The following is a 72,089-nucleotide window of genomic DNA, read 5'->3' as shown; positions in this document are numbered from 1 at the left end:
CCAGGGCACCCACTAAAGACAGACATTTTTCCTTAACATTTGTATGGCTACGAGAAATTCCTCCTAGAAATTCCTAGATGTGTGACTGATAGGCTTCTTCACAGTCATTTCTGCAAAAGGCATCCTTTGGAGATTGCAGCTGTTCAGAAAAGCGTATTATTCGATATAGCAGTACCAAAATAATCAATGCACATTGAGCTAATGAAGCCCTCACAGGCCCTGGACCTCTGGCTGGTTAGGGTTTGCAGACTCCTGTGCAGATCTGTAAAAAAACCCAAAAAAACCGAAAACCAAACCAAACAACAACAAAAAAAAACAAAACCCAAAAAAACCCAAAACCAAAAACTGCACAGCTGCAGTTCTCTGCTCGTGAGAACTTGTTCTTCACCTGTTACTCAAAGAACCACCTAAGAAAGCATTTGAAAGGCCATCAGCAGCTTTGCTAACTCCTTTTCTTCTTTTCCGTGTTGTGATTTTACACCTTTTAGGCATTGCATGAAAAACGAAGCCACATCTAATACCGGGAAGTAGAGACTATTTCCAAATGAAATTCTAGAATTGTTCTGTAAGTGAGTTTCTATACATTCTTTTAGATCATCTGGACTCTTACTAGAATATGGCCCTGAAGTATTAATATGAATGCTTCTTCTCATGTTTGGAGATAAAAAATGACCATAAATATCTGTATTAACTCTAATAATAATCAAAATCATAATCCTAATAATAATGTGCTCAGCATTGATAACAGTTTTGATATGTTGTTATGGCAGAAGTGGTTATTTTACTTCATTAAGTTTGCTTAAGGTATTTTTTGATTAGCTTTTGAGTTTGGTTCATTTGCTGTAACAAATGAAGAGTTTGATCAACCATCTGAACAGAAGCTGGAATGCAACCAGTCAATTTTTTCCCAGAGTGAACTTTTTCCTTACTTGGGAATTTTGCATTTCTTCCTCAAGCTTCTAAAAGTTCGCAGAAAATTATTCCCGGTTTCCTCAGCTTCAGTCATATGGTGGGAGCTTGTGGTTAAATATATGTGCTTAATAACAGTAAATAAATTCTTACGTTTTATTTTGACTCCTGAATAAAAATATTCATCATGTTGGTGAAAGTAAGCAATCACATTCTATTTAATGGCAAAAAAGAATTTTACATATCACCCTGCAGGAGCTGAGGAATCTATTTTCATTATAACAAACATTGATTTTGCATTAAAAAGTCTCATTATTTGAGATAATGACTGTTAGGTTTCTTAGTTATTCTTCTGGTTCCTAAATCATTAAAATCCTAACAGTTAAAGAGCAAATAGGAATGCAAAAGACCCCAAACTGTATTAAGATCTATTCTCATTTTGTCTGTAATAAAAATCACGGTCATCTTTAAAGCAGATATGTACTGTCAGAAAATGATCTTATTTATTTTGAGCACATTTGAGTGGCACCTGTATTTTTGCTTATAGAAACATCACCGAACCTGAAGGTATTGATTTTTGGATTAACATCAGTGGAATTAATACGGGGGCTCCTGGGGGCCTTGTTCATCAGTGCATTACTCCAGTCTCTTGGCAGGGTAATTCCAGCTGCGCGGAGTCGGGGAAGCTGTCCCCGCGCGTCTTGCGGTTGGGCCACGTAAAACAAATCCCTGCAGCACGTGCATGTGTAAAGACGTGTGTTACACGTGCTCTACCCCTCAAATAATTCCGACGGTGGACTTGTTGGGGAGGGGGTCTTGTTTGTTTTGCCTTTTGTAGGCAGAGTGCTACTTTGAATAATTCCGAGGTGGTGTTTGGGTGGGTTTTTTTAATGGGCCTGGAAGGAAGCCGGTCCCCTCTCGTGCTCTCCCCTTCCCCCACCGCCTCTCCTCAGCGCTGTGGCTGCGTGGGCTTTAATGTATTCCGTATAATGTTAGGGGCTAGCTGAATGTACCTTCCCATCAACAGCACGATGAATTATTGACGTGAGGGATGCTCCCCGGTGTATACTTTTCCAAGGTTATACTCTCTGATATTAGATATTTATTCGGCATAAGGTAGGGATAAGAACCTCATTGCCACATTATGTCTGACACAATCAAGTTTTGGGGAATTTCAACAATATTAGAAGATTTGTATAATGTATTCTTTTAGAGGCAGAGGCTCAGCTTTAAACAAAGCATAATCCCTCCTGCATATCATTTCCAACCTAATGCAGGGAGAGGAAGCGGGACCGTAATGCTATCTGCATCATTTCCCTTTTGTGTTCAGTTGCAAGGACTATTCACCTAATATTCAAAATCCGTGTATTCATTAAATGGAACAGAATGATGGAAAAACTGGGAAAAGTTAAGAAAATAATGAAATAGATTTTCATGAAAGTGGCATAAAATTGAGTTATTACATCTAGATGTGTGATAAAGTATTTGGAAATAATTAAATAGTTGATATCCACTACCTTTCACAGTGCTTCAACGCTGCAGTTTTAGTATTTTTGATGCTAATGTTATTCCTAATTTCTTTGAATCAAATATTTTTTATTTTTATGTTTTTGCTCTCTGTAACAAAAGGATCTTGTGAGCACTTCATTCATTTTGTCACCCAGTCTCTCCTTGTCAGCCGCTTTGTTAGCCTAAGCCTCTAGGGTTTGTATGCTGGGCAGTGGACCTTTTGTACTCCTCACGCTATACTCTTAGACAATAGGGGGGGAAAATAAATCTTCTGTGACAAGTTTACTTAAAGGGACACTATCACATTAAATAAGCGTACAAATATACCCACAAGTAATATTACTCTTCTTGAAATTTTGGAAAAAAATGTTTTTTCTTGGTACCATCAATTAACACCCTCATCTGCTTGTGGTGCAGTAATTGTGCAAAACACATATTTCTTTACACAGCACTTTTCAAATGCTAGGGAAGCAAGTTAGTTATTCTACCGTTTATTTTTAGTCAGCATTCAGGGTCTGAATGTTGTGTGCTGCCCCAGTGGGAGACTGGGATGCAAATATTGAAAGGGAGCATTTGGGCTTAAAACAGACAGTTCTATTTCTAGTGAATTGTTTATGGAAAGAGGCCAGAAAAGCATATTTGCTAATGATGAGTGTTGCAAGTTAAAGAACATAAACAAAACTAAACATTTTAATGAGATGAACCTAGTCTTTTTCAGGAGAAATTCTATTAAAAGACGAGGTCCTCAGATCTGTCTGGTTCTTCCTTTCCTTTTTATTTTATGCAACTTTATAAATTCACTTAATGTAATTATCTTTGGTGAATAATTTAGCAGATTTTAGTGTGATAATAGAACTTGAGTGGTTTTATAGGCATCTTCATGTCTTATTAAATCAAGTTGTTTATAAGTAATTCCAGTTATTTGTTTATGACATTCTTAGTAAGAGAGAGATTGAGATCTCATGATAAAGGTTGAAGAAAAGAACACAGAATTACATATTTAGAAAACACGCTGATAGAGAAAGTACTGCTTAATTTGTTAACTGGCTATTTAAACTAGATTAGTAAATGAGGTTTTGGTAATGTTTCTATAGCTACACACACACACTGTCATACGTATGTGCATTAATTTCATATGCACTTTTCAGTCAGCATATGAATGCCGAGGAAATCCTCTGAAATAGTAGGAAAAGCCATGACAGCGGATCTGCCAGATCTTTGTAGTGCCAAATACATCTGTGTGATAGTCATTACCACCTTCACGCGAAATAATCTGTTCTGGGCTCTAAGGTTGCAATTCTCAGCTTACAGCAGCTCTTGCAGGTCCCAGCAGCTTCTACGGGGGTTACTCTGTCGCTGTTCCCGTGCTTTCAGCTTTCCTGTGAATCTGTCTCTATATTAATTAATTACACTGAGGACATTGTTTGGGGTTAGAGTTCTTTGTTGTGTTGTTTTGTAATACTGTTTTGTTTTGTTGAAAAGAAACCCTCAGCACTGAGGAAAGGGCCCAGGATGTAATTGGATGTTAATGAATGGAGGAGGGTAAATACCTTACTAGGAGAAAACACTTTTTTTTTCTACTTGAAGTCCACTTTCTCTAGTGCTTCTGGGTGTTTTCCTGCAGAATTTGCTTGGGGTGTATTCTAGGATATCATAAATCTGTGATCTAATATTTAAATCAATATGCACACTACCCACTTGAAATTTGGGTCCCATTGCGCTGGACATCTTACCAAGGTATGCATGTCTGACTCCATCGGAGGAACAGACAGCTTAAAAGTACTAGCAAAATAGTCAGTAACACCAAAAAAACCCAAGGGTGAGCCTGGGTCAGTCATATAGTTCTGCAGTAGCTGTTTGGGAAGCTTTATTAGCATTTTTTTCTTTTTTTATTGGGGTTTTGTTCAGGTGCATCAGCATTTTTAAACTCTGTCGAGGAATTCTAGAGATGTTTATTGGCTCTGAGGATTTTCTGTGATCTATAACGCCATTTGATGTGGCATCTGACAGATTTTTGAGAAAGGCATGGAGAAGATGCTGCATGCCTGAGCATGGGGCCCCCCTTACCTCTACTGTCATACCTGCAAGACATTCCACATCGCGTATCTTCTGTTTTCCATCCTCAGGACTCATGCTGCTAGACACTGAACAGAGTCAGGGTGCATGTAAGAGCTGCCTTCAGCCATGAATCTGTCTTGATCTCTGGTTTACTTTACCAGTTGACAGCTTGGGCTTCGTAAGTCTTAGTTTTCTTACTTTTTTTGAAGGTGGCAACACCACTGCAGCTACTGGGAAGCCAGTTCCTTCTGGTGGGAGCCACCCAGCTGGGTCTTCACCTTTGATTCCTAAGGAATGCTGCAGGGTCTGTTGCCGGAATCCTGGCTGATACTTTGCACCCCTGCCACGTTTGTATGTTACAGCAGAAAGCGTGCCCTTCTCTGTTTCAGGGATAAGGGGAGGACTCCAAGTATACATACAGTTAAACCTTCATCCCCGTTTCTGGATGCAGATGGCAATCATTCTCTTTGACATTTCTTTATTCTACTGCGAGTCAGAATTGCTTGGCAACCTCTTAAAGTTTTGTTGGAGTCTTTGTCTTGGCACCCTTATGAGTTTTGTGGCCTTTGTCCTGGGGTCTGCACTTGCAGCCATAACTTCTCAGAGGCCTGCGCAGTCAGTTCTTGCTGCGGTTTGTGGCTAGAAGCTTCTCTGGCTTCCAGTTTGGAGAACAGCGTTCCTACGGCTGGCTTGTTCGTGATTCCCGTCTGTAATTCCTTTCTGCCCTCTTTGGTTGCATGCTGTGGTGGTTGTCTTACTCATCCTGTTCCCAAGACTCGTGACCTTCAAGCTGCACTTGATTCTGAGTTCTCTGGACATTCGTGTTAACCAGACAATCCTGCCATGGGACCTAACTGCAGATTGTGACCTGTGCTGTCTCACCTAGAGGCATAGATGTATATATGTGTTTTTATTGTCTCCTGTTGTGTAGCTGTAACTCGCCTTCTGGTGCCCTGGACATCTGCAGTAGAAGCATTCACAGATTTCAGGTACAGGCACTGTATCAGAGCCTTGGAACTTCTTGGCATCAGCTCACAGTTTGAAGCAGTTTGGGGGGACTTCCCATCAACCATTACAAAACTGATTTAATTGTCTTTAGCTTACCTGAAATGTCCAGAGCAGTTTATCTAGCCTTCCCTGTTGGAAGAGTGCAGATTTAATCTCCTCTTATACTCAAAAGTATGCATTCAGAGTGTTCCTCATGTAGCTTTTCCTATTTATTGAATTTTCTACTCTTCCAAAGTCCTGGGAAATTCTTGTTTTGTCAACTGCACATTCATCGCTGTACAGTTTGTTGGCACAAGACCTATTAATTGCTTACGATGCAACTTATAAATGCTATTAAATATTCCCACCAAAGATTCTTTATTAAATGTGTTTCCCCAACTCACTGTTCAGATGGTGAAAATTCCCTTGTGCTGGAAACGTTACTTGTTCAAGACACACCACTAAGCAGACAACTAGTTTACCCCTGTTCTACTTGCACTAATAATACATTTGATTATTTTAGCAAAGGTCTCTGAGCTCTGCAGGAAGGAAGCAAAAGGACTGTGCCACTGTCATCTCATCCTCACAGTAAAATTCCCTGCCAAAGAAAAGTCATTCAAACTGTATTTGAGTTGCAGTTTGGAGAAGGCGCTTGCTTCTTGAACTTAAACATTGATCGTTAGCAGGAATAAATAGTTTTTTTAAAAAAAAACAACTGCAGAACAGTAGTAACACTATTCACATAGTGGCTGAATTTCTCATCTCAGTGAGTACCGTTTATGAAGCCTTTCTGAGAGGCACTAAAGCCTAAAGATTAACTTTATGTCTGTGCAGCCCAGTGTGGCGTTCTAGGACCTGTTGGACTGAACATATCACATTGCACTTGCACTAATGTGTACTGACAATTAGTAATGAGAATGTTCTGTGTGCTTACAGGAACACTTTCCACCTGAAGATTTCCAAACACTTCCCAGGCCTAGGGATCTTTCTTCCTTCACAGCCAAGGACACAGTAGTACAAAGGACACCTGAGATTCCATAGTGGGCTAATGGCAGAAACAAGATCTCTGTTTCTGACACCAAAGTAGCCTTTTCTAGTCACTGGGTAATGTTGCTGCAGTAATGTTTGCTCACCACTTTCTTTGTGCCACACTTATAAAAAGTGGGGTTTTTTCCCAGGTCTTTGGCCTATGCCAAATCAAGAAGCTTGCCTCCAGCAACATTTATTTGTTTTCCCCCTCTAGCACTGTGGCTGTTCAGGCCTGGTGACAGATCATTTGTTTTTCACCTGTACTATGCATACTGAGTTTTCAGGTTAGATGTTTGAGTCACCATTTGCAACAAATGTGTGTGCCACCAGCCAGCCTCCCTGCTATTAGACCAGCAGTGATTGCAGAGAGAAAATATTAGTTAGTCTATCAGAGGAAAATATTGCTTATCTATCAGAACCCTTTTCCTACCTCCCAGCCTACTCCAGCAAAAGGATACAGACATAATTTGTAGAAGACCTATTTAAAGGAACTGTGGGGTGTAAGTAGAGGACACCTTGAATGATGTCCATCATTGGCTTCATAGTCTTCTGTGGGCAGCTCAATGAATGAGATGGACATTGTGGGAACAGAACAGGCAGAAATATTTGTGTTGTTGAGGGGAAAGGGGCATTTATTTCACTTCTAGGAATATACCAGAAAAAAGTAAAAAATTGCCCCAAGAACTACTGAAACAGTTCTGTATGTTGCAGAAATATAAAACCGTGTGAAAAAGAAACAGAGGCTTGAGGCACTGGGAAACACCTGGCAGAACTAGCCCAAGGAGTTGGGTGGCTGCTGTTGAGTACAGTCATGTCCCAAAGCTGGAAGCAAGTGGGAAATTAATAAATCACTTCTCGAGCTCTCGGTAATCAGCAGCTGATGATATTTTTCTGGGCCTGGGGAAAAGAAGCTCTTTAGTTGAAGAGAAAACATGGGACAGGAACAGGGATGGTGTTCCTGAGCCTGCAGGAGGCTGGAATCATGTCTGCAGAGGTGCATCCCTCTGCCAAGGGTTTACCGCCTGCTTTCCCTCTCCGCCTTAGGCTGCTGCGAGCACCTTGCCATCTGTTCTTGCCTTTTCTTCTGTGTCTGGGACTGCTTCCCTCACCGCTGCTGGCCAGTCCATAGACCAACACGAGGGGTCCAGTGTTTGACCAGTATTCGTCGTGTTTCAGGCTCCAGTTCCCTCCTTGCCAGGATTTGGCCACCTGGCAGCAGGGAGCCTATTTAAAGGCTTTGCGTGCTGGAGGGCTGTGGTTGTGCCCAGCACCCCCCAGCTCAGCAGCAGATTTACTCATTTATAGGGCTGCTGAACACGTCATTCCTTAACCTCTGTGCTTCTTCACCGAGTTTTTCCTGCAGTAATGCTCTCTTCCAATAACTTTTAAACACACTTTGTTTTTCCAAGGTATGATTTTGCATTGCAGTTTTGGGGGTTTTATTCTGCGTTTTGGCTTTATGTTTGTCAAGACCAAGGTTAAGAGTTTTGGGTGGGTTGTGATGATGTGATTCCCGCTCTGTTTATTGAAGCTGCAAGTAGCAGCAGGGGGAAACACAACAATTCGTCATCAGCTGCTTCAGCCTCTCATCCCCCTGCTCTCTGTGTTCTGGGTTTTGCCCACTTCCAGTCTCACTCCCAAACCCATTCCCACTGTTCGGAGTGCTGCTTAGAGAATGGAAATTTCCATCTCGTTGGTTCTGTTCAAAAGATTAACAAAACAAACCAACAAAACCCCACAAACTGGAATAAGAGGATTGCATCAGAGTAGACTATTTAAATTGTAAAAAAATTAAAAGTTGCATGGTTTGAGACTAGTCGTAGGTTAAATTGCACTAACAAAGGAGATATTTCACAGATCAGATTTATATTATCAGAATCCTCTTCCTTCCTCCCAGCCCACTCCAACAAAAAGATACGGACATGATTTGTAGAAGACCTATTTAAAGGAACTATGGGGTGTAAATAGAGGACACTTTGAATGATGTCCGTCATTGGCTTTATGGTCTTCTGTGGGCAGTTCAATGAAGGAGATGGACATTGTGGGAGAATACATAAAAAATGGGAAGACGTCTGTGTTGAAATCATTTGCATCGAGAAATTGTTTGTAACAGAGAACATCTGTTCCCCTGATTGATGCAGGTGGGACTTCTCTTTAACTGAGACTTAGTGCGGTGACCAGAGATGCTGGGTGCCTCTCTGCTGGGAACGTGGCTCCTCAGACCTTTCCAGTGGGCACACGCTCACCTGTGTGTGCCTCCCACTTGACACCACACAAGGTTGGAGCATCTCAGAATTATTAGGTAATTTTGAGGATCTCAAAACACTCGAAACTGCAGGGACAGAGCCCACTGGAGGAAAGAAGAGTAGAATTTCTGTCCTCTCAAGAGTGGGAGTAGGAATGAGGTAGAAGGCATCTATTAAAGCTTGCAGGACACAGGAATACAAAGATAAATGGCTATAAACTAGGCATGAGCAGATACAGTCCTGAGGAAATACCTGTGCACTGTAGCCCACTCACAGTACTTTCACCTTTTCATACATATATTTGTGGTTTATATTAAAAAGGAGAACTAACAGCATTTTTATAAACAGCTTACTTTAAAATGCATTTATATAGTATGAGCTGTGTAGCTTAGGCCTGCATAGAAAAGGACTCAAAACATATTTCTGTTCTTGTGTCACTGTAAGGTGCACACATACTGGGCATTAGGAGCAAGTGTGATTTTAAATTTGTATTTTGACATTTGTTATTTTCTGTCACAACATGAAGGTTATTTAAGTGTAACTTTGCTGGGGAATATGCAGCAGAATGCTGTTCTCCATGGAAACCTTTTTTTGTTTTTTTTTGATGGGGGAAGGGTAGGGGGGAACTATATCAAATAATTTGGATTTATTGTGTCTCTTTTTTTGCTGTTTGTAACAGATCTCCTGTTTCTGGAGAGTGTCGTGTTAGTCCTACGTGTAGTTTGGGGGAATTAGGCTAAGCTCTAATTTACACTTGTTTAACTACAGATGCATCCCCACTGCTATTTGTTTATCTCACATTTATTACACTCTTCCAAATTCAAGTTAAGCACTCAGGGGCTTTTTCTAGTAACACTAATGGAGGAGAATAGATGCATTATATGTGAATAATGTATTATGATGATACAATTTGGGTCTCTTAGCTCTAACCGAGACCAGTCCTGCCTTACATTATTTATAATTTACACACACCTTCCTGAACATTTTTATGTAAATATTTAATATAGAGAGTGAGTTAACTCTTTCGTTTGGGAGGTTTCCAGTCAAAAAACAGAAGAGAATGTGAGAGGGCAGGCAAACACTTCACCCAAACTAGGCAGATGGCCAGTCTTGTTTATTTACAGAAATTAGGAGAGAAACATGACATTTACAGAGGGAAAATGTATGCTGGCATAGCCCCAAATCCTTTTTACCTTTCTCCTTCCCAACTACTCTTATTAAACTGAGTGAATGTTGACTGCAGACAGTATATTTGTGGATGCTTGGCTGGTAGCATTTGCAACACAGTGTTTTTGTTCTTCAGTGTTTTCAGGCACATTTTGTCTTTTGGTGTTTTGCTCATTTTGTACCAATATATCCATCTGAGAAATGCAGCAGGGGTGCCCTCCAGACAGATCAGCAAACTCCCTTTCTTGCAGCCTCTCTAATGTCTGAATTTACCAGCAAAGCAATTAGTCATTTCTTGGTGATCTTGTTTGCTCCTGTCGTCTTCTCTCTGACCCCAGGTATACACAGAATGAGAATAACATTCCACCACCACACGGCAAGATTTTAATTTTAAGTCTTTTAATGTGTCAGCTGGTGGACCCTTATTTTCCCCAGCTTCAGGAGCTGAGCTTACCCTCAACACTGATGGAGGAGCTAAAAGCTTTCCACTTGGAATCAGAACAGACAAACTCTTGAAAGTCACGGGAGAAATATTATGTGCAACATAGTCTTCCTGGGTCAGCTGTGTGAGCTACAGCAGCTGCTTGCAACAGAGAGAAATGTATTTTTGTGATACAGAGATAGCAATAATACTGATTTTTCTTAAATTCTTCTCATTTGGGACGTAAAAGAAGTTTGAACTCGTGAGGCTAATGAGTTCTACAGTCTAAAGTGAGTAGTTTTGGTAATCTTTTGACATTTTGAGACCACAAAGTGTCAATAAGAAGTGTGAAAGTCTTTGAAATGATAACGTTCAGAGAGGGCCTTGGAATTATTACCAAGAAAGTTTTCATCTTTTCGTCCTCAAGACGTGTTATGAGCAGTATTGAATTGTTAGAGGCCACCGCACGTTCCTCTTGCTCGCTGGTTAGTAGAGCGCTGGGATTTAGGGGCCGTCGGCTCTGCCACGTGTGACCGGTGCACACTCCGGCTAAGCCGGTATCTTACTTCTGACATCGGCAATGAGCAGATGCCAGGGAAGCGCGTGAGAGGCAGGACAAGGCTGGGCAAGGCTGTCCTGCCGTGAGCCCTGAGCAAAACAACCTGACTTTGAAATCGGCTCTGCTTTGAGGAGCAGTGGGACCAGGTGACCTCTAAAGATCCTTTCCAATCCAAATGGGGGTACGATTTTAATTGTAAAGTGGTCTTTTCCCTCTTGGACGCTCTGGTTTGGGGGATTCCCTGGCATGACGTTGTATGTGGAAAATAGTGTGAGTTTGTCTGATCCCTTCTTAGTAGCTCTTTATAATTACTGCCTCCGTGACAGCATGCAGCAATGAGCTTCACAAAGTAGTTATAAGCTGCAGGAAAAAAATGCTTCTTTCTTTGTCACAAATGCTCTCCATAACCTTTTGGACATGTAGGGGGGAAGACAACTTGCTTTTGTGTTAGGGTAATGGTAAATAGTCATTCATTTTCCCCAAACTGATTTACAGGCTCCTATCATTGTCCTCAGTTTCTCATTTTTGCAAGTTAAGCATCCTAATCTATTTTATCTCATAAAGACGGGAGGTGTTATTCCATACCACTTGAACATCTTTGTCACTTTTTTGTACTTCTCTAGGTTTACTCTGTCCTTTTAGTGAGGAGCTGATGTGTAAAGTAGCACAATGGGGGGTGGGGGGGGTGCGCGTGTTTTCTTTTTCTCCTCTTGTTAAACAAAAGTATTGTCATCCACTGAAAGTCAGCAGCAATATAAATTTTTATTAAACTATTTTTCCCACTATCAGAGGGGTCTGTCAAGTTTTAAGAGCTCAGCTTGTCACCTTGAATGTGGTTTACATCTACTCTCATGTTTTGGTGCTGATGCAGCATCTGAAACCTCTATGAACGTCATACGTTTTAGATTAGTTTTTCACCTACTCTTTTAAGCTGGTTTGTGATGCATGATTAAAAAAAAACCCTGACTCTAAAATGATGAGGATAAAGTGCCCCGTTTATTGACATCCTCAGGCGTAAATGTTGGCATCAGGAAACACAAGAATGGTGAAGACTGTGTCTTTTGCAATATTGTGTATTTTTGTGCGTAGGACCAGCAAAATGCTACAACTGCCTTTAGGATGGATTTCAAAACCATAATAAACCCCAAACTTGTTCCTCATAACCAGGCAGAAGTTGTGTTTTACAAAAGTTGACGGATTATTTAACAGCATGCCAACTTGGCTGCACTTTGGCATTGAGCACATGATCTCTTTTAACTTCCTTGTATTGATTCAGGATCTCCAGATGGCGTATGCTGAGTCAGCACTGCTGGCTGCCTGCTTCCCCTTCTGTCTTGCCCCTGCCTCTGTGGAACGCTGTCGTATACTTAACATGTAAATTGCTGCCTCTTTTGAGCTTGGAGATCAGCATCTGTTTAGAGATGGGCTTAACTGTCTGTTCATAGGAGCACAAGTCTTCAGTCTTCTGAGGTAAATGATATTGATAATTAAAGCTAAAATTTGGTTGTGACAAAAGGGCAAGGTGTAGCTGGAACAGAAGAGGTTGGCTGATGGGCAGAAGTTTTGCACCCCATACTTGGGTTCATCTGAGACACTTCACTTGCTTATTTCTGCAGAATTAAATCCTTGCTTAATGCATAGAGATTTGGGCGTTGTACAGGTGCATTTCAATGGTGGGATGGAATACGGAAATTGAGAGCAGAATAAAACATGGGCCAGTTTTCCACTTTGTAATGAGGAGAAAATCTAATGGTAAAGCCCAGTGAAGTAAGCAGTTGGTGGAGGCTCTGAGCAGATATGCTCTACTACGCTGTGTTGCCTACTGGTTCTCAGGGAAATGTTTGTAGTAGACATGTTAGACACTGCCAGCAAAGGTGTAAACAAAATCTTTTTGAAAAGCAATGGGTCTGTTGAAATAACATCGATTGTCTTTACTAAGTGAATTTTTTTTTTATTTATCTTTTTTTTTACTCTTACATACCTATCTGTTGATGGGAGTGCAGTCCCCTGCTATGACCAATAAGGCACGCCAGCCTCATGCATCCAGGGAAACTGAAGGAGTTAGCACGCCTGGAGTGTAAGTGTCTCATCTTGGGAAAATCATCTTTGTGAATATGGTGGATCTCTGTTGGAAACTAAATATTTATCCACGTGGATCCTTAGACTGGTCTAGCGTGGCTTTTCTAGTGTCGGTGCCATCCCTTTTATTCAGAGATGACAGAGTGACCAATAAAAACCCTTTTCCTAAATTACCATCTCCCTTTACCTGCCTCTTGTAAGTTCTGGGGAGTTTCTTGTTAGGGCAAAGCTGGCATTTCCATCCATTTTGAGAACTGCCTCTGGGGCAGCCAACCTCTCTGAAGGCTGGTGAAATACAACGAGCTTCTGTGTCCTCTGTGCTGGTGGCACACGTGCTGCCTTCTAGGGCTCTGGGAGATTATTGGTTTTTTCTTCATCCTGCTGCTTTATGTGGAGAGGTGCCTTCAAACTGTATCTGCTATGTTACAAACATACCTTTCATGTTGTAGAAGCAGCACCTAGTCCCTGCACTGCTGTCTGTTTAGATACTGGTGCGTACATGCTGTCAGAGTGATGTCCTGCCAGAGCTGCAAGGGAGCATGTCGTAGGAGAATTCTCCGAAGAGGGACACGAGGAATGAAAAATGAGGGTGGAAATCACCATGGAAATCTGTACTCCTGCCCCCTGGACAGTAGAGTGAGAACAACATTAACTTCCAAAATTACCTTGAAGACAAGCACAGAATCTGAACACCTCAGGTAGCTTATGTGTAAGACATACAATGATGTACTAAACCAGTTACTTCAGTCTGTTGGTAATAAGTTCAGGCTACAGAAACCAAGGTACTCCAGCCTTAGAAAGAGGGAACTTTGATTAGGATCACATGTAGAGGTAGAAGTCAAATAAAAGTATAGTTTCGCAGCAGACCTTTGTCAGCATTGGTTACCCTGGTTTCCCCTCCGTGTGGTCCCATATGTGCTCCACTGCCCCTTCCCTGAGCCCTAGAAAATTCTGTCCTCCGAGCAGATAAGGACTTAAGAAGAATACGAGCAATCCCTGCCACTCCTTAGTATCCCTCGCTGGGGAAAAAAGATAATTAAGGGACAACCTCTTCTAGCAGGTTTAAGGCAAGTAAATTATTTATGCAAATCTTACACTTTTGTTTCAGTGTTAACAAGTACGTTTCCAGATGTGTGCAAACGCACGTGTGACGGAGGGTATTTTCCAGCTGTGGATCCACACTGTCTCTTTTCTAGTGCAACCTATGTTTTCGTAAGACAAGTTGACTCTCTTATCCGAGTTGCTGCTTTTGTCATGAATTTAAAAAAAAAAAAAAGGAAGAAATTTTTTTTTAAAAAAGGAAGATTAGCTTCAGGTCTTTTGAAAAATATCATCGTATAATTTGAGTCCATGTACCTACAAATTCCCAGCAGGCTCTGAGCCAAAGAAATACACAGATAAAATAAACATACAAAAAGATGGCTGCATTTTGAAATCTAAGAATTGAGTTATATACCTTTTTGACAGCTTCCTGAATCACAGCCCATATCTAAGATGAGTAAATAGGTATCTGGCCCTTTAACTGGGTTCCATTTCATATAATTAAAGACTCCCAGAATTAAATGGCCTATATGGAAAATGGCTTTCAGTGGACTAAATGCCTGAAGCAATCTCCTTGCCTGAGCACAGAAGTGACACTGGCTTACGGATCAATATCATCTCTGTTATTAATATCAAAAGCGCATTACTTTGTTTTTGCCTGGCTGCGCTCCAAGCCTTGGGCCCAGCTCGCATCCAGCCATTTGCCTGGACCATAATTTACTTTCGTGAGTTTTTAAGGTATTGTTTTGTCAGGGCCAATCACCATGAAGTTATAAATGATTCTGAGGACTTGCACTCTCTGTTAGTGGCATATGCGGTGAAATTAATTTTTAAAAGTTTCACGTCAATTACTCCTGTCCTTGAGTTATGCAAGGGGACAAAAGAGCAGAGACTTAAAGACATGAGTGATATCAAACAGATGAGGTAACGACAAACAGAAACAGCAGCTTGGGACCAAATCAGACATTACACTATCTTTAATTGATGCATTGAATTAAACAATACTAAAGCTAAATAAATATTGACCACTTAGCAAAAGAACCATTGATTTTTATGATGGACAACATTTACATCATATACTGCTCCGGTCTACAGATTTGAGGCTGCTAGGCTGTCAGCTCTGGCACAGATATTCTGCAGGACAGCTTGTGCTGATGCCGGCTCCCTTTCTAGAATTCTGGAAGTAAATGTTAACGATTTCCCCCCCTTTTGATTTCCCAGCATTGTTTATTTTTGCAGGACTAAATTCTGCCAGGTCTGGCTTCACCGGTACCAGCTGAATTAGCAAACGAGCGCCGCGTTTCGCACGGGTGGGTAGAGTTCTGCAGGGAAGGATTTGGCTGTGGGCTGTTGCCGTGGCTAAGGGAACTGGCCACGTCATCTGTTCATCAGCCATCTGCCTTCTCCTTTCTTGGGGAGTCGAAAAAGGGCAGGTGCTGGGTTTCGGTGGAGGGACAGGAGCATTCCCTGCATTGCAGTGGACACTCCACGGTGGCAGCTGCTTCCCTCCCGCAGCAAACTGCCCCGTGCTACGGTCTGGAAGGGGCTGGTACTGGTGGGCATCCTGGAAAGGGGTGAACTTTCCGAACACTCCCTTTAGCTGCTTTGCTGAAGCTAACATGTTAATGTTCACTCTATTAATATTGATTTAATTACTTAAACATGCCATATCTTAATGATACGGTATCTACCGATTCTGGAAACAAAGTTAGACAACACAATAATTTGCTTACAGAGCAAGAGTTTACATCTCTGTGACTGCTAATGGCAAAGCTGCAGAGCTAAAGTGTATTAAAAAATAGCAAATTTGTAGTTCTTTAGCATGAAATGTGGTCCTGATTGTGAAACTTAACTAAATGTCAGTGATTGCTGTTTTATATTCTTGCGGAAAGGGAAAGTGTGAGGTCTCTTCCTGGCAATACAAAGATTTCATTAAGAAGGACACATCTACATGCTTAGTAATGCCAGCTTCAGTTACATATAGCTTCCTGTGTCTGCAAGGACCGCCAAGACACCAGTTAATAGGTTATTGTTTCAATTAGTCCATGATTACTGCTGCTAATCTCTAATTCCTCATTGTTGTGGCTCCTTTTGACTTCACTCCAGTTATTAAGAAGCATTTGGATTTTATTACAATTGACAGGAACTCCAGCCTTCTCCATAGATGAAACACTGTCTATTGCAAAAGAAATTCAGAAGTAATGAAAAGAGCCTTTCAAGTTTGTTTTTAGGGATTTTTAAAATTACATCATAAACACAATGTAGAATTCAATTAAGCTGGAAAATCATAATGCTCAAGGGGGAGAGACTGGATTTCTTACAGAGATAAATCAGAATGTCTTTAATTAGTTTTCAGTTATAAAAACAAGTCTAGCTTGGTAAAATGAAAATCGGAAAACGAACTAACACAAAATAAGATAAAGGAATTATTGATAATAGCAGGATAGGCAGATAGGTGAGGCATCCCTATACCCCGTTACACACCTCTCCGCTTGGAGATCAGTGCATTGCACCAGTTTGACCTTGGAAATCTGAGAGGTTCAGTTTTGATGAGCACATGGCAGGGCTGATGCTTGTCAGAACCTCAGTTGTTAGCAAGCTGCAAACTGTGTGGAGAGCAGCTGGAAGGATGTGGACGGTGACCAAAACGTCTTATGTCCAATCTCATGTCTAAAATTGGCTCAGTGTGCAAATGGGAGTAGGTCTTCAAAAGCAACAGCTAATAAATAAACACTTTCCAAGTGGGCATTTGCAAATTCCCCATGCCCAGCATTTATGCTGACTCAATTTCCATTGTTGTTTTTCTTTAACACGGTGTTGGTAGCTTTAATTGCTGTTTAATCAAAACTCTTCAGGTCTCTGTCAAATTTTATTGAAGGGTCAGGGTGAATTTGCCTCACAGCGGGGAAGGAACCGACCCTGCATGCGGCTTGAACCGTAAGCAGTACAAAGAGCTTCTTAGCTTTTGAGGCACGTGGCTCCAAACACGGAAAGATGCGGCTCCATCACCTGGTGCTACACGGGGCTGCCCGTGCACACCAAGCAGTAGGTGCAAATGAACAGCAGGAGTGTTAGTTTTTGCCCTGATGACATCGTGGAGTCTTTGTTACGCTGCAGATACTGAGGGGCATCTTATCCATGTGTAAGGATCTGAAGGGAGGATGTGAGGAAGACTGGGCTAGGCTCTCCCCAGTGATGCCCATTGGGAGGACAATCACTGGGGAGAGCCTACTTCTTTTGCTGTGACAACGGCCAGGCACTGGCACCGAGTGCCCAGGGAGGTCGTGGAGTCTCCACTCTTGGGGATGTTCAAAAGCTGTCTGGACCAGATGACCTCCAGAGGTCTCTTCCAACCTCAGCCGTTCTTTGATCCTGTGATAAGCCTCTTGGAGTGCTTCCCTCTGACAGTCTTCACAGTGTGTATGCTTGGGTGGAAGGGGACTGAGAGGTAAGCGATGCAAGATCCAGAAGAAGAAAGCAGGAAAGGATCTAAGGGGAAGAAGTCTTGAGCCATGAGGAAGATTGTCAGGATGACTAAAAGAATTATAGAGTTGCGTAAGGCTTCTGATGCTATACTGTAGCTCTTAAAGAGACAGCGGTTGTCATCTTGGGAAGCTTGTGGTTCCCCCTGCACAGAGAACCTGACATCATAGTGTGGACTTAACATCCAGAGAAGCACTTGGTTTGTTACCTGGAAATGATGGGCAATGCCCATAAGGTGAGGATGGAAACCTTCCTTTCTTCTACTGCCTTTAGTGTGGGGAAGAGCACTGATGCAGGGCAGCATTAGGGGTTGTCTTCTGTTAGGAAGACAAAGTTAACCTTCCTCCAGGGCGAAAGGACCCTACTTTGCTGGGACACGACTACAGCGCTTCCCATTCGTGTTCCTGTGGCAGGTCGTTGTCCTTGCCGCCTGTAGGACCTCCAGTGCTGGGCGGGCAGCAGAGGCGTCTACATCTGAATGTAATTTTATTGTACTGCAGAGCTCGGGGAGCTGGGTGGAGGCGGAGAGGAGAGAGGGACACTGGCTTTGCAGTCCGTGCTGGAGCTAACTGCAAAGTTCACAATCTTCTTAGAAGGAACGTAACCTGCTCCGCATTTTAACGGTAGGGTAGGGGACAGTAAGGAGAGCCTGCTTCCCCCTCCCCCTTCCCAGTATGCAGACAACCCCAGATACAAACATGGCAATTTAAAAACATGTAAAAATCATAAATGAGACAGCAGCTGTGTACAGCTTCAGCAGAATGCTAAATTGCTGCATCACTCTGGACTTTAAATGACAATAAACCTTCCACCTCTCATAAATTAAGCAGACTCTCAAAAAAATGATATCTACAACTGCAACTTTTTATGGATGTTTGGTAACTTTAATCATTTTGCAAAATGCAATTCCTGGCCATAAATTCTCTCCCAAGTACAGATTTAAGGAGAGCTAAAGCACTGCAGTGAGTTGATAGGTAAGTTTTAATCTGACACTGCCAAAAAGTCTATTAGATTTATCCTGAGGCAGTGGCTGCCCGGTAATTACAACAGGGCAGACTTAATGGAGGTGTTGAATACCAGGAAGGTGACTTACAGGGTGTGTCACAGGTTCAGGAGATGACTCTTGGAAATACTCCTTACCCAATTCTAAAAAGCGATTCTTGAACCCACCTATTTCTTAAAAACTAGTTCAGTGCAAAGCAGGGGACAGCTGTGACCTTCCAGCATAAACTCGGGTAACAAATATCTTGTAACGTTCAAGAGAAGTGTTGTAATCCTCCTTTCTTGCTTTTGGTTGTAATAAAAAAATGACGTTCCTGTATCACAGGGGTGTGATTTTTCACTGTGCAGTAGTATGCTTTTTTTTTTTTTTTTTTTTTTTTTTTTTAAACCTAGTGTGGTCATTCAGGGATCTTAAAACACTTTGCAAACTCAGTTTTGTGAGTTGGTAGTTTAATTATTCCCGTTATATGGGTGGGCTGTTGGAGACAGACAGTACTTTGCCACTAGTGTCGCAAACTCAGGATTTCTGCTGAAATCTGGAATTTCTATCTCTTTTTTCCTTTGTGCAAACTGTAGCCTAATTGTTCACTTTAAATATGTAATGCATATACACTTATTACATTTAATGAGAAAGAGAATAAGGATTTGGAAGGAAGTGCAAAGCCTGCTGTTGGGTGTGTTTTTCCTTTGTTAAGTTGTTGACCAGCTGTGGATTAATTCAGAACAAATATCAACAGAAACGTATAAACACAAATGAAAGGGGGAAAAGATTTGTCTCCATTCCTGAATAGGAGCTGATGTCCCTAGTCAGTGTTTGAATGAAGCAATGCCAAATTCTTGGGACGAACCCAGGTACACATGAGCGGAGACAGTTGTTCTGCAGTGAGCTTTCCCTTCTGCCTGCTCTGTATGAGCACTTCTGTCGGATTACTTGCAGGATAATGGGAAAAAAAGACCCAGTTCCTGAAGGATGCTTTGAATGCTGTTGGTCAGTCACACACTTGCAAATGGACTGCAAGAACAATGCATTGTGTTCTGTGCAGAAGGTTGTAGCACTTGGAGTCTTACCACAGACAAAACTGCCGGGTAGAAGCAAACCCAAAACTTTCTGACATCAGCTCTTTTGAAAAGTGTAGCAGAAATCCTTTGTTTTGAAAACGTCTGATGGATAAACTATGTCAACTCACATTTTACCTCTTCTTGGATTCTCGGCAGCCACACCTGCATTAACAGCATTAACATTAACATTAACTTCTTCTTAAAGCAAAAAGGATGTGCTGTAAAGAGGTGAGTAAAGTCCCTCCTGAAAGGAAGTGAGAACTGCAAAATTTTTCATTTGATCCTAAGTCCTTACGCACGGGACTAGGACATGAACACATGACCATCAGATACCAAGAGCTGGAGCAGTGCTGTTGAACTGCACTGGACCACTCATGCCAAATCAATTAGAGATGGCATTTATGATTAATTTCCTTGTTGGAAACCTGATGGCACTTAGTACTGCTCATCCTCTGTATTATGAAGAAATTATTTTTTTCAGTAAGTTAAATGATTTCTTTCAGTAACTGAGTTAGGTTTTCTGTTTATTTGGGGTTTGTTTGGTTTGGTTTTTTTTGCAAAAGCCAAGTATTCAGTGGTACTGCAGGGTGGCCAGGCTAACCATGCCTCCTTTCTCTAACTACTCTCTGTCTTGTATACTTTAGTAAATAAATTTAACACAAACTGAAACGAAGCAGACTGTTCATTTAACGAGAAAAGCTTGAGTAGCCAGTATTACAGATGAGAAATGCAAATGAACTAATAATGCTATTGGAACATTGACTTTTCACATTTATAAAATTTTGCATTCTGTATTTTAGATTTAAAAAAAAAAAAAACAACTGTTAGCTCGTGGGGTTTTTTGAAGCACTTAGGAGAGTTTTTGTATTGCATTTTAATAGTAGGGGGTTAATAGCACCACTGAATCCGGTTCATCGTCAGCATTGCACACTCACCCAGGGAAAGGAGTCTCTTAGACTACATGCAGAGGGAGATTCGTAGAGCTTTTTCCAGCATCACTGCTATATTTAGACTAAGACTTTTTTTTTTTTTAGTTTTATAACTGTGTGGGTATGGATCATGTTAATATCAAGTTACGTGTGCATATGGGTAGGAGAGCATACCCTCAATGTTGCTTTCTCTTCAGCTCCGCAGGCAAAGCGACAGAGCTGAACACTTACAGAAAAGGAAACCATAGCTCCTGAAGTCACCTGGGGGAGACAGTGTTTGCGGTTATATACAGTATCATTTGGCTCAGGAGCAATTCTACCTTAAAGTGACAATTTGAGGTGACATTTCCAATGCTGTGGAAGAAAAATCACTTTCCTAGAGAAGAAACAATGCTTTTTTTCAAAAAAAAAAAAAAAATGCATAATATCAGCATTAGTCAAATGAAATTAATGCTTCCAATATTTTTTAAAGCTTGCTCATATGAATCTACCATTTCTAAAATTGTATTTTAACAAGTAAGGATATTGTAGTTATATATTAGCAATCTGTCTGATGGCCGTTCTGATGTCTTATTACGCTATGCACTGGGGTAGCATTTTTAGGATAAAGTTAACCTTGGTGAAATGTATCATGGTTCACTAATGTATCTTCAACTGTCTGAAAAAAGGCCTTGCCCCCAACAACATATGAATATTTAAATTATGGTTAATTATTTATAGTATATTTTTATTAACAATGACTTACAGCATGGTCAAGTAACAGATAAAGCTCATTATGCTCCAAGGTCCAACGTGCATCTCAAACAACATTACTGCTGCTGAAGGGAAGATAACTGCCATGGGTTTATCCTGGGCTGATTTCTGTGAATCGGGAAAGTCACTGAAACGAGGTGCTTGTTGACTTCAATATTTTAGAGAGAGATTCTAATATCTGGGTGCAAGTTAAACTAAAGGTTACTGTTTCTACTACAAATGTTTGTTGAAGTATAGCATCTCAGCACATGGCTGGGGACAATTAAAAGAAAATAACATCTCTATCTTGTAATTAAAATCCCAGGTGATGGCTCTTACAAGCCTCTTACCTGAGAGACTTCCACAGCCTCAAGTTTTTCATTAAATTTACCCTAGGTTATCCTGTTTTCACTTTATCTCTTTGTGCATGGTGTGAAAATGCATTTCTCTCTCCTTGATCATCAGATATGCTCTATATTTGTCACTTTTTTTGCAAGCTCCTTAACCCCTTCCTGCCCAAGCTAAGAGCACTATTCAACATTTTCCATCATTTTTTGCAGTTGTGCTTTCAGCTTTTTGTTTATCTGTTGATCCTCTTTGAATTCCCTTTAGGTTGTTGTTGGTTCTGTAATGAATATTGGTGATAGAGTCTATATAAATACCTAGGTAGACAGGTGTATTGCTAAGGCAACATACTACATACAACCTAATGCAGTATTCCATATGAGCTAGCAAGAAATCCCTGTAAGTTTGGATTTAAATCTGTCTAGTCTGTAACACAAGGTGATGCCTCTGCATATGTTGACAAGATTTCATTAGCCTTTTCTGTAGCCGTATCTTCTTGCAAAACCATATCTAATCTTCAGTTTGCTGTCTCTGCTAGATCTCTTTCAGCACTGCAGCTTTTTTGGATCTCCTCTCTCTCTCACTGTCTGCATTGTGGATTGTTTTCCCTGGAGGTATTAGTGTATATTTTTCCATATATGAAGATAATAAATGGAAGAAGAAGAGATGAAAAGAAAAACCATTACTTGAAAGCAGAAACAGAAAGAGATACAAAGAAAAGACTGACAGGGAGATAAGGGAAGAAAAATCAAGGAAGAAGAATATGGAAAAATGAAAAAGGAGTTAAATAATCAGAATAAATTAATTAATCAAAGTGCAGATCATGTGGACTAGAATAGCAAAGCAGCAATGCAGAGAGCTAAAAGGAGACAGAGATAAGGGTAATGAAGGATAAGTTGGAATGTAGTATGTATTTTCAAAATAATGCATTTTACAGTGCAGTTTGACTTCTTAGACCTGACTTTTAGCAAGGCTGTCACACTCTGCACACTACAAAGCTTCTGACAAGGGATTGGGAGAAACGCCAAATTTTTCCCTGAACAAAAGCAGTGATTCTTACTATGACTGTGGTTTTGCTTGCAATTCAGACCTCCCTGATTTTTACTCCTGTATCACAGATACGAAAATTGGATTTAGAGAGGCTGAGTGAATCAGCAAAGGTTATAGGAGAAGTCATTACGAAGAAACGGACATCTCTAAGTCTCAGGGTCAATCCACTGTCCCTAAGTTTCTGCAACACTGTGATTAGAGAGGAATGCTTGTCAGTTCTCACACCTTCTCTCCATATTATGGATGCTCTTTTATCACAGGGGTTAACTATGATTTGTTGATCACTTCTTTCACCATCTTACCTCAGTTATTTGATCGTGCGACACCCATATCGTCCAGTCAAAGTCATTGCCTATATTAAAGATAGTTGCTAGAAGAGGGTTTGATTTGCTTTTCTTCTCCTGGGGTGACATTGCAAGCTCTCTGTAGAGATGGGGGTCACGGACCACTGTTTGGAAACCACTGGCCCCAGCGCTGCAGTCAGGGGGAAGGGGAGCCTGGAGCAAGCCCTAACTAGTTCTAGAAAAGACTGTAAGTCAGGGAGGAGAATGACACTGTCAGCAAATGAAAGTGGCTGGGGGTGGGGGGGAAGTGCAGGGGAGGACTTAGTTCAGTAACCAAGTTGCCTACATTCAAAGAGCTAATGTACCAGATATTACTGCTCAAGGCATTCTCACTATTGCCAGGGGCTTAATATGATTTGCATAGTGCGTATGGGTATTCCTAGGGGAGAATGACAGAGATCATTAAATGAAAACAAATAATAAATAAGCTCCTTACAGCCCCCACAGGTACATAAATATGACTGTACGTGGGGCGCGCAGGCGAAGATAAATGGCTCAGTGCATATAGGCTGAGGAATCCATAAAGCCGAGAGGCTTCATTTTCCCCTTTCTGCCCGCAGACAATGCGTTCGCTCACTGCTAAGGAGGGTCAAGTGACTGTCACAGACTTTGCACTGAAGAGATGTAACCTGTGTCACAGCTGCCAGCCATTCTGGCTTGAAAAGGTCAGCTCCCCAGACACAGGTGGTAATGTCACCAGTTAAGTACACGGGGGCCTCGGGAGCGCACCGGGGACAGCAGACAAGAAGCGGCTAACCCCACCGCCAGCCCCTTGTCACGGGGCCGGCAGCAGAGGCAGCCTCACATCTGTAGCAGAGATGCACGTGTTTTCTTCGTTAGATTTTTAGCATCCCAGTCAGTAACGTGTGGGAAGATCAAGGGCGCCGGGAGATTTCATGGCTCTGGATGTTGGGACGCTGTTACTTATTCCACGTTATGGGCTGCTGGGGTTCAAATCAGACTAAAACTGAGGAAATTCTTTAACTGTGACCTTTCCTGTGACTCAGATCACAAAGATTTTCTGTCAGTTTGGTCTGGGCTAGATTTGAAATTATGTCTTAGAAGTGAAAGGCACAGTGAATGAATCAAGCAGATTAAGCTGAGTTATTGGCTCCAGAGTTGTAGTTCTCTAACTTCTACAGGAGATCACAAATAAATGTACATGGCTAATTTGTCATATCCCATGAAACAGTTAAGTATTTTTTTAATTATAAACATTATAAACTGGTACCCAGTTTCAGGTTGTTACATTACACAGCAGGTCATCCGGTACCTCGCAGGAATTCAAGCCAACACCAAACCAGCTCTGTATCAGAATAATGTAAGTTCTCTCTTATCTTTATTGTTCAGATACATAAATGTCTAAAAAATAACGTTCAAAGAGGAGGAGAATGTTCTTGTTGCTTTCCAAAAAGAAAGGATAGAGTTTATTCTTACTGTCTTTTAAAAAAATGCTGATACATTGGATGGGAAACAGAGAAATCTGCAATGTCAGAGAAAGTTTAAAACATATTAAGCTTAGGATTACTAAATCTAATTGTGACACCAAATATGAATGGAGATTAGAATGCGTCTTTTCAGTGCACAGCATTATGACGTGATACCTCTTGGGGATCTAGTTCTATCATCTCAGGCTGTCTGTTCCAAGTAAATATGAATGAGTCATTCATATAATAGTTTAAAAAGAAAATTCACTCTGCCTTCGACAGCTTTTGGTAGGTATTAATTTCTGGGGTTTCTGTATCTGCACCTGCACAAAGATTGCGATGCAGTAAGAAAAATAAGTCCTGTAAACCCTTCAGCGCGGGGGCAGAATGGCTTCTTTTGCATGCGGCGGTGCTTAGCACCTGTGGTCCTTCAGTTGGAACCGCGGGTGCGCACGGCTGCGACGGTTTGTCGGCACTCTTGCCTCTTGGGACTTCTCAGGTGTCATGGCAGGATCAGACTTGATAGTCACTTCTGAAGATGCTCAGACAGTAACAACTAAAACTGTCAGTAACTTCTCTACCTGTGGGTCTAAATTTTTCCTGTACGCTTCTAATTTCAGCCTGCAATGTGTGGTTTTGGGGGATTGTAAGTGATGTTAGTACAGCAAAATTACAGCGTCCTGAAAGTTGCTTTCCCTTTTTTTCTGGCTGCTTCCTCATTCTGCATTTTATTTTGTGAATACACGTATATACCCCTCACCTGATCATCTGGGTGGTGCCTATGCATGGAGTAGCTGCATGGCCAAGCTAAAACACATCTGAAAGCTCATTTAACAATAGGTGAGAATTTTTAGAATTTTTTAGCTGTTAGGAGGTCATCGAAGTAATCGCTACAGAGCTAATCTGATCTACAGAACTAATCTTTGTGCCAGACTTCCCCAGTTCTGGTGCCTGTGTCGAAGTAGTTGGACATGTCCATCAATACCTCCAAATGCAACTGCAATTTTCTCTGCTCTCTCTAGAAGGCACAGCAAAAGCTTTGTTGTCCAAGTAAGTAAGTGGTTTTTAGGGGGCTCAGCTCAGACCCTCATACTTGTATAATGCCAGAGATGCCTTATAGGTAGCTTGATTTTTTGGGGGTTTTTTTATTTGTTTTGGGGGGGAATTTTTTTGGTTCTAAAGTACTGCAAATCTGACATCTCAAAAATTTCTCTTTAAGAAGCAAAGAACAAAAATGGTAAGAGGAACGGAACACCTCTCCTGTGAAGAAGTGCTTAGGGTTGTTCAGCTTGGAGAAGAGAAGGCTCCAGGGAGACCTTACTGCAGCCTTTCAGTACTTAAAAGGGCCTATAAGAAAGATGGGGACAAACATTTTAGTAGGACCTGTAGCAATAGAACAAAGGATAATGATTTTAAACTAAAAGAGAGGAGATTCAGACTAGGTGTAAGGAAGAAATTTTTTATAGTGAGGGTGGTGAAACGCTGGCACATGTTACCCAGAGAGGTGGTAGATGCCCCATCCCTGGAAACATTCAAGGTCAGGTTGGCCAAGCCCTGAGCAACCTGATGTAGTTGAAGATGTCTCTGCTCACTGCAGGGGGGTTGGACTAGATGGCCTTTAAAGATCCCTTCCAACCCAAACTGTTCTATGAATCAGGACATTCAGACAAAAGGACATGTTTTCAGCACATTAGGAATCCGGGATGATCTTTTGGAAACTATGGTGGTTACCCTCGTCATCTTAGAACCTCTAACACTTCTAACTCAGCAGCTGTTTTAATGTGCAGATTAGATTACATCAGTAGAAAAATTCAGAATTTGTATGAAGTATCTGATATGTTCTAACTGGACTTGAAATAAAGCTGGAATCTGCCAAATGACAGGTGGAAGACACAAATATTGACCAGGCTGGGGCTCATTCCTCTGTGATGACATTGAAGAACTCTCTGACATGTTTTGATTTCCTTCATATTTCTTATTCTTTATGAAAGCTTGAAGAGTTAAGGCCATTCAAAAAGTTGAGGAAAGCTGTGAATCAAAGTTCATTTGAGCAGAGGGTGCCCTGCAAAAGTGAACCAAGCATTAAGTACAGTTCTCTGCAATGCTTAATTGCCCCTGCAACTTTTTGTTGTGTCTTCTCGTTTTTCCTGGGTTGGCATTTTTGTGGATGAATACCACTGGGAGTTAGGGACTTGCTGTGACTCTCACTATCACTTATAGGAGTTTTGCCTGCAGCAGTCACATAGTTGAAAAATACAGATCCATGTGACTGCTGAGAGACCACTGAGAAACCAAGTAAGTAGGACTCATGGCCATTTTGCAATTCCACCTCATTAGACATGTTTTGGGGCTTACGATTGTGCTGTGAGGATAAATAAGTATAAATATTATATTTGCCTCCAGGTTATCTTTAAAAATGTATTTCTCTGTCTCCCTTCCCCTCTTTCTTTCTGTCTTTTTTTTTTTTTTTCCCCTCCAATTTTCAGTGTAGTCTGTCAACTCCTGGTAGGTGAGTTATCAACTCTGTGGTCTCACAGTATGGTGGCCTAGCATAAGGTATTACATTGGCAAGGGTGGCTGTGTGCTGCCAATTACTCGAGGTTCTAGAAAGCAAAATGTGCAGCAGTGTAATTAAGTCCATGTGCAAGTAGAAATCCACAAAACCCCAAAACTACAAATATTTGACTTGTCCTCAATGCTGCTTTTTCAAAATATAAAAAAGTGACTAAATAGCTGTCGTCTTTATCATTTAAGCAACTCTTGTGAATTATCTTTGAGATACAGAGGAGCAAGACACTACCAAAAAAACTTGGGTAAATCCATGCATCAATTGATATTGTCACCCAGGTGTTGGTTGGTCTTAAACACACGAAGTGCAAATCCTCTTTGTTGAAGACACGGATCCAGTTCGCTGCCTGCTTGCAGACCTGTGTATCTCCAACGGAGGCCATGGATTTATGGCAATTCACTCGAAGTCCATGTGTTTTGAGAAATGAATGGATGATTCCTGAACGAGAGGAATTGCACCAGGTTGTAGGAGATTGTGAAGTGTCTAGGGGAAGCAGTGTTTCTGGTTAGTGCAGCCTTTCTCTTGTGTGTGCTGTTAGTCTCTCTTAGGCACATAGTCATGGGCTGTATGCAGCGTTAGTTGGGCTTGATATACTCACTCTTACATATTTCCTGATGTTGCTGTTACGGCTACTGTCACTGGTAGTAGGACAGACCCCTTTTGAACAGTTCTCCAGTCTACTTCATTAGTTTTCAGTAGTTTTTTCACTACAAAAGTTTCACAATTCACTTTGTATTTCCTATTTTCGCAGATTTTAAGAGCTCATCCCCACGGTACCACTAAGATGTTGTGCAGGTAAAACATTATTTCCCCGGTCCTCAGCTTATGGATGCAGCACAAATGCTGAAGATGCCCCTGTACCGCACCTGCCTGCAGTATCGCTGCCAGCGCAGCACAGCGGCACGGGCTAAGCCACCGGACTAGCCCAAGTGCTGCTGTAGTGACAGTGCTTGCACCGACGGGCATGTCAGCAGGGTGTTAGCACTACCTCAGAACCACTCCGGCACATGCAGGGAGATGTAGCAAGGCTTGGGGTTTCAGCCTCCTAAAGGATTATAAAGGATATAATCCTGCTCTTTTCTTGCCTTACAAGTGTCTTGTCCTTATTCCAGTGTGAAGATTTCAAACTCACTGTAACTAACGCAGGTTTGGTCTAGTGTAAATGTTGCCATAGTCGGCTCCAGTGGTTCCTATTTCCATTTCTACCCATCTGGGAGTTCAGAAAAGTCGTTTGATTGCCTTACTTCAATTTAGCTTTATATAAAATGGCATTTTAAATTATGATCTACCTTTCAGTATGCAGCCCTCTTAATGACTCTGACATGAATGGCGCTGTAGGAATTTATAGACCCTCAATGTAACAGATGCTGTCTGTGCACGGAAAGGCCTGAAATCAGTGAGCTGGGCTTTTGAGGCAGCCACTGTATGATGCAACCAGAGCAGCTCCCTTAAAGCAGGCAGCGCCACTAGGGTTTGTGTAACTTACACGCTTGTTTAGGCTTATTGATGTTTCTAGGAGACGATGCCAAGAAATATTTTTGCCTTTTCCTGTTGTTTGAAGAGGGTGTTCAGTGTTTGGGGCTCATGTAATCTGGAACGTGGGTGTGAATTACCACGAGGTGGCAGTGCGCAAGCCCGGAGTGGGTGTCAGTTACACCACCTTGCTCTTGCTTCTAGGTTTGTTGTCAGACTATGTAACGGTTGGAGTAGATGATGTTGTAGGTCCTTTCCAACTGGAACTATTCTATTCTATATTTTCCAGTAAACATAGATATTAAAAGGTCATGCATAGATCCTGAAGGATTTCTGTTTTTACAAAGGATACTCTGGACTGTTACACACTGATAGTTAACACATGCTCAAGTCCATGTATGATGCAAGTGTGCGTGCTGCTCGTGAGAAGGACTGCAGTCCTTTGCTTCAGGAGCAGAAAAGGGGTTTAGGAACAGTGACCACATTGTTCTCCATTTCTTCCTGTACTAACACTCCACATTCTGAAGTACAAATAACACAGCGCAAAGAGACTCTGCTGTCTTAAATGGAAATGTCCAAGAAATACAGGGCATTCCCCTGTCCGTGTATGTGTACACACACGCTGAGCAAACAGACACAGGACAGCCAGCAGAAAAAACTACACGTGTGTTTGTTTCCAAATGTTGTCACTGGGACCGTTGAAAGAGCCTTCACCAATGTTTGGGAAAACTGTATGCATTTCCAGTGAGGGACAGATAGTGGGTAACCTGGAGCCATAGGCACCAACTGGCCACCAGCTTTGCCAGCAAAAGGTACTTTTTCTTTTCCTTTCTTCGTAAGTGTTTATTCTTTTGAATAGCTGTACAATGACAGTAGGAAAAACTGCATCAGAAGTAGTGGCTTAATCTACATATCTACATATAACACAATCATAGACAGTGTGAATTCATGAATACTCTCCGAGGTTAGTCAAAACACAGTATGCTGGGAAGAAATAATTTTTGCTACAAAACTTGTACAAAACAATTCTTTATGCAGGAATTCCGAGTCTGTCTGCTCAGTAAGTAAGTAAAGCTCTAACAGTGAACGGAGCTGAAAAGAATCCTGTAGTTCTTCACGAAAAGAACCTATCCAGAAGGCTTCACATGTCTCTTTTTTCAGTAGCCTACAAAGTCTCTACGCATAATGTCCACCGAAAGGACATGGGATATAACCCCTGGCAAGGAATAAGTTACTTTCGGTAGCAGCGCTCTTTAGCTGGAAGCCATGTACAGATGAGGCTCATGCTTGGTCCTGTGGGAGCAGTATAATCGTATTCTGTCTCTGGTCAAACTAGGCATTGGTCTCTAATCACAGAAAGCTTCCTCACAATTTTAGCAATGCTTTTGACTCGGTGAGGGACCCTCAAGGTAAATAAAATTGAGATGCAGCTTGTAGCCTTTCGGTAGCGTGCTTTCACATGTGGTATAGACCTCAGCTGTAGTATCCTGTGGTTGTTTGGGTTGGGTTTTTTCTGTTTGTTTCTGTTCTGAGGTCTAGTTTCAGGTTTTAAAACCTCTAAAATAATTAGTGTCTTTTTAAGTCCTCATAGTCACATAGGTAACGGCAGGCTGTTTGGGTAATGAAAGTGACAGTGTTTTGGGGAGCTTTGTGGCATTGCACTGTAATACATTTGCATTTATCATCTCATATTATTTCAAATTGTTGTCTTTAGGAAGTCAGAGAACCTGCCCTAGGAGGTTATTTGACTGAATACTGGTGTGTTGCCTATAAATCTTGCAAAAGAGGTCGTTTGGCTATTTGTGTGTCGTGGCTCTTCAATTCACACTGTTGAAGAGAGACAATCTCATTTAAGCATCTGAGTGTTGCCTTATTTATGAAAAGCTTTTTCATACCAAGTGCCATATTTAGCAAAACTGAGCAAAATTCTTCTTAGCTTCCTATATTTTTCTTCAGATCTATGCATATGATGCATGATTTTTCAAATAGTTTCTTCCTCTACATTCAAGGGCCCTCAGCACTTTTCCATTGTACCCTTCTACTCCTTGGCCCCAAAACTCTTTTATTTACTTATCGTTCATCCCACTCTCTGCCAAATAAATGATCTTACGTTTATGTCCTTGAACATGTATAATGTTAACTGTCATCCCTGGAAGTATTTAAAAGATGGAAGATGTGGCACCTGGGGACACGGTTCACTGGTGGATGTGGCAGTGCTGGGTTGACAGTTGGACTTGATGGTATTAAAGGTCTTTTGCAACCTAAACAATTCCATGATTCTATGATGTGCTGTAAGGTTCCAGAGCAGAGTTATGAGCGGTAAGGATGCTGGCTAGGCTGGTGTTTTGACTACAAGCCTCAGAAGAAGCAGTTTACTAGGAGCAAGTAGTGAAGGATACTGAAAAATTCAGTGAAATGTACTGAGCTACCAATAGCTGATTCTAAGCCCTACCCATTCCCTAAGAAACAAATTAGATTCCCCCAAATTTCATGTCTTCTCAGTGCTGCAGATAAAAGCATGAACTGGTTTCTTTTAATTTCCTGAACAAGCACAGAAGGAGAATTCTGCAAACAATTAAAATTGCAAATTGCTTGTTTGCTCAAGATCAGGTTTATTCAAAAGGGTTCCTGCTCTTTGGGGACTGGAAGAAGTTGTTTTTGAGATGCATTTTGAACAAGGTAAGCATTTTTTCAGATTATTCCCAGCATAATATGCCAAGGGGAATAAAGTACGTTTGTTATTTCCTTAAAAAAAAAAAATCAATGAAATGAAACATCCCCTCTAGACCTATAATATTTATTTCAATGTTCTGTCAATAAATATAACAAGGTTAGTTTTCTATCAGATTATTTGGAAGAATCATTTGAGGGAAGTTCTATTTGGTAAGCTCGATTGCAAAAAGCAATCAATAAGGAAAAATTCCCTTGTTGTTATTGAAAAAAACATGGAGCTCCGAGGAGTTATCCCAGAACAAGTATTTATGTCTCTGCCCCACAATTCTTTTGCTGGCATCTGAAGACCGACCTGTGAGCCTTTCTTCTCTCTTGCTTCCAAACGCCAAAGGGAGGGGAAATGAAAGCACGTGGGAAGCCTGAGACAATGTTTGCAGTACTAGCGCAGCGTTCCGAGCGCTGCGGTTCTGTTCCTTGTTAACAGGAAATCCCTGGTGCCTCCTTTTGTGCGTTAACCAAACCAGAACCCCCTTGATTCAGAACCTCGCCTGTAACATCCTGACAATAGCCCTTCTTGATTTCAGCGGTCCTCTCAAAGACAGTTTGGTAAAAGTAACGCAAAACTTGCCGTACAATTTCACCGTTTATTTGTAACGGAGAAGTGAGCCAGGCTTGCCTGTCCTGCTAGAATCATCTTCCCTTGGCACTGCCAACTGCTGTTGAACACGCCAGAGGCAACGCTCTTACCGAGTCCTGTGCTGCAGGCGTGCCCCTGCCGTTAGCAGGGATGAGAGCGCGAAGGGATGACAGCACAGTGCACGTTTGGAAGTACGCTCATGACTCCTGTGCATCTCTATTATCCATTTAGCCCAGAAATGGTGAGATTTATGATTGTTTGGCATGCAGGACTGGAGAAAGTAAAGCAAGAATGAAAACAAGCACAAAATATTTAAAAATGAATGTGAGAAACACAGCTGTGAGGATTCTACATCCAGTCATCATGTTGTAACACACTCTAATCCTACATCCCATGTTTCTTATTAAGTGCATTTTCAGCTCGAAACAGTTTGGGGGACAAAGAAAGATGCGTGTAACAATTTCCCATATAAAGATAATCTCTCAATTATTATCACTGATTTCTGTGTATTCTGCAATATCTGTTGTAAGTTATTGCTATAGGTATAACTACAAGCTGTGTGTTTCCAACCTGTCTACATTATGTTTTACAATCCAGCTTTTGCTAGGAGCCTGCCTTCTGTGTAGTTTGTTTTTATGGCACCCTGAGGAATATGAGGAAGGTACCTGGCTTCTGGAAGGTGGAAGTAGTGGCATAAAAGCCCCATAAACGTGTGGGAAAAAAACACCCGAAACCCCTTATAAATGATGAAATATTTTGTCAGCCAGGTTGAGGCTAACCTACTGCACACAATGGTGGTGGCTAAAAGGAAACCATTTCTGCAATAAAATAATGATGCCCTGTGAAACAAAAAGAAAGAAAAAAAACCCCAAACAAATTACTACCACTCAGCTTAACATTTAATTAAGTGGTGTCACAGTTCTTAAGTCTCTTGACTTGGCATCAGTGAATTTCTGCATATTTCAGCCCTTTTCCCAGTCATACCAGATGTTTGTTTTAAGGCTTTTTTTTAAGGTGATTTCTGGGTTTCTTCTGCAAAACCACAGTTCATCAATCACTTAAATGTGGGATGCAGTATAAATTTATTTACAAAATAACTGTACTAGTACTGAATTGGTCACCAGTGTGGTAACCTGTGTGCAACAGAGAACAAACTAAATTCAGTCGGTGCGTTCTTTATGCATGGATAAGCCTAAGTGACTTGAAGTGCTGCACAAGTGTTGTGTTATTTGTAGGGACGTGCATTCTAATGCCTCGTGCAACTGTCTAACTGTGTGCATATATAGCGTGTACGAGAGGATGAGCTGAAACCGCACTCTGCATATTAACCGATGATACCGCAGCAAGTAAGATCTGAGTTAGAAGAGCCCTTACCAGATGGTTTGAGAGCCAGTTGTGATCTATTTAATTCTTTCAGACTTCACTTTTTAATCTTCCAAAGGAAATATTTCTAACTTTGTAAGGCAAAGAAACCTCCCAAAAATAGAAGCTGTGTTACCACAGTCAAAATAAAGCACTTGAAAGCAATTTCTTTGAGGTGGCATCGTGCATCAGGCATGAGGGAAACACAAATAGAGTCCCTTTCCTTCGTTCAGCTAGATCAACACATTGCATTGACAAGGGCCCACTCTTGTGGGAGCAGTTGGCCAAAATTGCTTTCATAATATATTCTGGAACAGCAAGTAGGGAGGTACTAGAAACAGCCCAAAGGGACCAGGGAGCTATAGGAAGGCTGAATGTAAAATAAATTTCTGTGATTATGTATGGTCACTGAAGTGGAGCTGAAAAAAAAAAGAGGGTTGAGCTAGTAAAGAAAAAGCTAATCAAGATAAAAACAGTGCTCGATAATACCAGTTTTCCCTTTAGAATATAGTCAAAGCTTTTGGGGTGAATCCTCTTAATATTGCTGTATTAATGTTAATGGAGAGTCTCGGGTGTTTTTTGCTAGAGAATTGTTGGATGTAAAACTTTATTTTGTGGCTTAAAATGGCAGACAACTTGAGGATTGCACAAATTGTGAATAGCTTTTGCGATTGGTTTTTGCTTCAGATTGCTACTAGTGTTTAAGAAGAGGGAGAAGGAGGAGGAAAGACACTAGGATTCAAAAATGCATAGTTTTGGTCATTGCAGAACTTTGATCTAAATGTTTCTCCTGATCTCTCCATAGTGGGCTGGCAGGAACAGTTAGGAAGTTTCACAAAGACAAGTGCAAAGTTGGGATGGAATTCCTGGGATGGAATAACAAAGAGCCCAGTGGAGGCTGAGGTCTGTGTGGCCAGCAGCCTCACTGGAAGGGACATGGGTGTCCTGGTGGACAGGAGTCAGCAATGAAGGCAAATCAGATGCCGGGCTGCATCCTCAGGGCCATTAGTAGCAGAAAGAGGGATGGAATCATTCCACTCTACTCAGCTCTTGTTAGGCTGCACGTCGAATACTGCATCCAGTTCTGGTGCCCACAATTCAAAAAAGACAAGGACAGATGGGAGAGGGTCCACGGAGAGTTCACAGTGAGCAGAGGGCTAGAAAATTTGCCCTGTGAGGGAAGTTTGAGAGTCAGACCTTTTCAACCTATTAACCTATAGAAGAGAAGACTTCAGAGGACCTCATCACGGTATCCCAGTACTTAAACAGCAGCTACAGAGAGGATAGAGGCTTTCTCTTCACAAGGAGCCACATGGAGAGGACAAGTGGTAATGGGTACAAGTAGCACTCTGAGAGGTTTCATCTTGATATAACAAAGACATTTTTTACAGTGAGAACAATTAATCCCTGGAACAACCTCCCCAGGAATGTGGTGGAATCCCCATCACTGGAGGTTTTCAAGGTGCAATTGAACAGGGTGCTAAATAATCTCATCTAGCCTTCCTTTCCCATGAAGGGTTGAACCAGATGGTTTTTCAAGGTCTTTTTCAACTTGAGCTGTTTGTGATTCTATGATTTTTCTCAACAATTTAGTCTTCTATGTTAGTAGGTAACTTCTAGACGCCGACATCCAAAACTACTGCTGTCTTTCGTCAGTGGCCACTTGCCACATGAGATGATACGCAGAATTGTCTGGTAACAGACATTTAGCTTTTTGTTTGTTTGCCATTTAATGCAGAAAAAGATCTTTACATTGTGTATCTACAAGCTAATGATAGGCAAATTGCTTTTTCTGTTCTGTTCTGATAGTTGAATTCGTTTTTCCAAAAATGGAATTTCTTCTCCACTAACCTAAGAATATGATTCACAGTGGCAGAAAAAAAGAGAAACAATTTTCATAAGGTCATGATCTTGTGGCCTGCAGAGAGCTAGAAAGGCATAGCCCGCTCAAAGGGACTTGATTAGACAATTCGGGGCAACAGTGTAGAGAAATCACAGGGGGGAAAATATTTAATCATTTAATATCATATAAAATATCATTTTATGTTAACCTTACTGTTTGACAAAGACCACCAATGAAATAGTGTGATAGTGAATATCTGACATTGTTCTCAGTTATTCCTTTATAGGCAGTTAACATTTTGGAATTAAATAATTAAGCCTTTTTTTATCAGTGCTTATATATTCCATGTATGCACCACCAGTTACACATTCAGGAAAGGAGTGAAAATAGAACTTAAAACCAGTAGAAACAAACCTCCTTTAAAAGCACGGATTGGCCTTTCATATGTTAGCATTTTCCAGCATGTTAGAGATTGCAATCACAATACTTCTAGGCTGGTTGGGAGTCAAGTCAGAGGATCTTCCTTTATGCCTCCAAGTGCGGTGTGAATGATGAGGTGACATAATCTTTGAATATTCTACTAGTATGTTAATTAAATTGTAACTTTGGTTTAACTGAATACTTAAACTTGTAATTTTCTTAGAAGCTGGTATTCCAACAACTGCAGATATATTTAGCAGAAATGTGTTAACTCTCTGCTTGCCAATACCATTAAAGATAATAAGAAACAAATATATGCAGATGTCCTGTGCTACAGGGGATAAGTGATTTTCCACTGTAACAAAAGGTAAAAGCTTATTCATTGAAGTGCACTAGAAATTATTTCTAATTGGTGTGAAAGAATCCTTAAATCTGTATACTGCTTTTAACATTTTGGGCTTAAATTACAGTTAATAGTTCCCATAAAGGAGGCAATAGGAGAAGTACTAAAATTCAGAATCCTTGAACACTAAATGGTGTCTAGATTTCCAGTCATAGCATCATCTCTAATGGTTTTACTGTCAAAAATAAAACAACCAGAAAGTTGTTTATACCACACAAGATGACAAATTTTTTGCTAAATATCCCTAGCATTTCTCAGTGGAGTGCTCTGCAGGTCTTTGTGGGAAGTGGTGGGCTTAATTTCAACATCCACAGGTAGAGCCTGGAGCAGTGTACGGCATCTCCCTGTCCCCGCTGCTGGGTGCTCCCCGCTGCTTGCTGGAAGGTGGGTTTGGTGCTCTGCGTCACACGCTGAAGGTGTGCGCGGGGGGACATTGCCAAGTAGGCTGCTACCACGTGTATTGTACCGAGTGTGAGCAAGGCTCTTGGCTCTGCCCCATCTTATTCTGTCTATTCACTCTAATTGGGCTTCCTCTCTCATTAATGTTTTGCATACTGCTTGTATGTTTTGCCAGAATTGGAGAAGTTTTAAAGTTAGATAAACATTCATTCAGCAGTCAGAAAAGGATGAATATGCAGCGTCATATTCTTCAAATTCCTTTCTCCTAATCTTTTTTGCATAAAACATGGTAATAGGAACATCATTGCACTTTGCCCCAGGCAGTTAGTCATGCTAGTTTCTTGAATTAATACTTGATTGTTGCATAGAAAAAGTATGTAGGCTTAGGGTTCAAGTAACAGCATGATTATCTCTTTGAGATAGTTAGACCTACCACTACCATTAACTAATCATCTCCTCTACCAGTGTTGTAGAGGGAAGGGTCAGGTGATAGCTGGATCCATAAACGCCAGAAGACGGGTTCTATTTGAAAAGGTGGACGGAGGCAGATGTCCAAGGAGCTGTAAGTCTTGGCTCACCTGTCCGAGTTGGAGTCAAGTTGTGTTTCTCTTCCAAGACTAAGCATGTTTTTGGGAAAAGGGGTGTGACATTTGTGTGAGCTTTCTGGATGTGTTGAGCCATGTGGTCAGCTCACATACTTTGTGAGTGGTTGCAAGGTCTCCTCCCCCGTTTCTGGGAAGACCTGCCACACTTCTCCTTCACAGCAAGTACAGCACAGCTCGGACCATGCTCTCTGTTTGCTTTAGCCAGGGCCATGCGGTCAGGCAAGGTGAGGAGGTTCACTCAAGCGAAGCAAATATGCCCAAGCCTGCAGAGGCTGGGAGCTGTTGCAGTGTGGCACCAGAGCAGGCTGGCAGTGCCACAACACTGGGACAAAGTGTCAGCAATGCTGTTCTGAGGGACCAACGCCTCAAGCTGGCCTTCTGCATCCACAGCTAGACACATACACAAGTGTGACCCCTGGAAGGTTATTGTTAATACAAAGGCTACTGCAGCCTCAGACACCTGGTATAATCTAACTTTACAATGTAGAAACCACCCTCCACCCATCCCCAAGGCTCAGCACCACTCTCTGCAGTGGGGGAATGTGTGCCTTAGCAGGTCACAGAGTATTGCCAGTGATGGGTCTCAAAAAGGTTCTCCATGCCTGGAGTGTTACAAGGGTCCCAAAGGTATCTGCAGAGTGTGTTTCCTTGCTTTATTTTTAGGTTGTTGGAGCTAACAGAGCCATTATGCATGAAACATAAACTGGCAACAAACGAGCACATGCCTTGGGCAACGAGCAGTTTTTGTTTTTTCAGTATTATTCATGTCTGGAGTGTCTGTCAGTGACGCATGATATGACAAAAGACTCATCCTTAGATACCAACTTCACAGCATAGAATAAATTAGCAAAAGCAGAAAATTCCCCCCCCTTAACCTTCCACAAAGCACGGCTACTTCGGCTTGGATGTGTCAGTTTGCAGCGTAGCGCTTGGCTTGGCCTAGGTCTGAGATGCCTCTGTCCCACATGGGAAATGAGACGTGTGTCTAGAGAGAGGATGGAACCAGTATTGTTATGTTTGCCTCTTCATCTGCTGTTTTTAATGTTGAATATTAATGAGCAGATATACCTGGGCTTATCAGCACTTTAATTACAGGTGAGATACTTATTGTTGCTCCCCTGTGGTTTTAGCTGTACTGTCAGGTTTCTCTCTAAGTCATTAAATTCTCATTTTCATTAATGCTTTATTTCAGCACCACCTATTCCTTATAACTTAAAGATCTATCCGGTTACCCTAATTCGAAGGATGAATGGCTAGAAGAGAGTAGTAAAATACAGCATCAGTTATACTTTAGCAAATCTATGGGTTGCATTAATTACCAAGTCACAGAGTCTTCACAGCACTTGGCTCCAACTCGTCACCTCACAAATGTGAATAGGACTGTCAGGACAGACTCTGCATATACTTCATAAATTCTGTTTTACGGAGACATCAGCTAAAAATATCAAATTCTGCAAGGAGACACAGAAAAAGAATGAGCCACACTGCTGGAAACACAATGAAACTTAGAAATTTCTAAGGGAATATTCACTCGCAAGCTATACAGACATCCACATCTTTAAGAGCTTTGAGACTGACAGCAATCAAAATGTACTTTTCTGTGCAGCTTTCTGAACATTTTTACGGTGGTTTTGCACAAGCTTTAATTTTTTGTGGTTGCTTCTTTTTCCATTCGGTATCATCTAGTCACTGTGAAATAGATGGAAGGGAGATAGATATTTCATCAAAAATTAACCGGCTTAATGTTGCATTTAGGATTTCCATACAGAAGTTTGTTTTGAGGATTTGGCTAGTAGTTTCCTGTCTTACTATTAAAAATGGTTTGCTTTGCTAAGGGTCCCTCTTGATTGATGCTCACTGACACAGATCGTTTCTGCAAAACAAAGCATCTGCACATGAAACTTACTTTCTATGTGGGAGTCAGGCAGGATTGAAGGCACAAGTGGGATCCCCAAGGAAGAAGACGCTGTCTGAACTAAGCCCGCGTCTGTTTTCGAAGGCTCTCCTGCAGTGCCGGGGTTCTGACAGGCTGGGTCTGAATGATCTGTGGTTCAGTGGCCTTTCGGCCACAGTGTATGTGCTTGTGGCCAAGAAGTTCAGTACTGCTCTGGAGAGCAGAGTTCTCCAACAGGATTTTCGGAGTGCAGGAACCTGTTTGCTTGCCATTCAGAACAACGATGCACATAATTTACCTACCTTCCTCCGGTGGCCGTGGCTGCCTGTGAGGCGATGGTTTTGCGCTTAGGTGGTGCCGTCGATATACAAAATGCTTAGCTCTCTGTATCTTCCCCAGAGTGTTATAGCTGGAGGTTTTACACGCACATTAACTACACATACACAGTAGTAACATTTTAAAGGGATATAAAACATTAGGTATCAGGGAGAAAACAGAGAAGAAAACAGAAAAAATAGTTATGCCACTGGAAAAATCAACATGTGGTACCCCCATCCTGAATACAGTATTCAATCTCAAAAAGAGTATGAAGAAAACCAGAAAAGATTCAGAGAGATCTGGCATGGATGGTCAGAGATACAGGCTGCCTTGGTACAGGATGGTGACAGAGTAAGAATTACAAAAGAGGGGAGATACAATGTAGAGACTCTCAAAACTCATGTGTGATGTTGTGACTAGTGAAGTGTTCTGCGTTGTTTCTTGGGATATTAGAACTGGAGGCGCCTAATTATGTTTTCATCCATAAGTGGTTTGTTCGGGGGTTTTTTATTAATGGTATAATAATTGGATATCAGAGATAGAGGAATTGTGAACAGGATCAAAAAGGGATTGAAGCACACTCATGAAATACAGGTGCTTTCACAGGTATTGGCGTGTTCTATCAGCTGCCTCTGAAAATCTCTAAAATATTGATGGCCAAAAGTTAAGACAGGATGCATGTGCCACGAATGCCTTGATGCTGTGGCGTGTATCTGTGGGGGCCAGCAGCCGGGGCAGGACACGGGCTGCGTGGCCTTGCAGCTGGGCACAAGACGGCCGTGCTTGTCTTCTTGTGTCTAAGTATGTATGTAGGCAGAAAAAAAAGGATTCTTTTTGACAAATTTTCTATTTTTTGAGAAGATTTTCAACTGTCTTTTTCCAGCTTTTGTCTGTATCACCTCTCTAGTCACGTTTATCTGTATTTTTGTGTTAATTGCTATCTTGCTCCTTTATATAGCATGGTGAATATAAAATTAAGAGAGCTCCACAACCATTAGCAAATGAAGGTGAGCTGCTAGGTTTCAGAGTAACCTGTGGAAAACTAACTGTGATCCATACCCTTGTGTAGCAATAGGTTTATTTATATATATATATAAAAACTTACCAAGCTCGCCAGCTGCCAGCATTTGTCAAGTGTGTTTTTATCGACGGACCTTCCCAAAGACCATGTGCTCAGTCACGAAAGCGCTGACGCTGCTCCTTGGCTTCCTCCTTGGACGTGCAGCTCTCACAGCGTTTCCTTGCATGATTTTCCCCATGGTTCTCCTGCTCCCTCTCCCAAAACCTGCTGCTGCTCGGTTTCCTCTAGTGGCTTAGTCAGGCTGGGGCATAAGCTCCTCACCGCCACAGCCCCAGCAGCCGAGTTGGGGTGACAGGGGCTCTCCTGTGTCAGGCTGCTGGAGAGAAGGATAAAGGATAGAAGGATAGAAGGATAAAAGCTGCTGCCCCCGTGTCTCTGGCAGAGCACCAGGAGACTTATTTTGTTCCCAAGGATTTACATAAAGCCGGGCTTTGCAGTGCTTTGTCAGCCCAGCAAAATGGCCCGTGGACTTTGCACATTTGTGTTTTTTTCAGAATTCCACACAAAAAAGGTAACGGGTATTGTACATCATTATCTTGCTGTACAACAAACAATCCGTGGTATTGCACAGCGAGCCTGTAAGAAACTGATGGTAATCCATTTGCTGTGAGATTTTCCTCTTCAGCCTAAAGACTCTTTAGATTAAGAAGTAATTCTAAGTGGAATCCTTTGTATTTAACAATTCTATGATTCTTGAAGTTCTTTTTCCCCATAAGCATGTGTACGTGCAGTGTGAGCCTGCTCTGTTGTTTGTACTCACAGAGCTAGTTTTCAGCAAATGCATCTTTTATTCACATAAGTCAATAATAAAGGGTGGCCACCGCATGAAAGCTCATCTCAGAACTCCAGTAAGATGAAACCTTCCCATAATTCCCAAGCTGTATTTTTGTGGTTTTAAAGGAATGCTGTTGAATCTGCACTTGGAACAGGGTAGCTGAATCTTATTTATAGCTCTGTTCCGTCTGGTTCATTTCCTCTGACTTCCCTACAGAATGATATGAATGAAAATGACACTACTGACTATGTGGGTAACAATAAAAGAGCTTATAGAAATAAGATTTTTATAGTTTCAAGACTAAGGGAATCAAAAGCCTAAGAGTTATGATCTTAGAGAATAGGGGAAGGATCAGGCTGTGCTAGCTGAAGAGGTCCCACTGGTGGATCTTCTGGGTTTTGGTGGTTTTTTTTTTTTGTTTTAAGCACAACTTCACAAACTACAAATCCACACAAATGATGTGAACACTGAGAAAGACTTATGTGGGCATAGAAACTTCATGTCATAACTGTAATCCTTGGTGTCATTTGCAGTCAAATAGCAAGATGGAATTAATTTCTACATTGTAAGCTTTTTAAAATTAATATTATTTTTAAGTGTTCTTAATTTTTTTGGTTGTTCGGCATTTTCCAAATGAACAAATAAACCACAGAGTATTGAAACATAAATCCGCACAAAGCCAGCAGAAGTCCCTAGCCTTACTACATCTGAAGAGGGGATGAGTTGCAGACTGCAGCCAGCCAGAAATACAAAAGCAGAAAAATGAAAACTTACAAGTATTTCCCAAAAGCACTGCTTAGAGTATTGTATTGTGAAAAGCACTGTAACTTGCAAACTAAATCAGGCAAAGTTTTATTTCCTTTAATTCCCTCAGAAGCCAGATTATGCTAAATTTTTGCTATAAACAAAGAAAACATGACGCCTTCCTCAACAAGCTTACTCTGTGCATTTAAAAACAATCAAGAGCAACCGAGTTGGTATGTAGGTGCCATGGAGATGAGCCGGTGTGGCATCTGGAAGAACTCTCTGCAGCCAGAGCGTGGTGGAAAGGAGCTCCTTGCGGTAAGGGCAGTGGGCACTTTGTGATGAAAACACGTGCAGCTGGACACGTTGGGAATTGCTCGCATACAGCACTCTTTCCGTAGGTGTTACTTGTTCCGTAGTCATGTCTGATGCTTCGACACCAAGAAATTGGTATTGATTTCAGAGAGAGTCTCACACTTGGAGATCTTGAAGTTAGCATCCTGAATACCCCCGTTTCAAATTCTAAGCATTTACTGTTTTAAGGGGATTCTCTTTGGATGGCTGGATGTTTTCTGGCCTAGACACCACTGACAAATGGTGACAGATAAGACTTACATTAGAAGTAAGCAAACACTATAACATCTTCAGGGTGATTTGAAGAGAAAATATTCAGACCATTTGTAATAACTTACAGGTAAAATTATACAGAAGTGTATTATGAGCAAGATTACATTCAGTATTAATCACACAGAGTAAGTGCATATAACCATCTTGTTGCTCCTTCCCTGGCATTTAATGACATTTTGATGTATATAACGTATGAACAACAAATGTGTAAAAGAAAACCATCAATATATAGAAGAGGAATTGTCACAGTGATGCGTATGTAGCAAATAAAGAAGGGAACTTGAATTCTCAGAGAATGCAACTGTGCAGGTAAAATATTGCCAAATAACATGAAAATTTCAGCTTGATTGCTTATAATAAAGAAAAGTTTTACAGATGCTAGGGAGTTCTGTCAGACAGGCTTAATTTCTGATAGTGCCTGTGAGAGACGAGGATAAAGAGAAGTGAAAGCTGTGAGGTTTAAGAGTATTTTTCTCACTACTTCTTTGTGCAACACCTTGGCCTCACAGCTTTCAGTCATCCACTCTGTATTTACTGAAATGTAACATAAAAGGCTTAAATTTAGCTGAATGCTTCACTGCTTTATGCTGGTGTGAAGTTAATGAAATTAAAAATGAAAGTAGAAATGTGAATCAATAGGCCAGGCTGACACGCAGTGCCTTGGCATGGGGTGCCAAGCATAGGTCTGAAGCCAGTGTCACTAAGCCAGGCCAGTCCTGGGATGTCAGCGCTCATACCGACTGAAGCCCTGAGTTTATGGATCTTGATTACACCCAGCAGGGTACCCTTCTTAGTGATGAAAGGGGAAAAAAATCTGAAGTCTGTCTCTTCAATATACTGTTACTGCTGTGAAGGTGGAAGGAAAGCTGAGTTTGTACCTATTTTCCTTCTCTGTGCAGGAAAACTTCACGTACTCCCACCTTTCTATTTGTGTGTTTCCATTCAGCAGTTTCTAGTGAAGATTTGCATTCTTTAAGATGCCTTACAAATTGTTTCTTTACTGCTAATAAATGGTTTTACTTTAAGGTTCATAGCTGGAGTGTTTTTACTCCCCACTGAGAAACAGCGACCAGTTAATTGAGCAATGGCTTATCACAGGAGATGTTCTGATCTTTACATGCGTATGTGGAAAAAATGCAGTGCAGCAATATTAGGTAAATTATTGTCTATAAGGGACTATACAGTTAGATAAACTTGGTGTTGTATTTATTTCAGTTTTAAAACATTTACTCTTTTTGTTTTCACTTTGCTTTTTTAAGAAACAGAATTACATTTACATTGCTGTGTACATTTCTTGAATTTTAGAGTACCTGTTTTTCAGAGGAAGGTTTCGACTGTTGTACTTTGCTCAAATACAAACTGGAAGTTTCATCATGCAAGTTAAGAGACAAAAAAGATTTATGAAGTGTTTCAGATCATTCCCCAGGGACTAATTCAGGATCATTCTTCAAAGCCCTGTTCTGTGTAGAGCTTTGTCCGGTTTTTGTTTTTCTGTGTCTCTTGGGTTAGAGCTCCTGCCTTGTATCATCACATCATTGAACCTGAAAAGTTAGCCAAGTGAAACTCATCTAAATCTAAACTGCACAGTAGATCAGAGCACAAGTGGATGTGTACGTATGGTTGAATGTAGCAGCAATAAAAGAGGCTGGGATCACGGCATTCAGACTGACTTAAGTTGCAAGTTTATGGATCTTGATTACAACCAGCAGGGAATCCGTCAGTGATGAAAGAAAAAATATTCAGCAGCTTGTCTCTCTGCTGTGTCTGTTGAACACACTTTCCTGATTTCAAATTAGACGTGCGCAAGTTCTGGGAGTCAGGCTCCTTGTAAAGATGCCAGAGTCTTAAAGAAGTAAAAAGGGAAGAGAAGTGCCAACAGCCTGGTGATAGTCGTGCGTTCTCTGACGGCTTCTCTCCTTCCCCTTCCTTTGTATCCTGCGTGAGTTGGTAGTGGTGTTCCACTGATAAGGTCATGAACACCAGCAAGGTCTAGCCTGTCTGTGTGCTGACACTGTGTTGCTGTCACATTCTTTTCTTTTCAGGGTACCTAAGTTTCAGAGAACAGGAGTGATACATCATGCGCTGTATCCATCACGGCTTTAAAGAAGGCAGTTTGTACGTTAGTAGACTGCAGAGACTACGCTAACGTTTCTATAATCCCCACCAGAGTCAGCGTATGTCAGAATTAGAAGTGAGGTCTTCAGTGCAGCCTCTCAGAAGTGGTTAATTCCAGAGAGTGAAACGTGTCTCTAGAAATGTTTAGGACCTCTTTGTGTTTTTTTCCTGAATGACCACAGTGCAGTTGCTGGGGATTTTATTATTTTACTACACTTATATATTTATAGGGCCTGTGTACCTGTGATAGAAATTAAATGGATTATTCTTATGAAAGTAGTGCATGGCTGAATGTGTTGTGAAGTTATTTTATCATGTAATTAAGTATGAATATAATTACAAGTTACATAGATGTTAGTCCAGTTTTAAATGCAATTATTTAATTCCTGAAATTACAGTTGCTGTAAAAAAAACACCAAAAGCAAACAGAAAAAAAAAAAAAAAAAGGAAGAAAAAAAACGCCAAACCCTAAGCTGTATATTCACCCACAGAAGAGCTGTGTTGCGGATTCCTGTTTCTTATCTTCTTTCTTTAGCTCGATGAGTAGTACCAATGTCCCAGTCCACAACTCTCTTCATTACAAAGGTAAGAAATGGGCAGCCGCACTTGGTTTTGAGCCACTGGATTTCTAGAAATAGTCACTTGCATCAGAACATCATCTGCAAACACCAACCTCAACACCTAACAAGAAGTAGATCTTGCCATGTTTTGGTGGTAATGGAGCTTCTTTCTTTGAAAGGGGCAGTTTGTCCACCTGAAGTAAATCCAGAAGAACAGCTGGATGATGGACAGCTCTAGATGCTTAGATTAAATTCTAGTTCGCTAATATCTCCTCACAGCCAACCTAACAGTCCTGTAGGTATTTTGTTCCATATCTTTGCCGTGTGGCCTAGAAACACAGCGGGTGCTTCAGGATGTAGAAAATCTTTTTCGTGCAGAAGAGCAGGAGAGACTTCATGGATGGCAGTGGTCGCTCCAAGAGCAGCTGTAAATGTGACATCCAGGTGATAGCACAGGAATAAATACAATGTTGGAATGCGTAGTAGCCTGTGTTCAAGAAAGGTAGCTGAAGCATCTCCCCAGCAGAAGGGAAATGGAAGTAAATTTACCCACAAGACTGTAACACTTCTTTGTAAGTGCAGGAAACTGGGCATGTGTTGTAATGTTGTTACGCTTACATAAGTGAGCAACTCCCCATCTTTTCGTACGTTCTCTCATCTTGGGTGAAATGATAAGGTCTGCAAGTTTTGGCACCTGATTTTTAACATGGAATAGAATTACTTTAGGAATTAGGATTCAGTGAAGACTGATACCTTTCTGGAAGTAACGCACGTAACTTTAACTGGGCTATCAATAGTAAACTGCTGGCTGAGCCACACAAATATTACATGAAAGAGAAACTGAGGAGCAAGGGCAAGATGGAGGAGCTGATGATCAGGTTAGGGGAGAAGACGTAAAATGACATCTGCCAAAGGTAGGCAGCCATTCATTAATAATCACTTTACACACTCAGAAGGACCCTCGAGCAAATGCGTGCCTCCCTGATGATTTGGCAAAGCTAACATTGTCCTCTGTGTCCAAATAAGCAATGATTTCTAGCTTGTTTCAGAAAATTACCTTGCCTAACCAAATTCACAGCTGGTTGCCAATCACTCCTGAGAAGGCTGAGCCTGTCAGAGCTGAGAGGGTTAATAAGGGCTTAAGACCAAAACTGGAGGGGGGGGTGGGAATCCTCTAACCCAAAACCCCAAACTGTTTAGGAAAACTCTGGAATAGTAAGTTGCTTTTTCCGGTGCTTCTGAAAAAAATTCCTCTCCCCAGGAAGTGTACGGACTGTGGCAAAATGCACACCACAGTGAAAAATCACAGAACAGTGTGATACAGACCCCTGTGAAGTCTGTATCTGTAGGCAATTGTATTGCGTGGGGCAATAAGCCATCAGGAGCAGGTTGTATAGTTTGGCTTAATGGTCTCTTACTGGTTTCTTATCTCATCAGTGTGTTTCCTACTGGATCTGTAGTCTGTGAGATGGGGAACTCTTCAGCCTGCCTGTAGCGGTGGTGACAGCAGCACTTGGCAATGGGGTTTTGTAGTGTGGGAAAATTTTATTCTATCTATAACGGAAAGAAATACATGGGACGTGAGCAAATGCACACCATACTGCAGACTGTTTGACTTTTCCAGGTGGTTTTTAATCGTTTATTTGCAGATGTTTTGAGGATAGAGGACTTTGGAGAACACAATTCCTGGGGCTAACACTGGGTCCTACACATTCAGGTGTATGTGGACTTGCCTGGGTATGATTTTTGTCTCAAAACAGGCAGTCCATAGGGAGTGTTCATCAGAAAAGCATCTCCTGTCTTCTGCCATTCCTCTGGACATCTGTTTAGTTCTCATCCGTCCGATTGTCTATACCTAAACCCTGTGCCCTCCCTGCTTTGCAGCTTATTTGCTCTGTGCTGACTCTTCTCACCTGCCTGTCCTCAGGCAGCCCCACGCACTTGTGTCCTCTGTGGTGGGGAAGTTTCTGCCCCCTGCAAATCCTAGGACCAGCTCTGTAGCCTGCTCAGCTGTTCTTCACACATCTCCCAAGTGCTAAGTGAGAAGAACAAGAAGTAACACCTTAAATGAACCGTCTCATTTATACATGTGAGTTCGATCTAAAAAGAGAATTGATGTCTGTGGCCTGATGCTGTTGCTTAATAAAGTGGATTGATGGATGCTTGGGACAGTGTGTTACACACAGAGCTGGACACCAAGGATATTTTCTGCTCCTTTAGAAAGTTACTAAATGGAGCTTGGCTGGATTTATGAATAGCTTGGCTGCTTATTGCTGTTCTGGGTCAAAGTGATGCTGACACAAATTAGCAAAAGCTAATCCCACTCCTTGCCTCTCCTGTCTTGGGTCTTCCCTGCCTGGCTAAGCACCTGTCAGAACAGCATCCAGCACCGTGCCTGAGTTGAGCCCTGCCTCTGAGGACGGCTGACTCCGGAGCACATTTACACTAGTAAAGCCAAAGAAAATGTGCACTGCAAGAGGGGCACCGCTTCGTTGTTATTCCCCACCCCCACCCCCAATCTGTTTCTGATGGGGGGAGCAGAGGAAAGTAATTTCTTAGTGTTCACCTGCAACACTCAAGAGAAAAATCTGTGCTCCCAGCTCTGGTGTGACATGCCAGGAATGCTGGAAGCAGGTTTGAGAGAAGGCCAGCTGACCCCAGGCAGACAAGCAAAATACACATTTTTCTAGTTCTGTTCCACATACCAAAATATTCCCCAAATTCATCTACATTCTCTGCTGGAGATTGGCAGACATGCTTCTCAGATAAGGGAGACTGTGGTACTCAAATATGTTCAGGACAACCTGGGGCCAGTAAGAGGCATCTTGTCAGAAGATTTGCTAGGGATTGCTATGAAGGAGTGGGTTTCATGTGCACTGCTCCTAAACCCAGCCACCAATTGTATCTTGGAATCTACTGAGGTGTAGCAGTAAAGAGAAGCTGATCATGGGTCTCACTGCACAGCACTGCAAATGCCATGGATTACAGGAAAGTTTTCCCACTGCAGACAAGTGTAAGCAAGGACAGAATCAGACTTTCTGTAAGAGTGAATGTCAGGTTTGCACTAGATGTTCTGCCCAGTTTGCAACTAATTAATTAGCTCACTACTTTCCATTCACGCAAATAACCGTATGTAGCATTGCTAGGACTTCCTTCTCATGTTTAGGCATAGATATAAAAGAATATTTTAAGAATTGTATAGTATATGCCTTTCTTACTTTAAACCAACATCATCTTGGTTTGCAGCTAAATGATGCGCCACATCTAACGAGGCAGATATTTGAGCTGGTGAAAACTTCATTTTTCAGGAACAGGACAGATGGAAAGGTCTCATATTCAGAGATTTCAGAGTTGTCTGTAGGTAATATATTAAAGAAAGAGGTGCTAAAGCCTAGGAGGGCGCTTTTTTTTTTTTTTTTTTTATACAACTCAGCAACATGTAATTCACTGCTTCACTGAGGAAGAGATGGAATATTATTTTTTTTTCCTCTCGTGTTTTTTACCAGCCTGCTTGTGAGAGTGCATATGTTTAAGTGTGTGTGTGTGTGTGCCATATTGCTGGGGCTCAGATTGCCTGTTTTCCTGTTTTATTGTTCAGTTTGGGAGGGAACCCTGAAACTCTGGAATTGTGACAGAGCAGTTCCTCTGACATTATTTATGTGACGTGTTTCTCACCGGTTCCCTTGAAGGAGGAACTGTTCCCCATCACACCCCACACCCCGTCCCATCTGGGCTCCGACCACTCCCTCCAGTTTCTTTATAAACCTCAAAAGTTCAGCTCCATTCTCCTGTTCTGCCTGTGCTCAGCCAGCCTGTACAACAGCACCTTTTCTCTCAGACCTTCTAAACCTGGCTGGAATTGCAGCAATGAATGTGTAAGTGACAAAAAGAAAGGCAGAGTGTAAAAGATGCTAATCAGCCTTTGTTCTTTTCAGACATGACATGCAGGACCTGAAGTATAGATTTTGTATGGAGAGAGAGAGATTTTAATTAAGCATCTTAATAGAGAAATCCTTCTTGTTTTTTTCAGAATAAATTAAGGAAGTAACTTTGATGCAATATCATTTTCATCTAATCAGTAACATTCTGAAATTACCATGTTGTTTTCCATTAGAAATACCATCATCCAACAAATCAGATAAAATTATTTAACATAGCTATATTGCAACCTCAGCTAACATTAGCTTGGGCTTGTGTATACACAGAACAGCAGATGGCGAGTGAATTGACAAATGTTTATAGGGAGAAAAGGGCAGACAGTATCAACAATTTTATATACTCCTTTGAATAAGATGCCCATATCCGATCTAGATTCAATAATAATCAAATAAAGGCTTATCAGGGTTTTGCCATCTGCATATAGAGAATACTGATTACTGACACCAATAAAAGGCAAATGTCATTAGCTTTTACTTGTATGCACAGATTATTCATATCTCCATTAAAACATTTGACTCTATATTTGGCATGAATTCAGAGATTTTTGTTTGACATACACCAATATGTTGACAGAGATGTTCCCATTAGCTTTTATACTATAGCGTTTGCCATTGTTTTAATGTATAAAACAAAGTGCATGAAAAGAAATCACCTTGCAAAGCTGGGACAATAATTACAAGTCTGGAAAAGCAATGGAGTTGCTGCTGTGTGGCTGTGTTTTCAATAAAAGTGTGTGGTGGTTATCACAGTTTTACACAACTTAGTTTCTGTGGACAAATCTGCAAATTTCATATTCATGACAGCCAGAGACAGGCCACAGTTAGCTTTGCATGTCCAAGCGCTCCTAATTGTTATTACATTTATTTTCTATTACAGTAGTGCCTTGAGGCAAAGTCAAGTGGGTGCCATGTTTTGACAAAGTGAACAAGGGACAGGAAACTGAGACACCTGGAGATCAAGTGACTTACTCAACAGTGTACAGAGAATCTTTATGTGAGCTGGAAAAACCCGCAGCTCTTCTAAGCTCTTGACCCACAATACATATTGATCTTTCTAATGCAAGTTTTCTAAAGAATAAGACATTCCCGACGGAGGTGTAGGGAGTGTCACCTCTTGATCATGTCATTCGGTTCTGTCAACAAGATACACGAGGACCTGACTTAACAAAAAGCAAGGTAACCAGAACTTCTCACGTGTCCCGTTTTTTCACCTACCATAGAAGCCGAATTGAGGGTTTAGGGCGTATGAAAAGGCGTTACAAGGGTATGTGACTTTCCCTCTCACAGCAGACTTCCAGCATCACTGCAGTTGTCATCTTGGTTCCTTTAGTTTGGCTAGATTTTTACCAGTTCAAGCAATAGGAAAATCTAAGACTGCCAATACTTTTTCATGTGACTTGAAGTCCCGTGTAATAGGCTTCATCGCTCCAAAAAATAGTTGCTTTGTTTGCTATCACAGCTGTAATGCAATTTCATGTGGTGTCCTTAAGATTGCTGCACACGCTGTAATTTCTTGTATACAGCTGTCAGCAATAACCTTTTGTGGCAGCAGAGAGAAAAAACCCCCAAAATACGTATTTGTCTAACATATACTTGTAGACCTTCAATCCTGTCTAACCACATATAGCTGGGTTTCTCTGCTCTCTGGTGTAGTGGAGGACTGTGCTTTTTGCTCATCGGTAGAGCAGAAGAGGCTGGCAGGGCTGGTGCAAGTCAGATCTCAGGAAACTTGTGTCCAGCCTTAGTTCTGCTCACCTGGTGCGTGCAAGGGCTTGGCACCCTCTGCAGTCCTGCATATGCACAAGAACGTAAAATATTTTGTGTTCTTATCATTCAGTTTTCCTTCTTTGATTCTGAACACCAATAACAGCTTAACCTAATGAGAAGTCGGAGGGGACAAAAAACCTAAAAAGATGGTACAAGTCAAGAACAGACGAGAACTGCAGGACTCGTGAATTTCTAACACCCAGGCAGTGTGTGTTTCACCTCCTGCTGCCTCTCCTACTGTCACAGACCAATTTGTATTTTGCGCCTCAGCAGGAGATGCCCCACTGCCAGCAGAAACTTTTAATGATCCTCAGCCTCACATGCTGCTCTGGAAACAAGCTCTGAAGAATACGGAAGATTTTGTAACATATTACTTCTATAAATAAAAAATTATTTCTCGCCAGGATTTCATATTCAGATACTCTTCCACATTTTAGCATTGTGGGGTTTTTTTCCCTTCTGGATATGCATTACCCCTTGTTCATTGTCCTTTTAGCTTTTTCAGATGTCTCTGTGTCATGTGAACTCTTGTAAGCAGCAGTATTGTCAGTGGGATTTTAGCGTATTGATTTGCGTGAAGATTCTTCCTAGTTTCCTTCTGTTTATGAAGTTGTAATGAGTCCTTTCCAACCTGCAATGAATACATTATCTGAGCAGGAAGATGGAAATATTGCAATGAGAAAGCTTCAGGTAGCAAGCTACTCACCTTAATGACCACAGTGAGACACTGCGCCGTACCACTGGCATTCAGCTGTTTGTAGCTATGGAAGCTTTTTTTGGATGCTTCAGATTTTGAAGTGCTGTGAAAGGACAAGCCCTAGAAGTGTGCAAACCCATGTTTGCAATTTATTTAGGTACAAAAGCTGTTGGTCTCTAATGCTGCATCAACATTAGTGTTTTAGCTGGGATCAGTGGTGAGCTTTCAACTGAGATGTCCTCGCTGCCTACAGTTGCTGTCATCTTGAGGTGGTCTTGCTGTGCATGACCTGGATTCCTTTCAGATAACACTGAAGTGGAAGATGCACTCCTGGAGTGTTCATGATGAGCTACAGCTGCAAATGGTATCTGGCCCATGGGGGAATCACACTAGAGCCCATCCAAAGTCTAAAAAACAAACAGACAAAATGACCCTGAAATTTGTATAATGTTATTGTAATGTCCTCGGCACCAGGTGCTTGGTTCTACACAACTGCTTCTATTGCAAGTACATGTGCTACTACAATGCTCTAATGTAAGTAGTACCCAAGACATGAGTTCAACTCAGCACTTTGTATAGTCTGCTGTACTAACTACATGTATTTACGTGGGGTCTTTTACATGAGCAAAAATTCAAGGACCATCCAGCTAAGATCCGAGTCAGTGGGCTGTGTTAAGACAAAAGCAACAGACCCAGATATCAGTAACTTCAGTTCTACATGTGGAATAAAAATAGTGTAAGAATCACCTCAAAAAAACAATTTCCTGGGAACTGTTCTGCGAAATGGTAGGGTTTACTACACGGTATTGAGAAGAGTCCCAGCAGGCATTTGACAGTGAGTTCAATATGGAGTTAAAAGTACAGGATAAGGTGGAGGTGGAAAGTTTTGGAAAACTTCCTGAAAACTATTTCATGGAGCTTGCCTGGCATTTTTCATTTGTAAATTATTCATTTGAAACAATGATCAACACAGCTGAAGCAAGACTGAGAGAAGGGTAGACAGGGTGACATCTTGACAAATATTACCAAACCTAATAAATAACGAAGCTTAGTACCCAGGCATCCCTGAGTACAGCAAATCCTTTCCGAACTGAGCTAGCATGCCCCACAATCTGGTTTGGTGTTCCAAGGTCAAATACAGATAGCATTTGTTCTGAAACAGGGGTCTTCCAACCAGTTTACAAGGAAACTTGCTTCACTTGTCTCCCTCAGCTTCCTGCATGCATGTAAGAGTTCATGTCTCTTTGGCTGAGAAGCAGACAGTGGTGTTACGTGTGGAGATGGTACCTTGCCAGTGCTATCTGTGGTTGGCAGGGCAGGACAAGGCTTTAGCACATTTCTAAGTGTATTGCTTGAGGCAGAGTAAGGGGGTTTTGCAATTAAACCCTGCAGTCACTCGATGCTGAATGTGACCATGGCTGTGGGACTGTATGGAGAAAACTGTGTACTATTGGAACAGTAGAGATTCTGAAGAGATCATGCTAGTTGCACGTGTAATTGTATCAGTTAAATTATTACATTATATTAATGATCAAATCTCTTTTGGATATGAGTTGATAACTGGCTTGGTTTATGAGGAAACTGCCCCTTGAGCAAGGAGCATCCTAACATCACAAATCGGTCCCTTCCTTTTTCGGGAACATCTGTGTTCAACCACCTTGGAATCATGGAAAAACAGGTTAATTCAGCTTGGAAGGAACTTCTAGATACATTTGGTTTAAACCCACACACCCCCCATCCCAAAGCAGGACCAACTCTGAAGTTTCACCAGGTTGCTTAGGTTATATTGCAAGATGCCAAGGGAAGCATAACTGACCCATGGTTTTGGTGCAAAGAGCAGACAGGAGCTGTGAGAAGATGAACTTAGATGAAGCTCTGTAGCCTGAGGTAGATAGTGCTCATCATGGATAACAATCTCCCAGTCTTTCTCATGGTATGGCAGTAGGATTAGCCATCTCGTTTGCCAAGTTCTATGTAAAAGGAAGACTTTTAGCCAAGATAAGATCAGCTACAGAGAAACTCACTTGACAGAACTGAGTCTCAGTTCATTTCGTGCTTTGGCTGGTATCATATAGGTTGCCTACATGGTGCTGTCCTGCTGAGAGACTTTGCTGAATGTCTGAAACTCGTATACCTTCCTGAGCCTCTCTTTTCCTCACCTGCAAGTTTAGTCCATTTTTATTCCCTCTGTCTTGGCTCCAGCACTCCCTAAAGCTGCTTGGGTTTTTTTTTATGCTTCCCTTTTATGAATGCTGTGCTCAAGCAGTATATGGCTTACAAGCACACAGCTTTTGCAGATCATAATGTTCTTTATTTTCTCGATGTCGTTCATTTAAAGGCACTTTAAGGAAGAGTTTTCCTGCTGGTTGCTTGTCAAAGGAGATTGCTTTAGGTAGTTTCTTTATATTCAGTTTATCTTGACTTTTATATGAAGTGCAAATGTACATTTGATAATACATGGAAATGGTCAAAAAGGAGAAATTAAAACTGCTTGCATATGCTTTTTGAAATGTGTTTCCACTCTGAAAAGTAATTATGTGAATTTGACCTAGCCTCACTTAGCTCATCTTCACCCTGAGAGTCAGGTCTGCTGATATTAGCGGAGCGGTTACTGTTCTCAGAATGGTCTTCCTGGCTACTCTCTGAGAGGCTAAATTAAATTTGAGATTTTACACATCATCAGTAGATTATTTTTTTGCCCTGTAAATTCTAATTGGCAGGATACCTCAAGCACCCTTGTGCCTTCAGGATACGGTTGGCAGCACTGCACAAGTGTGACTGAGGTCCTGATAAGCAAGTGAAATGACATGGATACATGTTTGCCAAAAACAGAACTCAGGGAGTTTTGCTGGGGTGACAGGTGGAGCAAAACTTTGGTGAATATGGATTGAGAATGGTTTGGCACACGTTGCAGGTAAGAATGCCATGTCATTTCTTATGTGTCTGGATGCATGGTGCACATACATACACCTCAGAATTTTTTTCTGATCCCGTGAAGAATCCCAGGGACATGCATTTGGCCACATTTCGTATTTATTTTAAAAATTTGGGCACGAGTTTGAACATGCAAATTCAGGCTTCTGAACATCAGATTTGTCTTTTCAAAAAACAGAGTTTATTAGGGGATCTTCCTTTTCCCCTTGAAAACTGCCATTAGCTATCCCAGAATGGCTCTTGGCTTGGAAATGTATGACTTGAATTGTTAATTAGGTTTGTACGTGAAAAGCTGATATTGTCTACCTCTGTCAAGGAAGAGAGGCTGATGACCACTTCAGAACCAGTCCATTTCCAGTCTGCTCACCATTTCCACCACTGATGCTCCTACTTGCATGTGGAATGAACCAGCTGTTACTAAATTTCTCAAAAGAAAGATGCAGACACAGTGATTGTCAAACGATTGCATGTATTCTGATTTGCATAGGCTTCTTCATTTCAGTCTCCTTCACTTGCCTAAAGAAACTAAAATGTGTGAATTTAGAAGCACCGTGATACCAGTATTCCCTCCCTGTATATAATATATACTCCTCTTTTCACTGAATCAGAAATACGTGACCAAAAACCCAAATATTTTTTTAAGAATAACATGCAGCTAAGGGAATTTTATTACATAAGAAACACTAGTAATAAATATGATCAGTGCTTAGATTGTGACACAGGTGCTTTTTACCTGACATAAGTGATAAAAAGAACTTAGTAAATGGATAGTATTAGAGTGGGTGTGTCAGGCAGTATGCTGCAGGATTTATTAATGCTAATATCTGTCAAGAAAATGAATTTTTTGTCAGTCCTTCTCCACATATAGTTTCAAATCTCTACATTGAAATCTTGCTATAGAAATAAACCTGTTTAAAAGAATTTACTTCTGTGGCACAGCATGCCTTAAAATTTAACCAAAAGTCAACGTGATAAAAAAATTGATCAGTTCAGTGAACACATTTCTTTGCTTTAAACTGAAATGTGCATTCTGAAAGAGCATGGCTTGTGAATTGGAGATCCATGAAAGGAACAGACCTGCTAAAAGAATAACATTTTGGTGCAACAAGCTTATTTGCTTAACAGCTTTCTACTGCAATTAACATATGCGGCAAATGCGTTTATTTAATGTGACAGTCTGCTCAAATAACCCTCTTTCAAGAGTGGGATTATATAATCTGGAAGTAGCAGAGTTACACTGAGATTAAAATTATCGAATGTCTTGTTTATCCAAAATGCCAGCAGCACTGCCGCCTCCTTTTCTCTGTACTTCATGCTGACTTGTAAATGATCTGCTTGAGCTCTGGTGTCCTTAAATTAATGAGGTGTCTGGGAGCAATGTTCAGCATAGGACTGCTGTTTGGAACAAAAGAAAGAGAAACTGAAAGAAACCCTGAGGAAGAGCGTTCATGCAGCAGCAATACTGAAAGTATTTGACCTCATCAGGCTTTGTGGGTTGGCAGTTGCATTGGTCCTACAAGACTGAAACTAAGAGGATGCTAATGGCAAGGCATAAGGAAATGAAGTGACAAGATTTATGGTCAGGGATCAGCCAGTCCCTTGGGCTTGGCTAATCAGCAGTTGGCCCTCCTTCAGCTGGCTGCATTGAGACCACTTTCTCCCAAGGCACACGCTAGGGACCTTCTGAACAGAGAATTGGCTTGGATGAAAAAGGGGACACAGAGAGCATGGTCTACTGCCTGCTGCAGAAAATGCCGCATGGGACATCCTGAGCAGGCTATGGCTGCAAGTCACAGCAGCTGCCCTCAGATGGATAGTGTAAGCATGATTTGGACTTGAACTGCTGTTTTCAGGAATCGCTGCGTTGGTGAGGGTGTGAACATGCATCAGCCAAGCCCCTGCCATTGTCACGGTCCCATTCTGCACACCCCTGTCAGAGGCTTGCTCCTTCCAACCTTCTCAACAGTGTTTAAAAGATACACAGATTGTTCTTACCTCGTGTTGTGAAATAAACAAATAAAAGGGGGGTGTTGGGGGGGTGTCTAATATTTATTAGCTAATGAGTAAACAGAAATGACTGACCCAGCACGCATCAAAGGCAGGGAACTGGCATGAACAGGGACTTATCAGTTGGTATCCAGCTGAACACTACAAGGAGCAAGAAGGGTGATGCAAACCTCTCAGAGCAACTGAGACTTCTAAGCCCTAGAAAAAGGGGGGGGGGGGGGGGGGGGGGGGGCGGGCGTTGCTGCTCCCTCACCAGCTAATGCAATGACTTTCATTTCTATTGATTTAATTGGCTTGGCCCCCAGACTGACCAGTCTTTGTGCTGTTGCCTTGTTATTTGTCCCTAAGATCATGTCTGCAGCTACTGAAGGATGTAGAAAGGAGGGGAGAAGGGTGCAGTGTGCTTCTCCGTAGGCTGGTTTGAGACACTGAAACCCTGAAGTTAAGTCAAAACACAGCCTTCAGATCAGAAATCAGCTATGAAAACAGGCTTCTTCCTGCAGCTGCTTAGAAGAGCAGGTGAAACACAAAGTTGGTGATGGTTCTACCCTGCATGCCCTTAAACGGGTTCAGAGTCAGAAACGGCTCAAGTGCACTCTTGCTGTTAAGCCAAGAGACAATCTCCAGTTTCAGTTAATTTTAGAGCCCTAATAAATTCCTCTTCACAATAGCTTCAAATGTAGGGACTGACAGAGAAAAGTTTTCATGCCTTCTGAGCCTGGTGTTCTCTGTTACTATTACTGCCAAGGTGGTTAACTGTTTCACATAGTTGCATATCATTTTGGTTTTCCATTCTGAAACCAGTTCTGCTCCGTGGCTTTTCCTTGAAATAGCAGCTACATATTTCAGAAAAGAAAAAAGTTGCTTCTGTGTATCAGTATGAGCAGCTGCTGAATATTAGAAAATAAAAAGCAAGGCCAAATGGACAGAGAATCTGGACTCTGGAGGGGTTAGACTGTACAAAAAGCAGTTGATTTTTTCACTACCTTATACTTTAGAATCAAAAAGGTCAGTTCAGTTTGCATCACGGTGGTACAGATCAGGCAGATCAATGCACATTCTGAAACAGTCTCTTCACATGCATGTGTTAGCCTGCATCAGCCCACCACAGAATCGTTCTCCTTGCAAGAAGTTTTATAGCAGCACTGCAGAACACCCTTAGAGCAGATGCAGAGTAGTTCAAGTCTGCTCTGAGCAGCAGTGTGCCCTCTGAGCTGATGTTGGTTTGTACTATATAGTTTTGGCTAAAATAAGCATGCAGAATTTTTTTTTAATTATTCTGATGATTTGGGAATGGAAGTGACAAAGTACTATGTGATATAGTCATGATTGCATTGAATGTGAAATGGCATACTGCTTTTAACCAAGGGAGTTTGTATAATGTCTTTTGTGCCCCATATGATGCAGGAAGGAATTTTGCTGCTTTTACGAGTTTACTGCTTTCTCTCTCACATGAAGATAATTCTAATACTAAAGTATTGCTAATTTACAAATGTCGTTAAAAGAATTCAGCCACAGTTGCTTCAGAGAGAGGTGTTAAAAATCATTGATGTGGTCCTAAACAGGGCAGGAAATAATTCCCTAAAATGTCGCCCAAGGGGCTGAGCTAAGGGGCTGAGCTAGCTGAGTTTAAAATTTAACACAGTAGTTGTTAACGAATTTGGGGATTGTGATGCCAAACTCTTCTTGAATCATTGGAATCTTCGGCAATGCTGGAAAGGGAATTAAAACAGCCATGTTCTAGTGTCTTATAACCTGTTTCTATCTCATAGATCGCCTAGGAGATTACAGGAGAGAAATCTGCAATACAGTGCGTGCTACGGTAATGGGTAATCCTTGTTAACAGGTCAGGAATACTCCTATGGAGTGCAGTTGTCATCTGAGTAGACTTAAGATTTTGAGAGTATGAGAAACTTCCTGACCATTTTTTCTTAACCTGTCTAGGAGCACAGGGCAGTAATCCAGCTGAAAGTCATACTTTCCCCTCATGAGTAAAACATAGAGGACGTCAACAGGACTGTTTTGGGGAGTTGCAATTCTGCTTCGTAGTGGAGAACAAGGCTCGGGAGTCTGTATAGGAGAGGGAAACTTGTGTGTGCAGGACTCTACCATTGATCCCTGCTAGATGAAGCTGGGAAGATGTCATCTATCCAGGTTGCATGTGCACGTACAGAGGGCTATTTCCTCTCCTGCCTCCTTGGTCCTGTTGGAAAACTTGAGAGCAGAGCTAGGTCAGGGGCTCCAAGGCCATAAGCAAAGGTAGGACTTGTAGTCATCTCAAAGATCTTCAGCACATTGAACTATTACTACTTTGTGCTGGTTGGTTTTGCATCATTCCTCTTCCTCCTTCCCTATAGGTCTCTGCACCTGTTTCTTTCCACTTGTGCACTTCTTACACTTTTTCTAGGTGGTCGTTTCCTGCCCTTCCTATTTATTTATGTTGCACTGAATTTTCTCCCTTACTTAAATGATGGCAATATTATATGGCTGCTTATCTGTTCTTCTGGGCTATTTTACCCCTTTTCCCAGCTATAGAAATTCTTACATCTACTCAGGTAGTGCTCTCTGTTGATCTGTTTGTTCACTGCTTAGCACAGTGCGTCCCTCTTCTTACTTACCTCTTAGGATCTGTGCCTGTAAAAGTTACAATTTCTTAACAGTAGTCAGGCCTGAAGATGCCCAAGTAGGATTCTCTAGAGCCCACTGTAAAGTACCGTGGCTACGTCTGCCCACTCGAGAGCAGACCGCATAAACATTTGTAAAATTGTGACGAACAAGGTGAGGAATCAGATCCTTTCCCTTCTCATCTGGCAAAAAAAAACCTTTTCTTTGGTCAGCCCCATGCTGGCAGAAGCTCCATTTTAAGCACCTTCCAAGAGTGATGGTGAAACATCTAGAGACCACACAGTATCTGTCACTTTATTTCTGAGAGTCTGGGAAACTCCACAAAACATCCCCAACCCTGGACAACTTCCAAGTATTCTTAAGAGAGTATAATCAGGTTTTAACTCTGAGGCATTGCATTTTCAAATGTGGAGGAGGTGGTTGCCGTTCTTGCCAGAGGATTTGGCAGTCGCTGCGTCTCGTTGGGACTACCACCCATTTCAACCCGAGGATGCAAAGCCTTCTTTCAGTGCGGTCTTCGTAACACAGGACATGCAGATGGGTATCTGGGCAACACAGAAGAAGCTTTTGCTTACGGCTAGAGGATGAAGAGAGCAACCAAAGAATTCATTTTTTAGTCCCATTCTCCCCACATTTTAAAAATGTCTGAACTGCTACCTGGTGTTGCCTGTTGCCCGGAGAACACCAGGTCACCTCTAAGGGAGTGATGTTGTCTCCTCTACATGCTAAACTTGCAGACTCTTCAGGCTGCAGCACCCGAATTTCCCTCAGGTGTACTGAACATTTCAGGTGATGATTGACCGCTCTCCCTGATATTTGTATGATTATTAGTCTCTTCTCTGTGTGCTATTCAGCGGACAGCACTGCTCATAAAAAGCAGATAGGAGCAAGTTGGGCTGCTGCCCCTGGTGAGTAGGAGAGAGGATGGGCTGATTGATGACCCTTGGCTGTTTTCTGATGTTGCAGTTGTTTTTTATGATGTCATTAGGAGGCTATAGTCACATTAAGGAATCCCTCATGACATCATAAAGGACTTGATATTTCGCTAATGTTATTTCAGCAGAGTGGAGCTCTGGCATTTTATAGTCTTTGCTTTCCCCATAGAATTAGGAGTTGTCTAACTACAACCTGGAAGAAATGCAAAAATAGTCAAATGCCGACTTCAAAAGTTATGGTTGAAGAATGCTAATATATTTGGCTCTTTCAGAGCACACAGCACCTTTAGGTGGAATACATGATGTGTTTATAAAAGATGCCATCAGTGAATACATATCCTCATGCAAAGGAAGAATCAGGAGTGCCTTCCACTTCTATTGGCGCACAGATGCACAAAAAAATCTCCTCTGGACATTTTTTGGAATAGCGTGAGAGAGAAATGGGCCATAGGACAGCACCATGGCACCGTGTGGGCTTTGGCATAAGAAGACATGGTTGTGGTGTGATGGTGAGATCAGGAAAACACTGATAATGGAGCCAGAAGCTGTCATTTCCCAATATGAGGGGAATGCTAAATCCTGTACTGAGAAGAAACACTATTTTGAAGAGCTTGGTAGAGGTGGAGAAAGCGCTGTGAGTGCTGTTGCCAACTGTACCATAAGCGAGGTATGTGAAGACTGAGGTTGGTCAACTTGATTGAGTGTCACCTCACAGTGCAAGAGCTCAGCATCTTCGCTGCAGTAACACAAACATTTCCCCAGGTGAAACTAAGAAACTTAGTTAAGGGTAGGAGACTGGGAAAGGAAGGAGGAGGAGGAGGAGGAGGTTTGCATACCAAGAGGGAAATCAAGTTACAGTTTGCTCTACTGTAGTATTAAGGGACCCCTCTACATGGCTTTACGGTGGTCTCTCCTGCTTTCCTTTCCTAATGCACTCAATAGTATATAAATACTCTGAATGGTGCCTTAATCTGTCCCTTTTTCAGAGAGGAAATACAGCCCGGGTTTTACATTAATTTTCTTGGTGTTCTCTGAGAGTTCCCAAAGCAAAGGAGCTTATTTTTAGGCTACATTTCTATGAATTTTGCTCTCTTGTCTCTGGTTACCCTGATATGTATGTACTAAACAACAATAATAATATTTATTGCATTGTTTTAAGATTTTTCATTACTTCTTATCTGTAACTTTGGCAAAGAACCTGGGAAGCCAGCTAAGTGGCAGAGGACCTGAATCACACTGAACAGCAATGGGAATTGCACTTTTACCTTGCACAGCTGCTTGCAAAAATCCTTGCTGTTGACTGAAAATCCTCTTGAAACAGGCTGTAGGCTGCTGGTTTTTTTAAAAAACTGTTGAAATTTTTAGCCATAATGACCAGCATAAAACTCCAGAATCAAAAAGACTGCCATACGGATGTTAATCTGAAATGTACACTATCTTATTTCACATAGAGAACTATACAAAATAAAAAACTCCCTCTGAGACCCCAACTGAATTTGCTGTGGGATCCTTTTGGCCAGAATACACCTGCATACTAAAAATTCAGTAAAGTAGATGGGGTTGGTTTTCCTCCAGAGAAGCTTCTGCAAGTACAAGTATGTAACATCTCAAAGTTATTGTACAGCCCACAAAACAGCTAATTGGATTGTTTGGGATGAGACACAAGCATTTTCTGAAATACAAGCCAAAAAGGAAAAAAAAAATAATAATAATAACAATGAGGGCAAAAGTTAGTCTGCCAAGAGAAGGCTATCACATGCGTGAAGAGAGACGGGAGTTTGGGGGCTGGGAGCCACCACCAGATGCCAAGTTACAACAGTCAGTGCCCCGGTGGTTGCTTTCAGTTTGTTCTGTGAGTCAGATGGGAAGCAGAATTGAGGCTTTTCTTGATTTTCAGCATAAGGAAAATTAACTTATAAACACACACCCCATTAGAGGAAACATAGGAGAAGGCAAAAAGGAGAGACCTGAACTCCAGAGAAGAAGGGGAGAAAAAGCTAAAATGGGGGTGGGGGTCTGTCCTAGTACTCCACATTCTGAGAAGATAATAGGAAAACCCTTTGCCTTCCTCATTCCTTTTCCTTCATCCGGAAGCTTAGTTCTATTCAGTACTTTTTCCAGGCAATGAGATGAATGATGTTCCTTACACTGAAAATTAAGAAAACCCTTTTTTAAATTTTTTCTTGATTCCAGAACATATCTTTAGGAATGCTCAGTGCCACTGCTCTGCAGATTAAAAAAAACTGCCTAAATTCATTTATATCTAGGGATAGTCATTTTAACCATGTTTCATACTCTTCTCTGAAGTTTAAAGCTTTAATTATAGTTTTCTTAGCTGGCAGATTGTTTAACATTTCTAAGGAATAAATAAAATTGGCATTTTCTCCATAACGTACTGAAGAGGTATATGCCTTTTTGCCTTTCCTTCCAAGACCCCCCTTTTCTTAGTATGTGTCAGTACAGGAGGAGAATAACCAAGGTGTTTGGCAGGGGTGGGGGGTGGGCAGGGAGGGAGAACATAAAGTGACATTAAATCAAAGATAATTATCAGCTGTAAGTCAGCGAATGGCACAGAGCCAGAGCAGCACTCAGTAGGGGTCTGCCTGTCCAGCCTTACTTCCTTTCCTTCCAAAGTGTGCAAAAGGTGTAATATTTGTCTTTAAACAACGTAATTTATTACCACGTGAATCTGGAATTTTAATACAAAGCTCCATTTGGAGAACGAAAACACCTTTCAATAGAGCAGTATCTCTGATGATGCATCTTTTATCCTTTCCATTTCAGTGCCCCAGCCTCAGCATACAGTACTGCAGCAGTTTTTTTCTTCTGCTTGGAAAGAAAAATATTCTTGTAATTTTGAAGAGGTTACTGTCACTGACATTTATTAATAGAGCTATGTTATTAAATTATTTTATATACATCATGTATAGTATTTGTCCATTTTTTAGCATGCTTGACATAAGAATCTCAGTGAGAGACCCTGGTGTAGCATCAGCATTTCAAGAGGACTTCAGAAACAAACTGTAAGGAGACTTTAATCAACACTAGATGAGGGGGAAGAGGAATGGGAACCCTTGTTTATGTTGAATGAGGAGTAAATATGTCAGCTGGCTCTGAAACCTTTTCTCATGTTCTGACATGTTCCCAGTATTATGTTTGACCAGTTCTTGTCAATGCAGTGGCCCTTTCAATAGGGTATTATAGAACTTTGCACTTTGTGCGGGATTTATGCAACTGAGCAAAAAAGCTGCACAGAAAGGCCTTGTAAATAACAGAGAACAAACCCCCCCCCCCTCTTGTTTCTACTAGTTTTCAAACACTTGAATTTGTTCCTGTATAAGAGGCTTTTGGAGGGTCTTTGTACAAGTGAATTTCAGATCAGGTACCTCATCATAAATGTTCCTGGCAGTACTAGAGGTTATGTCACATTTTGTTCAGGCAGCCCTGCCTGTGCCTTTGAGTCGCGTCCTTAGATCTGAAGAAGGGAGGAGAGGCAGGCAAAGCGCATACATTTCAGAAGCATACCAATAGCTCAAGCTACCTGAAATCTTGCTGTGGGCCTGACCTGAAATTGGTCCTTGTGGTCCTGGGGCCATCTCTTGTGCACTACTTATCACACTAATGCTAAGCCTGTGGCCCCTTGACAATCAAAACCCCCAAGGCAGCGGATTTTAATTCATGTCAAGGGCACAAAAATGTCTGCTTGAGAGCCTCCCATCTGCCATTAGTCTGACTGCCAGCTTGCACGTGGTTGTGCATGGTTTGGTCTCAACAAGAGCTGCCTGTAAATGGCACAGTCACCAACCGACAAACACTCCAAAGTCTGTCCCTTGCTCTTCACTGCAGTGACACAAAACTCAGGCTTTGCATCAGAAGCAAAAGGGCCCAAGGGAACAGTGGACACTGCAGTGTGATCCAGTATTTGTCTCTTGTGGTCAATGACTAGCTTTGCCCACAAGTAGGCTACGTGTGTGTTAGGCATTGCTCACCACCCCTGCTGCTCTCCTCTCAGTTGCGGTCAGTCCCTTCTGAGTGATATTGCAGTCAGCTGGCTGTGATACTGCAGGTAGTCTGGGACTTCAGATAACAGATGAGAAGCAGGGGGACACAAGTCCCTGAGGAACAAACGATTTTATTTTTGTACGTTAACAGTGCCATGCACAGTGAAGATGAATACAGAGTCCTCAGAGGACATTCTGGCACCCAGCGTTTCCCAGGGTCATTGGTGGCTTTGTGATTCTTTTCTTTAAATGTATAAATCACTGATTAAATGTCTGTTTGCAGGCTGCACCACCCTGGACATGCCTGGAGATGTCCCAAAGGAGGAGGTGGGAAAGGGGGAGGGGGAGAGTTGCCTGCAGCCTGGGATAGTTATCTGTTTGCTTTGAACAGAGCAACTGATCTACCTCTGGGGTTTTGCTTTCACACAAGTTCATCCAGTTCACCTACTTATACTGCTTGTTATTAATAGAATTGTTAGCAGGTTCACTCCACAGCTTGTAGGGAAGGTGTGCACATGGGTGGCACCTGAAGTATCTGATTATATCTAATACTTATTTGGCTCATCTTCCTAGGTGTGCTGTTCTATAGATAATAAACTAGGCAGCTTCACAGAGGGAGGTACAGGCACACCCTAGCTGTGGGCTCCGGCTGTATTCCAGCGTCAGCTAACAAGTGGGGTACCCATGCTGGTGAGGGGTTAGGGCTGTGCCTGCATACACAGGGGAACACAGACATGGATGCTGTGACATGCCGAAATGGCACAGGTGAACAGATTTGTCAGTGAGCACTAGGTCTTCAGAGGCACCTGTGTTCTCAGCCAAGCACTGACACTGGGTGGCTTTGTTGTCTACAGATACATCCCCTTCCCCTTGTGCATCCTCTTTGTCCCTGACTTCTGCTCATCTATACATAAGCTCATCACGGCACGACTTAATGTCTGTAGGTCTAACTCAGTGAGATGAGGTTGCAGCATGGGTATGAAATTTGCTTGACTGTACCTGCTCAGGTGCCAACAGCTGTGTAGATGTAACCTGTGTGTTGGGGCACAATGTCATGTTACAAAACCCAGGTCTGACGTGTGCATGTGGGGAATGGATCATGCACACTGTTTGTGATGACAGACAGTGCTGGGTCTTTGAAAATACAAGGAGGAGGAGGTCTGTCATGGGCCTGAGTGCTGTAGGCTGAGCTCTCTGCCCCGTGACACATTCTTGCAGCATCTGTGGTCCTCCTCTGGCAGTGAGGCTGAGCACGGATACTGAGAGCTCAGGTCCAAGATTTCAGCTGGAGGCAGTTGAAGAAGAACAGAAAGGAAACAGAGGAAAGAAGGTCTCCTAAAACAATCAGATGTCCCCCCTTCTCTCAGTGTTATGTACAATGGTACATGGACTTCTTCAGCTGGATTCCACTTACAACCTGCTACACTGCATCTAGAAATGAGCTCGTAAGGGTGAGCAGTTCATTATTCCTGAATGCTCCATTCTGCCCTCACATGCAGATAGTGATCTTGATTTAGCTGTTCAGCCATGGATGCCTTTGAACTCAGGCCTAGCAGAAAGGGCTGAATCTTTTCCATCTGATTCATATCCAGAGCTTCTGCTATTTACTCAAGTCTCTCGGGTGGAGACGTTGGGCTGGAGAGCTTGTGGGAACAACTCCCTTCAAGTTCTAGCTGCAATCTGAAAGCTGTGGTGTAGGAAGAAAAACAGGGTAACCAGCCTGCCTTCAAAGTGAGCCTTTCTTCTCCCCAGAGCAAGTGTAGTTCTGACCCTATTTAACACCAGCTCTCACACAGAATGAAAGGTTAGTACATGTAATGTTTCAAGCTCATAGAACTTCTTCTCTGCCTGAGTAAAGCAGGTACATGTGTTTAATAAGCACTTTCCTCAGAACAATTATAGTAAGGGTGGAAGTGATTTTTATTATTATTATTTTTTATCTAAACTGCCAAATTTCCATGGCAGACTGGACGTTTTTTGCAACACTAGCTCCAGCATTAACATGTGCTCCATGCACTGAGGGACCCTTCAGCAAGTTAATGCTTCCAGATCTACCTCAGAGTAAGCTGGAGACCTCTGGCCAGAGTAGTACTGTTTTAGCATGTCAAGATGGCTTCATTAGAATTTTCATTGCAAATTTAGTGCATGAAATAAGTTTGGCTTCGAGCCCGGTGACTTCTCTCTGTCACCTATGCTTTTAGCCTGTGTTCAGGACGAGCAAGAATATCTTACTCAGTGGTAATCATGTCATCTTGGGTTTTTAAACCTCACCTTTATTCCTGGCAAACCAACACCTAATTAGTTTGATAGTATTAAATGCACTGGATATTTATGTGTTATCAGTTATTAATATATGTTGCTGATATATGATTCTATTTGACTTGAACAAAGCACCTTTTACACTCCAGATGAAACAGACATTCCTTTGATTAACTGCTGGACAGATGTAGCCTGATAGTCATTTGTCTGCCCCTAGAAAGCAGAGCACTAGTGGACCAGTTTCTTGGGCAATGCCTTTTTGTGCCTGGTAGTCAAGGACTGCCAACTGTTGGGAGATCGTTCTCACTCATCTTTGGCCATGAGTTCAGAAGGTATCGCGGAAGCTCTTCAGACTAACTGTATTGTATAGATTTGAGGATGATGGTCATAATACCCATGAACGGGGGAAAAAAAGAAAAAAAAAAAAAAGACGAGAACACACATAGTTTAACACACCTGTTGTGTAGTCCAAAAAACTGCTCAGAACAGATGCAGCACGGTGGCTGTTTGCTAAATGTTCACAGGCAATTGGCTTAGTGGAACCGTGCCGCAGGGCTGCAGAGAGTACACCACAAACAGTGGTTCAGGAGTTCTGTGGGACATAAAGCAAGTCCCTTTTCCAGTGGAAGTTTTTAATGCTCCCGGATGTATAATATTAATAGGAATATTCTGAAAAAGGCAGGAGCTCAGCCAGATAAACTTTATAACAAAAACAAATATTAAAGCTTATTTATAGTGTCATGATTTCCTTTCTATTTATGGAACCTTGACATATTAATCTTTTATTTAGAAACAGTTAGTCATCAACTGGACTCAGATGCTTCATCTCCTTTCTGAATTATGAGCAAGAAAATATAGTGGAGCAATGATACCCCTGGAGTGATGGCTTTACATCTTTAATCTAATTAATTTATGAGCATTCCCAGGGACTCCCTACTGCAGCACCTGAATGTCTGGAAATCCTGCATTTTAGGAGTTTTCCATTTGACATTTTATTTCCCCCTGCTAGTGTGGGTCTCATGTTTCCAGCCCTGTAGTGTTCAGTGCATAGAAAAGCAGTTATTAATAAGTCTTAGTGTTTATTATGTCAAATAAGATTGAATTAATTTCTTGTGAAGTGTTTGTTGGTTATGATTGGTTTGTTCTGAGATGCTCACTGATAGCAGGGTGAGAGGTCCCTATTTGTGGCTTCTCCTGTTGTGTGCGAGGCCTCACCTTTGCTTTGTTTTCTGTAACAGCAATAACCAGCACATTGATGTGTTTTCCCTAAACCTTGTACTGCAGGGGCTGAGTTTCTCTTGAGCTACCTTTAGTTTTTGTAGGCTTCCAGGAAGCAGCGGTAGATGCGGTGTCATGCAATGTGTTAGAGGTATCCCAATCCAGTGTGTTTCAAATCTGAATTGTGCTTCTCTTCCCCTCTTTGGCAGGTGTGAAAGAGATGGAAAACTCCTGAACCAGCATTTGCTGTTTGTCAGTGCTGTGCTCCCTGACAGAATCAGACTCGTATTGGCTCTTTTTCTCCCTCCCTCTTAATTAATTTTGCCTGTGCTGAGCAAGCGGGCTCCAGCGGGCTCGCTGCCGCGGACTGACTTCCCCATCTCCCTTTGATGTGTCTCCTGAGAGGGGCAGGGCACACTGGAGAAACTCATCAGAGACCTGCTGTTGCTTATTTTCATGCTGCCTTGGGCAGAGCTCTTCTCTGTCCTCTACTCTTACATTATTTCTCTTTCAACAGCAACTACGTCGTCATAACAGAGCTGATGTTTCTAGGCCTGGTGAGCAGTGGGAAGCCTGGGGTCCGTTCGCTCCGCTGCCACGGCAGGAGCCAGAGCGTGTGAAGCTCCGGCCGCCCAGGATGGGGTCAGAGACCCACAGGCCAGGCGCAGCTCCCAGGGGTGCGCAGCCCTTGTCCTCAGAGCCCTTATGGCTGTTTCAGCTGTAAAGACTTAGTGCAGTTTACAGAGGAGTTCCCTGTTAAGGGCTGGTGCCGACCCACTTGCTGCTCAGGCTTAGGCCAGTGTGCCTCCTGCCCACCCCGAGGGGCTCGTCCCCCACCGAGGGAAGTTTCCTTCTCACCCGTGGTCAAGCTCCTGCTCCTGAGGCAGCCACAGCCGCCATGATGCCTTCAGCCAGCCCTGCCCACCACTGTAGCGGGCGGCTCTGTCCCAGGCCTCCCACCCTGGCCTGGTGAGGTGGCAGCGGGCAGCGGCAGCAGCAAAGGTAGTGGCAGCAGCAGCAACAGAGGCAGAGGCAGAGACACAGCCGGTTCCCCTGAGGCATGGCCGGGGCCAAGGGGAGCAGGCCTGCACGGCAGGGTGGGTGCAGGGGACCGCTGAGGCCCGCTGCCTTGGTGCTGGCGTTTTCCATGGTGCTATCAGGGAATCTGCTGAGATCTGGCTGCTGAGACGGGGAAACTAACAAGCACTGAGAAACGCTGAAGCTTGCCTCTACGTGTACAAGTGTGTGCGCACCGAGCAGACGCCAGCCTGCAGCGGTGTATGTACAGCTCGAGTCAGGAGCCGTGGGGCACTTGTTTTCACTGCACCAAAACAAGTAATCACAGCTATGCACCTTTTTGCCATATTTTCTCTCTGTCTCACTCTTTTCTTCTCTTTTTATTTTAAATATTGTCAAGTAAGTATTTGTGGTGGGCTGACCCTGGCTGGACACCAGCTGCCCACCATGCCACTCTACCACTCCCCACCTCAGTTGGGCCGGGGAGACAGAATGTAACGACAGGCTCGTGGGTCGAGGCGAGGACAGGGAGATCACTCAGCAATTACCGTCACGGGCAAATCAGACTCAAAGTGAGGAAATTAGTTTAGTTTATTACCAATCAAAACAGAGTTGGGTAATGAGAGATAATAAGTAAATCTTAAAAACACCTTCCCACCACCCCTCCCTTCTTGCTGGGCTCACTCCTGATTCCTCTCCCTCCTCCCTGCAGCAGCGCAGGGCACAGGGGATGGGGGCTGCCATCAGCCCCTCACACGCTGTCCCCGCCGCTCCTTCCCCCTCACACTCTGCCCCTGCCCCAGCGTGGGGCCCTCCCACAGGTGCCTCCCAGGCCCAGCCGGCCCCAGGGGGTCCCCGCGGGGTCCCCATCCCTGTCTGCAGCTCTGCCCCAGCCCAGACTCCTCTCCCCACGGGGCCACAGGCCCTGCCAGGAGCTGCCCCAGCATGGGCTGCCCACGGGTCACAGCCTTCTGCAGGCACCCCTGCCCCAGTGTGGGGCCCTCCTGGGGCTACGGGTGGGGATCTGCTCCCCCCTGGTCTTGGCGGGCTGGGGGCACAGCCTGCCTTGCCATGCCCTTCCCACGGGCTGTCAGGGCACCTCTGCTCGGGTGCCTGGAGCACCCCCTGCCTCCTCCTGCAGAGTTTTTGCTCTCACATATTCTTATCCCTCTCTCTGGCTTGCACAGGTCTTTTCCTCCTGAAACGTGTTATCACAGAGGTGCTACCACCGTCACTGATGGGCTCAGCCTTGGCCAGCTCTGGCTTCATTAGACATGGGGGAGGGAAGCTTCTAGCAGCTGCTCACAGAATCCACCCCTGTAGCACCCCCACTACCAAAACCTTGCCAGGCAAACCCAATACATTAGATTTCCAATGCCCTCATTATTTAGATTCATTCATGAGATTCCCACTTGATATTTCTGTATCATAAAACCAGTTGTGAATGCTTCATAGTAATTTTTTTTATGTAAACTTTTGAAATTTACTTTGTATTAATTAATTATATAACTTTTGTAGACTATGCCTGTTCAATGACTGGACAGAGGAATGCAAGTCAGCAGCACAATATGAAGCGCAAATGCCAGTTCTTTGCCAAATCCTCAGCTCAGAAGTTGGTGACAGGACACGAATGAATTCTCTTACTCATGCATTCACAATTAAAATATAGGAAAACCTCTTTTGCAGATCTTGGCTCAGATATCTGCAGAAAAGAAATACACCTCAAAACTACAGACTTGATCTTCTTGCAAAACTGATCTTTATAGACAAGTAAATAGTGGATAAATAATTTTGTCCTATCTGGTCAGTACTAGTCTTGAGTGGACAATTCTTAAGAAAGGAAAATTCAGCAGTGTAGACAGACAACTACAGCATGGCTGAAGAGAGACTGAAAATGAATGAAAAAATTCTTCCTCCACTGTTGGAGAAAAATAAACAGCAATCCAAATTTCTGATTTAAAATTTGTTTGGCAAAGATTGCCCAAGAAGCACCTTTCCATCACTGTAGTGGTCTCTTTCAAACCGAACTCAGGAGTTCTCTACTGGGTATTTATTGACTAAATTATAAAATCACAAGTCCTCCTCTCCCCAGTGTCTTCAGCTTTCTCAGCACAAAGAACATCATTTCACATACATGACAACCGCACCACTCTTTTGTGTCGACTGAGTTGGTAGGGCTCATGTGCCTGGGAGGGTCAGCTACTCTTGCAGCCCCAAGGCACAGTCTTTCTTTCAAATAAAATATTTAATTTCAAGGTTTATGTGTTTTCTTAGGGTCCATCTACCAGCCTGTGATGCAAACAAGGATTTTTCTCTGACCCATGTTTCCCACACTTGACTTTCATGCTGCTTGTTTCAGTCACTGTTTCGCACTCTGCAGTGGCAAGAGGCCAAAATAAGCTTGTACCAGCCTGACTTCTGTGTTGGCCAAGGAAACTGGCACGGTACTTCTGCGCAGCAGGATTCTGCAACAGAAAAAATGCACTCGTTCGTCTCAGTGGCAAGGTGGTATTGAGCTGTGATCTGACCTTCCTTCCTTGGAGGCCAGGATTCAAACTCTGCCAGCAACTCCAGAGAACCGCAGGCGAGTTTGTCCCCACCGGCAGTTTTATTTAAGGGCAAGCAGGGCAGGAGCCACAAAGGGAGACAGGGACGAAGGGGAGCCACTCTGTTGGGATGGTAGCTGGTACGGTCCCACTCCAGGGCTGAGCAGCTCGGCTGTACGCAGCGGCTGCATTCTGAGCACAGCACAGCATGCGTTGTCTCCCCTGGATTTGCTCTCACATATTCTCACACATCCCTGGATGGTGGCGTATGTGGGTTGAAGCTCAGAGCCTGCGAGGACAGAGCACAGTTGCTGATATTTCCTGCCTCTCTCACAGCTCCGCAGCGATGGCTTGGTGTGCAGGCTGGGCACAGGATGAGTGAAGCTCCTGAAGCAGGACAACACGGCAGCTGCTGGCCTCTCCATTTTCTGTGGGCCTGGGGCTGGAAGGCCATGCTTGTGAGAGGGCTGTTTGTTCTCCCAGTCCTGCCACCAGACAGCTGCCCTGTGCTGGGCAGAGCACTAGAAAGGGTAACAAAGAATAAAAATCCTTTCTTTGGTGAATGTTTCCAAGGTTCTTTCAGAAAAGTGTTAGTTAAAAAGCTGGAACTGCTCTTTAAGTGTCCCAGTGCACCCTTCTTTCCAAACGGTGAATTTGCAGGTAGGTGAACAAACAGGTCTGCAGTGACCTGCTGCTGCTGGGGTGTGTGCATCTGAACAAGAGTGTTTCAGGAGGCACCGTGCCTTGTCTGATGTGCTGTATGTGGTGTAGGGTTGTTTTCCCTCTGTTTTTTTCTATTGAATAGTACAATAAATATGCTCCCTGACCTTGTTAGTGCACAGGCTAGAGTACCCTGAGGCTTTGCCATAGCATATACTTTTCTTGTCTTTTTAATTGAACTGCCAATTATATATTTTAGTGAAAGAACTGGAGGTAAACAAGCCACAAATCTGATGAAGGAAAGTGGTCACTGAGGCCACATTTGCTAAAGCATGGTACCTTTTGTTATCTGTCCCTGGTGTTTATAAGCCTTTCTATAGGTTTTCTATGCCTACTGCAGCTGTGGGAATTCCCATATTCTTATCCTGCTTTCAATTTGTTCCATTCACCTGGCCAGACCTTCTAATACACCTCTTTAGCTGGTCTCTAAGGAATAATTGTTGAGTACCTCTGGTGCACCTCAGCAGTGCCCTGCTGTGTATCCAGATAGCAAGTGCTGGTTGGAGTATTTATTCTGACCTTGAAGAACTGGCAAGAAAAAAGCTGGGAGT

This window comes from Falco biarmicus, chromosome 3 (assembly GCF_023638135.1).
Source record: "Falco biarmicus isolate bFalBia1 chromosome 3, bFalBia1.pri, whole genome shotgun sequence".
Taxonomy (NCBI): domain Eukaryota; kingdom Metazoa; phylum Chordata; class Aves; order Falconiformes; family Falconidae; genus Falco; species Falco biarmicus.
This window is presented reverse-complemented; position numbering follows the sequence as displayed.